Raw genomic sequence first — 57,323 nt, forward strand, 5'->3', positions numbered from 1 at the left:
TAAATCAGATCTTTCCTTTTTGTACAAACTTTTCACAGGGAAAAAGGTTGTTCTGTGGGTTTTGTTAGTGGTGTTTTTTTTCTTTTTAAAACATCTTTAAATCAGTTGGGGGAAAGGAGAAAACATTTACCAACTTACTAACAGAACCTGAAGGAATTCCTTACAATCTCACCCAATATTTTTAGAGGCTGGTCTTAGTACGAGTATCTACATGACATTATTTTAATCGTGGATAATATAATGCAAAGAAGACGACAACTACTGCCCTCCACTTTTCAGAGGTATAAAGATGCCTAGGGACATTTGGGACTCATTTAGAAATGCAGCAGATTATGGTTTGACTGCTTCTACGGACTGTCTTCTGCGAGATGAAGGTAGTGGCCTGTGTGCTGGGGTCACAGCCTCGAGACAGGACTGCAGCACATACTACAGTGAAGTGATTGTGCCAGTTGCACATGATCGTGCGTGCCAGGCCTTTACTCCAGTGCTAAAGATCTGTAACTCCTGCTATCGGAGTTTGCTTTCCTCGACAGGATTCAGGTTCTTTTAAATCCATGAGGTGTGAGCTGCATTGAGCCATTTTCAGCTATTTGGATGCCCTGTCTGAAGTCCTCGCCAGCTCCCCAGTCGGCTCCAATTCACAGTTAGACCTTACTGGTGGACTTCAAGAAAGCACCTTGCATCGTGTACCCCTTTGACTGTTCCCCAGACTTGTTCCACTGTCTTCAACGCTTTATATGGAAGGCTTAGATGCTTTTCTTTCGAAATTCTGCCTTTGAAATCTCTGTGACCCGAACTCATCCAGGTGGTCTGGCAGTACATGTATGACACCTTGACTCCAGATGTTTTGAGCTTTTTCAGCTGCATCCTTTGGGCGTTATGTCTGCACATTCATATTTCCTGTTTTGCTGACCTATGAGATTTTATTTCATTTTTCAACAGGCTAGTAAATCATTCTTAAAAATAAAAAATGTATATATAAAAATATAAAAGTTAACCTTACTTGTTCCTTGTTTTCTTCCAACCCAGCCTCCAACAGACCTTAGAAGTTGCTATAGTTGAGTGTTGGAAAACTTCGTGATGTTTTTTTTTAGGCTGCTGGTGAACGAGACAGCCTCTTCTGTTTTGCCTCTCGGACTAACGCTGTTTTATTCAGTCGTAACTTTTAACAGAGACTAGTCCGCTGCATGAGGTTTGCTCCGGGGCACAGGGGAACTCCCTCCTCGAGCGCACCAGCAGCTCCTCCGGCCCCAAGGCAGCCCGGCACAGCCATGCCCCCTAACCCCCTTCCACAGCTCCTGCCCCACCGCGTCCCCGTCGCAGCCTCCCTCCGCTCAGCGCTCCGTGCTTCAGCCGGATGAGCCGCGCTTCCCCGCCGGCAGCCGCCGGGGCCGGTGGCAGAGGCCGCCCGCTCCCCGCCGCCCCCCTCGCCCCGCTCTCCCCTCGCAGCCCCGCCATGCAAATCCCAGCCGGCACCAGGAAGTAAGCGGGGAGGCTGCGAGCCAACCGCCGGCCGCCGGGCGAGGTTCCTCCGCCGGCCGCCCCCCTCCCCGGCCGGCGGGGCAGCAGCGCCGCGCCCCGCACGCACACCGAGACCGGCTGCGCCGCCCCCGGGACACCCCTCTCGGAGCCCCGGCGGTACCGTGGGGTTCGCTCGCTGCCGCTCAACTTTCGCAGCCGGGAAAGTAAGTGCCTTCGCCCGTCACCCCGCCGGGCGGCCGGCGGCGGCGGCGGGAGGGGGAGGCAGCCCCGGCTCTCCCAGTTTCTTCCGCGGGGGTGCAGCGGGAGGGAGCGGGGGGGGTGCCCGGCAGGGCTGCCTCCCTGTCCCCGCCCCGGCGCGGTGGGTACAAGGTGCTTTCCGAGGCGTATTGTCCTCACTTCTGCCTCCCGGAGGAGGTGCCGCTGCCGCCCGATCTTCCCGGTAGGACTGGATGGGGTCTTAAAGGAAATACGGCATTTAAAAAAAAAATATTAAAAATCATTCTCAAAAGCTTGATTTACCTTTTGCTGCTTTGCCCGGCTTCTGCTGTGATCTTGAGGGCTCGGGTGCCTTCTGGCTGTTTCGCGCCAGAAAGCGTGTAACATTAGCTAGTAAAGGTCTGCAGTCGGTGTTTCAAGCCAAGGCGATAGCCTTGACTTAGGAGAGACAATGATGTGGCCTCTGGATGCTCCTTCTTACCCTGCTTTTCTTCTAGGAGAGTAATTCCTGGAGCGTCTTCCAAGTTAAAGCCGCTTCCTCTTACTGTATGTTCAAATGTGCTTTAGCTTAAAAGAAAGACGAGAAAATGGTGGTGTGGTGGTTGGTGCATGGTGTTTCTTGCTTACTACTATTGTCATGGGACCATATGCCTAAGGAATGCTCTTGAGGGATTTTCTCCTTCTGATTTTAATTTAGGATCTGAAAGTTGAGCTAGATCTCCCTAGTTGATGTCGTACCTTCAGTAAAGCAGATAAGAGTTTCTGTTGAGATTGCATCTTTTATGTGTTCGCAGTGAATGGGTTTGCAAGAACCCACCTTGCTGGTTTGCTCCTCTGTTGCCACTAAAGACCAAAGAGATTAACACTTAGAACTTGTCTATCCAGATCATATTAATGTGGTTATGCATAGGGAGCACAAAGGTTGAATTCTTAATCTGTTGTTTCATCTGAAACCCCTAATCAATATCTCTTCTCTTGCCTTTCATTCCTACCTTTGAAAAAAAGCAACAGTCTGACCAATCTTAACATATTTTAGCACATCGTTAATAAAAGTTGTTATATTTTTTAGCTTGATCTCATAAAGTACCTGGAAGACTTTTGTAATTTAGAAATCCTAATGTTAGTTGCAAGTATCTGTAAAGTATGAGTGCCAGGTAGGTAAGTCTGCACTCACTGTAGTATCACTAGAGAGGTGGGTTTTTTTCTTTAAAAAAAAAAAAAGGGGAAGATTTTTGTTGGGAAATCACAAAGCTATGTTGGGAAAGTGTAGCTCAGTTTTACTGACAGGATGGTCAAATTGGGGGTGTGTGAATTGTTTCCAACCCACTATCGAATGCAGAGTAGATGTTACTTATCTTCTGTGCATTGGGACTTTGTGTCTTTATAACAGGTACTATCAACAGCATTGCACATATGGATAAGAAAAAATCGAATAGTTTTCTCTGAAAAAGTAGCAACAGGCTAGAAATCAGTTAGATACTGTTAATAGGACATTATGAAATCTTGGGCAAGGATTAAAATTAATGAACTCAGAGATCAACAGATGTCTCATTCTAAGGATCTCTTCTGAGGTTTACAGCTTTTTCCTTTTTCCATTTCAGCTTTATGAGCTACAGACTAGTTAGAAAAGAAGTCTTGATTTAATGATGTAAAGATCTATTTTAATTGTGCATTGTTGAGATTATTTTTTTTTTTACTGTAATGATGTAGAAAGATAATCTTTGTTTGTACAGTAGCTGGCTGACTTGAAGTTATTCTGCTTTTCTCCTGTAGGGTTTTTTGAGTAAATAAGGGGGGGGTTCCTATATAAATATACAGAGGACAAGGTAAGGCTTAGGTTTTTCCTTATAAGTTCCTTGATAGGTGGAGTTGCACAATGACTTTTCTGACAATGCAATGAATTCTGAAACTTTCACATACAAAGCTAAACCCCGTTGCCCTTAAGGTGTTTAATATTCCAGTTTTTAATTTTACCCTTTCAAGAGAGTTTCCATAAATGTGAAATTCTTTCTTGCATATATTCATTAGTATGTAAGTATTTAGAAATGTAGAAGTAACTCATAATACTTTTCCCTCCTATGTTATCTATGTAATTGAAGTGAGCTATCTCCCTGTGGCCTTGTTGACTCTTTTAAGAGAAATGGCGTCACAGAACAGCAAATGTTGCAGGAAGTAATACCTAAAATAGACAATGAAAAAGGTCCAAGGTCCTCCTGGCTCAGTTTGGTAGCTGGTCTTCAGTGAGATGGCTCACAAGACCAAAGACGCTACATTTGGCCCTCCTTGTGCTGCGTGTCAGACAGCAGCATTTGACCTCTCTATCGCTATTCAGGGAAGTTTAAGAACTGCGGTATTTAATCTCAGAGGTGATCCTATTTCTGTCACAAAAAGATGTTTGCATGTTATTTGGACTCTTAATGGGCATCATCAAGGTTTTTGGCTGGAAAAGTGTTGACCATTTACCAATTTTTATTTTTCTTATAAGGCTAGGTGATCTGGGGTGGGAGGTGAGGTCTTTCCGCCTTTCCATATGTGCGTGTTCTGAGTGACACTATTTCTTGTGTTCAGGGAATTGTAGAGCCAATTTTACTCTTGAGGTTCAGGGAGCCCTTTGCAAAACTGAATGAACACAAAAAACAAGCAGATGAGGAATAAATAAATAAATAAACAAATAAAGGCATGGGGTGGGCGTCAGGTGTAGACTAGGATTCCTAGTACTCTGCTCTAGTAGGCTGTACACAGAGGTGTATTTCTGCAGCACCAGTGATCCCTGAAGGTTGTGGGCTGTTACGTTCCAATGCAAGGGATGGGAGGAGAATCCGTTGGCTGGGGAACCTGAGGGTTGTGTGGGCTTCGTGTGCAGTAGGTGATACTTCCTTCTGAAGCTATAGAGCTGGGTGTGTAAATAATTGCACTAAACCACGTGCCTCTGTTAAGTAGTATTTATTGTCATTTGACCCCTATAGTATTTCAGTCTCTAAGAACAGCAGCTTCATTCTGTTGAAGAACCAGTTGCCCAGCTGACAATTAGGATATTTGTCCTGCTAATCGTATTCCCACTTTCTATTTTTCCTATTTGTTTGTATCCCCTCTTTCATGAGAGCATAGCAGTGCTAGAGATGGTATAGAGAGAAAGGCTTCCAGACCTGCTGAGCCATGCCACAGGAAGCTGTGTAGATAAAAAATGTAAAATTACATTAATATGAAAACAGTCTTTAGTGAAGACAAGGAGAAGGACACTGCCATACTGGAAACAGTAACGGTACCTTCTCAAAGAAACTACCTTCTGCTAATAAAAGGCAAATACAATGTAACTGTCCCTAGTGTGGCTGTTCCTAGTTTAAACTCAATTGTCCTTCAGGGAAGGATGGAAAGGTCTGTGCTTTCATATTTATTTTTGCCTGATTCAAATACGTTTCCTGTTGACATTGTCATTAAATGCTGTAATTTCCGAGGTTGAATCATTCACGGTGGCGTTAGGCATCTTTCCTGAAAATGTGGGTTCATGCAAAAGCAAAATTCATCTTCTTTTGGAAGCCTTTCCTCCAAATATTTATGATATACTTGTATTTGTTGTGCACCCTAAAGAACTACTCGCAAATAGATTAGTTATTGTTGTCAGCTGAATGTCAGAAGAGAGATGGTGTTGTGACAGTAACACTTTGTTGGGGAGAGGAGAAGGATACCAGGGAAAGGTGAAGGGGAGAATGGGTAGATCTTGTTTCTCCAGGGAAAAAAGGGGAGACTAGCACCATTTGGGCCATTATTTGCTATCCCTTAGGTCAGTGTTGTCTATCTTTTTCCAACTGCTGGCATCTTAAGTATCTACAATTGGTTCCTGTGTTTGCACAGCATACTATCTTACTTCTTCAGTTCAAAGGGCTCAAACGATAAACAGTCTGAACAATGTGTCCTTCTTCCTCTATGGTCTCTGCTGCGTGTAGCATGAGGCTACTTCTTCCTGTCTAAATTGTGGTTGATGTGTTGTAGAATTTGCTACTTCAATTTGCAAAGGCTTGCTTTTTACTGAGCGTGTTCTCGTGACCAAGCCGTTGCTTGAAAGTGCCTGTGATAGCAAATTCTGAGATCTGAAACTGGAAAATGTGATAGCTCGCCACAGGGGCTGAAGTATGGGATGCAGCTACTCTTCTGGAATGGCATTTTCTGCGGTTTTCTCTGTTTTAGAGGGCTACTGAAAGTCTGGACATGATGAAAGTTTGGAGGGCATGGACTCCCTCTGGGATACGTTCTTAACTGCCCCTTTGTTGTTTTTAACAGAAAGCTGTTTCAGGAAGTTCGTCAACAAAAACGTAGTCTGTCAAGTGGGTTTTCTGATGTGGCATCTGTAATACATTGCTTTGCTTTTCATGTTTCCTTCATTAGTTCATACAGACAGGTGTATACAAACCTGTTTGATCAATTTTTTTAATGAAATCTTATTCAAGCTTTTTCCTGGCATAAACTGAAACAGTATGGTATTACAGGAGTTAGTGCAGAAGTATATTTGGCTGCTAAGCAGGTTTGTTCTTTTGCTGTATGACTGTACTAGAGGCTTAGAACAAAACTAATTCTAAAATGCAAAGAGTATGTTTGAGTGAATTCCTACATAATGACGACGTATTTATAAACCAGTAAGTCTGATCTATGACTAAGTTGTACTTTGTTCAGAAAAAGAAAATATTTTCCAGCAGTAAGAGCTGAGCAGGAAAAGATCTGGATAGTAGTGCATCTATTGCATTTATTGAAATTTCCTGCTCGAGTATCCCTTGCCAGCACCATGAGGCTTACATTCATTAGATCCAGTGAACAGAAAATTATTTTCTCCAAGGCAACCCCAGCCTTACTATGTGTCTTGGTGGGATCTCTAAAACCCTTCAGTAAGTGCTGGACGCCCTGGGGTAGCTGTGATTCAGGTGTTAGCAGACGAGAGCTGAAGAACAGGGTTAAGTGACCACCAGAGCTGGTGTCAGTGCCACTGAGGAAGTGAGAGTTTTTTGGTAAACACACAGGAAGGGGATGGGCAGGAGAAAGAGGAAATCCTATATTGGATGTTCTAAGTTCAACTTGTTCAAAATACATTGCAAGAGTCATTTGAATGTGCTGTTATGGAGTAGCAAAGCATGCAAATGGGATTCAAAGTACATTTTTGTAACTGCAAACCTAATGTTGCAAAAGATCTGCGAAACTATGCAAAGGCTAGAGAGAAGCATTGCAGCCCGTGAGGAGTGTAGGAAAAGTTGCCTTTTAAGCAACTCTCCACTGTATTGCTGGTGTAGCACTTTGTCTTCCTTTTTCTGTCTTGTGGGGTCTTTGATCTGATTTCCAGCTGTGTTTGCAGTGGCTGCAAGAGAGATTGCAGCAGCTGTCCTGGCACCTGTGGAGAAGCACTGGGGCATACTGAGGTGAATGCTCCCATTTCTTTTAGGATGTAGATAGCCTGATTGATACTTTCTGCTCGACAGAGGATGGACGGCAGTACTCCCACTAGACCTGACCAGGAGAGCTTGCCTCTTCTGAAAATCTCCCGCTAAATTTCCTTGGTAGCAGTTCCCATCCCTCTGCCATGACGCTTAACAGTGTGTCTAAAAAAGTCTTAGAGCCACACTGCTTCACATGTCTTCATTAGTAATAATGTGCTGTTTGTTTGGGGCTTTTTCTGCCCAGTTTTCTGGAAAAAGCCATGTTTCAGTCTTTATCCTGCTGTAGCAGTACACCCTTCCTACCGCTGTTTCCTTTTTTCTTCTCCCATTTTTTTTATTTACCCAACATTGTTCTGTTGTTTCTTTCTCTCCAGCTTTGTCTTCAAGACTGTCAGTGGTATGAGCTGTTTATTTCGTCTCTTGATTTAGCTGTCTGAATAGCAACTTTTCTTTTTCCCTTTCCAGAAAAATAAGCCTCAGCACCTTTCATAATCTAATTATCACTTGTAATCTACTTGTGCTATCTTATTAGGGAATATGCACACAGAAATATGTACCCCAGCCTCTTGAAGAGGTGTGAAGTCCAATGGAGTACCAACCTGGCAGTACTGATGTAGTCTTCACAGTGTTTTAAGAAGCCCATGCCTCTTTAAAGGGCAGCTTTGTGCTTCTATAGTTGTCCAGCAAGACTCTTCTATCTAGAATATGTGTTATGTGTAGGTATAATCTGTCTTTAGAGCCAACTACCACTGTTTATCACATCTGATTTAAAATGGCGACCTCAACCTCACTTGAAACAGGTTAGTTTCTATCTTGAAAACAGTCTGCTACCCCTTTGGCTGCCATTCTGCGATGTTGCTTCGACATTTTCTGGACAGGTTTTTATTCTGTTGTATGCAGGAGGTTTTTCTGTGTTATGTAGTGGCACATGTAAAGGTCCTTAAGCCAGTCTACTCGTAAATCCACCTGGTTTGGTGAAGCAGAGCATGGACTTATTGGCACATGTACCGGCCTGTGAAGAAGAAACCAAGGCTTGGTGTTGTGGGGGTGTGGTGCTAAAGCAACAGCTCTTGTTCCAGGATTTCCGTGCTGTGCTCCTCAGTGTCGACATGCCCCATACACTCTGTCCTCACAGAAAGTGAAACTTAAGAAATGTAGCTTTGAGAAGGCAGTGTAAGTTTTAAACAACCAACTGCAGTGGAGATGGTGCCAGCAGAAAAGAGATTTGGCTGGTGGAGTGAACAAGTGGGAGAAAGGTGCTACAGGTGAGATGTTTCTGCTCTCAAAGAAGCATTTAAGCAAGTCTGAGAACATTGGATACATGCATCAGAAAACAAAAAATTCAGCATTTGAATAGCTTATTTGAATCAAAGATCAGAACCATATTCTCCTCTGTAATGTATTTGGCTATATACAATGGCAGTCTTCTGCTAGGTATAGATGAGTGAAAAGTCCTTTTCCTTGCTGCTGCAATAAAAGCAAAAATATCAGGATGCTTGGTATGACACAAGAAAGTAATTTCTGCTTTGAGCACAGAATTCATGTTCAGTGATGTGACTTTATTACATTTATTACATGTTCTGTATCTTGTCATACTGATTGAGAACATGTGCTTTCCTAGGAACTGTAATTGTCTCTACCCCATTAGTTATCATCCTTTGCATTCTTATTTGATTGGGTTTTCTCCTTTTATTTCTGCTTCTGCAGTCATCCCTCTTCATTTATTTCTCAGCATCAACCCCAACTCTGACTTCTCAGGAATTTCAGCCTCCTCTCCTACACCTTTTCTCATATGGTTTGTGTTGTCCTGAGAACTTCCCGTGTGTGGCAACAATGAAGCAATTTTACTAGTTTTTAAAGTGTCTTCTTTGCACAACGCTTACTTCTATGGGATTCAAATATGAGGCCACAATGGACTTACTACAGTTCTCCTGAAACAAGCTCAGGTAACCATCATGAACACTGATTTATTCTTAGTTCCTGCTCAGAAAGTTAGCGGCATGGGCTGTGAGCGCCAAAGTCACATATAAAACAATGGGTCTTGTGCACGATCTAAGATGTTTTTGTTAGGTACAGCGTAATCACGTGGCCTGCCTGTGAACTACATATTTGATATCTGAAGTTACAAAGGTTATAAACTTTAATGAGCAGCCAGTATGGTCATAATAATAGTGCCATGAAATTCTTGCAGTTTGGATGGGAAAATAATTCTTGTCCTGGACCTCTGGTTTACTGTGAGTCTAAATCTGCCCAAATTACCGTGGATGCTGTCCTGCTCTTTGAGGTCCATGTTCTGCAGTTTGTTTAGAAAGTCCTGGCCTGAGTATCTCAAAGTCTGTAGAGCTCCTGCAAGTTGTGTGCAGTCACTTAGAGGATCAGAGCCTGATTCTGTGGAACTGGCTATGGTTGTAACTGCTACGTCTTCCTCTGCTATCAATTGCAAGGCTCTTGACCATTAAGCAGGACTAGAAGCAACAGAAAATACTAAATGCTGTGCAATCCAGTAATGATACGTTGTGAATACAGCAATGGTGGTTTTTAGAGAGAGAAAACAAGAAATGTCAAGGCAAAGTTGAAGTAATGACAGCAGTCAAAGTATTAATTGGTTTCTGAAAATGAAATGAATTAACAAGTTGAGCAAATGCAACATGCTTCTTCAGTCAGTCCTCCACTCAAAACTTCTATTTAGTGTAGATTAACTTCTCTCGAATATAAAATAACTTTAATCAAGTTGATATTCTTGCATAGCTGCTGCCCCGGTGCTTTGGGGAACTCTGTGTTTGTTCTTGCTCTTGAGAAAGATGATCTGCAAAGACATACATGTGTTTAAAATCCACTCTTACTGGAAACCCAGTTTAAACATGTAGTTTTACAAGACTTTAGTTAAAGTGTGCTTCTGTCTTCGCATGCCAGGCTTTCAGACCTGAATGAGTGGCAATTTGCAGTCTTTAAGGATATGTTTGGTAGGCTTATGCAGAGTGTACTGGTATCTATTAAAAAAACCCTGATCTGAAGGACGTAATGTAGAAACCTCCAAAAATTACTCATCATATAGCTCTTTTTGTTTTATTTATCATATTTGCAGCAAACCGTTGGTTCAGACAATATCCTTTGGTGCCCCTGCATGTGTCCCAAATGGCAACCGTTGCTTGGAACAGTCTTCTGAGCTGGCTGAGAAATCAACTGGAACATGCCTGTTTTCGATTCATGCCCTCAAAGGAATAGAATTAACACAGAGTTTAAAATTAAGTCATAGTATTATCATAGAATCATAGAATTTCTAGGTTGGAAAAGACCTTAGAGATCATCCAGTCCAACCGTCCCTAATCCCCCATTAAACCATGTCCCTAAGCAGTTCATGTAAGTCAAATAAACGAGTTATAAATAGACCTCTGTGAAGTGCCAGAACCTGGAATACAACTTACACCTCTGAAGTTAAGAGAGAGTTTTGCTATTCACATCAGTGAGAAAAAGATGTGGTGGTTCCTAACAGGAATACTTACACAGTTAGTGCTGAATGTTCTTCTAATATCCCTGTAAAGATTAAATAGCACAAAACTTCATTTATGCTAGTGTAATTTACTGGCACTGGATTCGATACTGTCTGATTTATTTTTTTTTTTTGAGAACTCTTGCAACTTAAGAAAACTTGTCCAAGGTTTGCAAGCTTCCAGGAGGAACTGGACTCTGAGTGTTAGCCCACATCAGCATGAATGATTTAACCCCAAATTTTCATCTGAGCTTAGAGTTCATTCTTAAATCCATATTACATACTCCAGTACAATAGCCTATGTTTCAGGAGGGTTCCTCTGTGTATGTCTAATGCTGTATAGCTAATGAAACACAAAACAGTCTGCTAGAGAAGTAACTCTTTTTGCAGCTGAACTATATGCTGGCATTTGAAGCGGGTGAAAAAAAGATCTGTTTTTCTTTTGTGAAATTCAGTGCTTTAGACTTAGTGCTTCAGGGCTTTAGATGCCCAAGGCATAATATGATGCTATTATAACAAGAATGCTATGCTTAAGTTGCAAGTTTGGTCATGAGTATGTGTCAGCATTTAAATGTGGAGGTGGCAGCAGATGAAGAAGCCCTCTGACCAATGGTGCAGCATGGTAAATGCAGTGCAGGGCAAAGTAATATGAGTTACAAAATGACCAGGCTAGTACAGAGTTAGGAGACATTGACACAGAAGTCATTTTGCACTAATTTCATCATAACTATCTTAATCCTTATTGAAAGCGTATTGTAGAATGCATAAAACCAGGTAAGGTTTATAATAATTGATTTATTCCATGGGGATATGGTTACCTGAATTTGAGAGAACAGAAGCTAATATGCAGTAATGATCTGCCTCCCCCTTTACCCCTTTTATGAAACATACTGAAAGCAGAAGATAAAATCAAAGGAGAAGTGGTATGCTTTCTATGAGGCCACCCTCAAAACCTTCATCAAGGCTTGTTGGCTGTGAATTTGCTGTCCTCCATCATGTTTTCATTGACATGTTGTGATAATTTCATGATCTCTGATTTCTGTTTATAGTATAGCAATGGGTTTGAATTACAGGCACATCTCAAAGCAAGAGATCACATCTGCAGAAGAATCTTTATTGCCGACAACATCTTTAACTAATTGAAAGCCACATTCATAAATAACCATCTTCTCCCCTTAGTCATAGCATCTATTAATGATTCTCCCTAACAATGTCCTGTCAATACATTCATTCGGGTATGTGGAGGTTGAGCATTAGGCTGCCTTACTTGAATGAGATTAAGGTTTCACGTATCAGCTGCTATCTGCAAATATACCTTCCTATGTACCTTCTGGAGGGGGTGGACAGAGTGACAAATTTCAGTTGAAGAGCTAGCTGGGGTACTGCCTGGGGATGATATTAGAGAGACATCTTAATTTTCCCCAAACTCACAATGTTAGCAAGCTGCATGCTTTGTCCCATGTTGTCTTCTCAATGAAACAGGGAGAAGTTGGCTGTCATTTCTCCTCCATGTAGCAAGTAGTAAATGCAGACATTGGGCACTGCACAGTAGCTCACGCGGGGCCCCTTGTTACTCGGTGTAATTTGTGTGGCTGTGCTTTTGGTTTCAAGTACATTGATGAGTGTGTTGAAATCAACACCAGAGTAAAAGCACTGTGTGTATGGACTGGGCCTTTTGGACTGACATAGAAACCCTTGTTGTGCGCCTCTCAATGACTTCTTGTTCTGGGAGGCAAAGTGTGTGTGCGCATGAAGGGGACCGGGAGAGTGAGGAGCTGGGTAAGTACTGTCGGGAGTGAAGAAGGAGAGGTCCCAGATCTCTGTTCTCCAAAGAAACCGTGTGAAGCTTGTCCTTCTGTCCTTCTGTCACATCACTTGTTATGAGGGTGGCGTCATTTGGGCTACTCCTGGACCTCTCTCCAAAACTTTACTGGTTTTATGGATATTTCTCATTTTCATAAGCCACAGTGATTGCGCGAGTCATTAAAAAGGGAGAGGAGAAAGATCCTTGTGCTACTGGTAGACATGGACATCTATAAAGCTCAGAGCAAATATTAGGCTACTGAAACATTAATACACTGCCGTTATTAGCTGAAGTGGTCAATTTAAAGCTGAAAAAATTGCATGTGAGTCATGGATACACTCAGCTTGGAATGTAGACGTAGTCCTTGGCGTTTGCAAACTGGAGTGAGACACTTCCTAATATTTAGGAAGAATGTCAATCCTCTTCAATGTAGTGGTTTGTCCAAATTTTCATCTGGAAATGGAGATTTGATTATATGGAGCTGCTGTTTGTTGTTACTGAGGTTTTTTACCAGAAAAGAAAATGGCATTTTTACTTATAGTTTGCATGACACTTTTAAGTCTGTTAAGTATTTTAGGAACCTTCCCTTTAAGTTGGTTAACATGTTGGTAGTTTTTCTCTGTTCCATTTCATATGATACTTTTGAAGAATTTGGTAGAAGTATTTATTCTGTTTTGACAAATTAAGATGTTATTTGACCTTTTCCCCTATCTTCAAAAGATATAGTACAGTGGAAAAAAGTTGAGGAAATGGAAGATGAGGTTGCCTGAGGGCTGGGAAAGTGAATTTATTCATTGTTGATATTGATTCAAAATTCTGGAGGATACAGTGGAGGCAAATGATTGTAATAAAATGAAACGAGTGTTATAAGGTCAGAAAACAGATGTTAGCTTAATGTAAGACTCAGTTTAAAATCAGTGCCAAAAATACTGACAACATAAATCTGGAACATTTTCATAATATATAAAGTCTATTATGCAATGTTAACAAAATTACAATCTTGAGTGGATTAGCTTTCTTGTGTTTTGGTTATTTTTCTTCAATTGAATAAACAAGGAAAAGGATCAATAGGTTGTATACTTTATATTCCGCTTCATTTCAATGTAATATTTTGTTTCAAAATTTTATTTTCGTCCTTTTACCAATATTATAACATTGTTATATTACCACAATGGCATTAGTTATTTTCAATGTTTCTTGTGTTTTTTTTTTATTTTATTTTTTTTATTACTGCCAAAATTCCTGCATGAAACCAAACTTTTAACAAACCATGATGGATTTATAGAAGAAAAGAAGATGCTTCGTTCTTGGTCAAGTGTTCCCCCCCCCTATTAGAGCTACTTTTCGTGTCATCAACTATGATGATATTTATTATATATATTATGCTGTCATTTATGAGTTCCAAGAAAGATTCTTTATCATTTAGCTGAGCACTGAGTAAACTTATCCTCTGCCTAGAGACTTAAAGGCTAGACAGGCAAAGGTTGGACTGTGGATTGGTATCATTTGAATATAGAAAACTGTCTACCTGAACTGATACAGTTAGTTTTACCAAAGCACTCCTGTTTCAAAGGCTGCAGAGGGTAGTGTGAAATAAATGCTCAAATCTCACCTGATCACACCTGATTTCTTTATAACTGTATTGGATCACTTCATACTTGGAAGTTTGAGGTGTGATAACTTAAGTCATTTATTTTCCATTTAGTATAGCATTAATTGATGTTAGTTATTACATAACTAAAATGCTTGGACTAGTAAATAAATAAAAAAATTAAAAAAAAAAAAAAGGAGGGGCATATAGGAGAAAAGGTTTCTCCTGTGTGTACAATGAAACACATCAATATAACATCAATTCCGCAACACGAGGCATCTTCTCTCACCAGAAGTTTCCTGTTCTTATGTCAGCTGTTGGGGGATTTTTGCTGTATGCTGTAATACGCAGGACACTTCCATTCTAGTCAGATGACGGCACGCCTTTTTTCCCCTATTTAAATTCAAATTTTGATTTAAAAAAAATCTTTAAATTAGGAAGTGGAGTTGAATTATGAATGTTGCATAGTCCTGCCCCGATTTCAATATGCAGGCCAATGTGGGAAAGGAAGACAGGACACCAAAGAGTGGAAGAATGGGTGTCAAGACTGTTAATGAGAACAGTGGTCAGCTTGGTAATAAGTTCAAGAAAGGTTTCTGCCAACCCAGATGGGTTTGGTTGGACTGACGTATTTGTGCACTGTCAGGAATCTGAGCTTTTGAAGAGGAGGAGAAGAACTACTGGTGCAGGGCTTAAAATTGAATGTTGATGAGAAAGTAGAAATGTGATGGATTTGTAACTGTAGTAGGAACATAAGTGTTGGAGAGCATGAAGATGATAGTGTAATAATTTCTGTAACTGATATAGGAAGAGCATAAAAAATAATCTGAGATAGCATGGACAAAATAGAATTTGTCTTCGTCACAATTGTTAAGGAAGAAATTGTGAAAGAAACTGAACAGGGTAATGGTGCCTGTCCGCTGCACTTCCCCAAACTCTTGGCAATACCACTCTCTCTTGCATAATGTGACATTAGCATTACATTGAGACTTTTTCTTTTTAATACTTTCATTTGCAATGGAAAAGTAGGAGTCCCCTTGTGATCTTAGGAGGTATTAGGCAGCTGGAAATATCGTGCAGAAAGAACGCTCTGGCAAAATAATGGGGAGAAATTTAATATCAGAGTGCAAGGTCATGCCACTGGAGATATGAGAGGAAAATCTCCTATGACAACAGTTTGTCATTTTGAAAAATGAAACAAACTGAAGTGCCTTAACTGATCACAAGAGGATTATAAAGGCTAGTGTGATTGATGAAAGTGTGAAAATAATAAATAGATTGCTGGAATTTATTGGGTGATGTGTTTCTGTAGATGGAAGAAATAGAAATACTATTTCTTGCAAGACATTGCTGAAAGTCATCTTGGAACACTTGACCAACTCCAGCCTCCTGCCCTTTAGAGGGATGAGTTCAAACTGAAACAGATGTGGAGAAGGGCTCCTAGGATAACCAGTGAAAATGGAAAAGACTGAGAGGGCTTGGTCTTTAAAGCCTAGAAAAGAGGCCGAAAGAGATGTGACTTCTTCCTCATCACCCAAGAGGATGAAGGGCTAAATGCCATTATTGTCTCCCAAACGTGCTTAAGACTGGGAGTTACAAAACAGCTTCTAAGCCAAGTGGAGTGAGTTTCTGAAACCTTTCAGCAATAATATTTTGTTCTTCACCACCACCACCCACTAACCTCTCTAAAAACGGAGCACAGCAGACTCGTTTCTGAGCTTGTAAAACACTATTGTTCTGCTCAGAAAGGGTCCACCTTTCACAGAAAGTAATTTTTAGTCCTGTGCTCTAATCATGGGCGATAAACGAGATAGCTCTGCTATCTTGCTCTGATAGAAGTGGAAAATGTGAGGGTTTGACTTAAATGAGAGTAAGTTTGAGGAAATCTCACAGTAGTGTGCTTGTTGCATACTTTTCCACTACAGTCATATTTAGGTTTTGATGGTTACGCTGGGGATTAACTTGTTTATTTTCTTTGCCTGTTTATATAGACATGTATGTCAAAATATTATTTTAGCTTTATCTCACCTTTTCCCCCCCAAAAAAAGATCCAAGCAGCTAAAGAATTGCCCGAATTTTTTCCCTTTTTAAAAACGCTGTCAGCTGGACTCCTGCTTCTCACATCACAGGAACAAAGGGAACCTACACAGGGCAAGTCTGTCCTAGTTAAACACTGAGTAGATTTAGGCTATCCATGCTCCTTTTTTTATGCATTGCAGGGAGCACATGGTGATTCGTGCCCATCTATGTGTATGTATATATATGTCCATGTATATGTGTATCATATAATGGGTAAATTCCGTTTGAGAGGCAGAGATGATGTAATCCAGACCTATAGAAATAAGCTAAATTAAAAAAGAGATTAAAATACATGAGACGAGGAGTGACTGAGACATACAGAACCGTTTCAGCAGAAAGACAAGGGAAGAACAAACTGCTAAAGTTCCCCTAGTTGGTCTCCAGTGCAAAACCAAAATGTAGGAAGTGAAACAAGCTGAAAGCTGACCCAGGATTTGTGTGTTTGCCAGAATCTAATTTGATGAAAGTTACCAGGCAGTCAAGATTTACAGTAAAATTTAAAAGTATACATATATTATATCATATTATTAAATATATATACATATTTTACGTATTTTTATACATGTTGTGAACTGCAGGTATAAGAACAAGGCTGAACAAAATCAAAACTTACCACTTTTGAAACAAGCAAGGAATAGGAATCCACTTCTGTTCAGTTACTCTCCATGTGGCTATGGGGCAGAAATGAACCCAGATTTCCCAGGCCCCTCAGAGCTGTTCCTCCTCATAGACCCAATAGCAAAGGAATAGAAGATCATTGCAACACTCGGGTACCGCAGATGATGTGGAAGCAGGTCAACATAGAGAGGAAGTCAGCAATAAAGATTAAGATAAATAAATTCCTTAAATGGAAGATTTTTCCTCATTTTTTTCATGGAATGGGAAACTTGAGCAGTTGACTGAAGTGATGTAGAAAGTTAGATGGGGTACTGAGAAAGCTGGTGTTTGTGTCTTTGGGCAGAGTGAGCTTATGAGCCTTCCTCTCCAATAGTTTTAGATCTAAGTTGATCACTCTGAGTTTGTTTTTCGAGACACTTCTGCCTTGACCTTGAAGGTAATGCTGAGAAGTCTCACATTCTCGATTATTCAGGAGATTGGATGAAGGCATCACTGTGTTACCTTTGGCTTTATGACTTGCTAAGTTGCAGCAAAGGAGCCAGCATTAAAGGCCAGAATGAAATGCCTAAAACAGATCCTCTTTTCAATTTTTGAAAGACGTGTTAAAAAATAAAATTGTTTATCCCTCTGCTCTTTAAGCTGCTTTAAAGCTCCAGGTTCAAAACCAGTTTGTTTGGTTGGTTTTGTTGTTTTGTTTGGTTTTTTTTTTAATATATAGGTGTGAACAATTGCTTCCTGTTCTTTGACTCAGAAACTTAAATACAGAACAACATTCAAGACTCAGCATAATTTGGGGATCTTGATTTTTTTTTTTCTTTATACTTCTTAATGCGCTGTTTCTCTCTTATTTATACTGCTAAGGAACGTGTTTTTTTATATATATACACATAAGAAATTCTGTGGCTTAAATGAAGGGTTTACTGCTTATAAACCATGTAATTGAATACAAATTTATTTTCTTTATGTATCTGTTAAAATACATATGTATATATCTGTTAAGTCTAAGCCACCCACAGGACTGGTGTTTATATACAGTGGTTACTGACCTTTTGAACCACAGATATTTGTTTGATAAAATAGAGTTTCTAGTACACTCGATGTTGTAGTTCTAATTCTTTTTAAAGTTACATTATCATTGGAAAACCCAAAGTATGATCTATTTTAGTTGTTTTTTTAAAGTTTGCATGTTCTGCAAAGATTAAAATGAAGCCAGTCTAAACTCTTGACAGATCTGTGAGGATTTAAGAATAAATTTTTTGAAGACATGACTTCAATCAAAAAAAAGACGTGTCAGGTAGATTTTTAGGAAATAATTTCTGATATGCACCGTAAATATTGTATGTAACAGAATCAAAAGGAGGACAATAATTGTGACCATGAGCAAAATGAAAAATGAGGTTGGCTTTGTCGATGACATGAAGGATAAGCCCTGGGAGGAAATGAAACCTCAAACACATGGTGGATGGACAGGCAATGGTCACAGGAACCTTGACTGCTTGCAGTAGCAAGTATTGTGGCTTTAGACATTAGTCTGCTGGTAATATAGCAAAGGCAGATAAAGCAACAGTGTTTGAGGATAGATAGCAGCTTTTAACTCTGGGAAAATGTTGCGCTAGCCCCCCGTAATCTGTTTTGAAATTAAGACCCAAGTGCTGCTGTAGAAAGATGAAACAGGGGATTCAGAGGGAAAGTTCAAGGCGAATGCCTCTGTAGACATCAGAATGGGTGTCTGTGGAACAGCCTGCTGTGGAGGCTCTGTGTGGTGGTGCTTTCAGGTACTCCTGTGGCTTTTTGAGGGGTGCTCGAACTTAGGTTCTTGTCACCACGCTGCAGATGTTAACTCAAGTACCTGTCCTTACCTTTTAGCCACGGAATATGATATGCTCTTTGTTAAAAGAGAAGCTGTTACTTCTTTAGATACCCACTGATAAAAGTTAGCAGCTATGTTACATAGAGTTTCTTTTAATTAAATGTTTATCTTTGCTGTCTAGAGGTGTGGACAGGACAATAAATGAAAGGCATGGATGAAAAGAAGTGTCTCCTGTATTGCAAAACTGTTGGAATGGGAAACTCTTGAGTAGAGACTGGCAGCATTTCCTCTGATGTCTAAAATATTTTTATCTCTGACGACCAATAACATAGTTTGTAACGATGCTGCACTTTCTGCATTGCTCTTTGCTTACCATGTTCTTTTTTTCTTTATATATGGACATAACGCTTCCTTGATGCTCATTGTGATACAGTGACAGAGACTTATGCAAATAAACATTTTACACCAAGTGAGATATTTTATTTATGCCTGAATGAGCTTCCCCCCTTCAGATTTTCCTTATGACTACTCTATAAACTAAGAAAGATTTACACTGCGTACATATTTTGTTTTTCAAAGTTTCACTTTTGTATGAGTAATTTGCTAAGGTCAAACGTTTGTGAAGCTAACTTTGGTAATGATATAGCATTTTGTATTTTGCAATCCATTACAATGTGACTCTCCTGTCAGTGCCTGCTGTTTATATTGGCCCTATGAATCTTTGATACCACTTTCAAAATCCTGGAAAAGACCCAGATCAGATTTCAGTAAAAATGTATAATACTGCACTGGAAACAAATACATCTGCCATTGCAGATGAACTGAGCAGTCACTGAGCAGAAGCTTTTGAAACCAAGACAGTTACCTTTGCTTTGGCTGTAGAACTGATCTTATGGCATTTTAAATGTGCAGTCTGGAACCCAGTGCACACAGCTTTACAGAGGGCTAGCATGTACAGAAACAGATCTTGCGGCCTTTGAAGAGGTCAAAAATCTTTCGTTTCACAGCATCAGAATATGTACTCATTGATCCACTTTTACTGCTTAAAATACTATTTTTCAACTTTTGTGTATGTTTTATCTCCTTTGTCTGCCTGTACTTGTTTAGCAGTAACGTGAGGCTGGAAAATTGAATAGTAAATTATATATTGTATACTTAACTATATTGATATCTATTAAGTGTTAAACATTCGTTTTATGTTATTGCATATTTTTCATATGTTTCTTTTGCAAGATTTAAGAGGCTTGATTTACGGAGAAGCTCAAAGTCTCAGGATGTGTCTATATTAGTGTTTTTAGTTGGACCGGGATTCCATTCCTGAAGCAGTTGCCCCCAGTTGCTAAGCTGTAGTTCATGTTGTGGAGCAGACTCAGAGTGCAAGAATGGGACTGCTTTAGGAAGATACAGCATGGGGCTTACCTTTAAATAAACCCTCACTGTGGTCTAGCTCTTACTGAACATTCAGTCCTTGGGGCTATACTGACGTGAATGGGGCTGTAACCTCTCTTGAAGCAGGTATGGGCTTCAGCACCAGCTGTTGGGGCTATTTGCTAACGTAGACCTGGTGAAGTCCTGTGAGGACTATGGGTTTTCATCTCCATGGGGAAAAAAACCCAGTGCTTCATAACGAGGCTCAGGATCTTCTCTACATTGGGTGCCATCACATGTGTTATCTCACATATCGTATTTGTGTGATTTCACACAACATGGAGTGGACTTCTGTGGGATTACGGAGCACCTGCACATTGGCATTACTGATCCATTGTTGTGACTGTCGCGAACAAGTGCTAACCTTGAGCTTACCAGCACAACCTTACAGCAGGCTTAACTTACAGCTGCTCATGTGCTTTAAGCTGCAGAAAAAGTATCCCAGTAAAAATGCTTTTCTCTGAGTTTACACCAACACTGGGCAAGCTGCAGTCTCTAAAGATATCTTCAGCTTTCTTACAGCAATAGGGAACGGGATTTTTGGCTGACAATTTAGATCAAATTACCTTATGTCCTCCACTATAGCTGTTTGTTCTCTAGAAGCAGAGCAAAAGGTTAGCACTTAGGTGGCTAAATACCTGATCTTGCAGATACAGCAGGTAATTAAACGCTGGGCTTCCTGTCATCTGGGGTGAGCATGCAAACACCAGCCTGCCTGTGGGTGTACAGAAATTTCCTATGAACCATTAACTGCAGAACAAGAGTCATCCATATATCCACAATTATAAATAAATAAATGCATTTTTTAAAAACAAATCCTTTTCAGTGTTTCCAAACAACTAATATGTAACCTGTGTAGGCCTGAGAATTTGGAAAAATCTCCCAATGGGTGTTCTCACAAACTAAATTTAAGCGTTAAAGATTCATGCTTCTAAGAGGAGATTCTGGCTAAAGGTGCCTCTCAGTGCCTTCAAACAAGTTCAGAAACACTGAAATGTTGATACATAAGAAAAGGAAACTGTATTCTCTGCCTCTGTGGTATGGTGATGCCTGATCAGTGCCTATGGAATTTCTGTGTCATTCCTTTTATTTTTAATTCAAAAGAAGATGAGAAGAGGAGCAATGAGTTCTCATGCTGCTTTTAAGCCTGTATCACAGTTCACTGCATCACTGCTAAAATTTTGTGGACACTGGAGATTTGTTGGCAATAGGTGGCAGATAATTTGCAGAAATGGTAGGAGAGGAGATACCTTCTCATGTTTAGAAGAAAACATTCAGTCTATGGACAGGACAGTGCATCTATCATTATGTGGTGCTTCCTCAACAGCAAGATGGAAGATTAAATGAAGGTGACATGGGAAGTTGAGACTTGCCATGTGGGAGTCTTGGTTTATTGTCATAGGCAGTTAGGATTATGATTATTATCAGTATTGTTACAAAAGTACAAATCTTAATATGGACCCAGACCAGTCTGGCTAATTTTCCTGTCTGCTGGGGTAGGATGTGTAAGGCACCATGGCATTGAGACAGTTGTGTCTGTAAGTGAACATTTCTACTGCTTTAACTGTTTACTTTGATGACCTTTTCTGTCCTAGGGATGAAGGTGAAAGTGAGATGCAGAATAGGCTGTAATAATCTACTTTAGCTTCTCCAGCTGTGTTTTACTCAGTGCTGGTTTGCCTAAGCCTGTATATGCACTGAGCTCTTATTTTAGGTTTTACATTGTTCTTCAAAGAACTGGCTTTAAAGATTAATTAGGGCAGGGGGGGAGTGCGAGTGTGTGCCTGCAAGGGAAAATGTGACTGTGAACCTAGCATTAGAGCACTGACCTGAAAGGAGGGAGAGAGGAAGCAAGGAGAGGTTTGAAAAGCATTCCTAGTGGATTCTTTGAAGAGTAAGTATAAATACTCTCCTCTGAGGACGGAATATAGAGATAGTGTTGTATATGTGCTTGCTGAAGTACTGTGTGATTACATCACGGGATTAGCAGTCGGGTTCCAGTCATGTAGATGCTAACAGCTGTATCTCATCTGGTTTAGCATGGATGCACATCCTGAGAGAAGGATTAGCCTTCTAGACTGTATTGAAGAAGAAATGCTATTGTGCTGATTTGCCATCACCAATACACACATTGGCTATTTCAGACTGCTGTAACAGGCCTGTTTGAACACGGAGATTCATTACTGAAGGTCACAATAGCAGCGTATCTGCCATGGAGCTGGGACTGCAGAAGTCATCGGCTTCCTGTGAGATGGAGATTTAAATCAAACTGAGTTTCCTGTTAGACTGGCATATGCAAAATGAAGCAGGGAGATACAGGCATTGCTAACTCCAGCTGCAGTTCTCATCATTTGGACTGGAATTTTTTCATACATCTTTCAAAGCAGCCTTTTCTCTAAAACGTACAGAAATAAGTTGTCACTACAGTATTTATATTTTTCTTATATGTATTCTGAAGCTCACAGAAGTATCAGAAGGATGTTAAGGGGTTTCGGGGTAGGGAGAGATTGGTAAGAAAAGATGGTAAATCTGAAAATGTTGAAATGGTAAATAACTATTTTGAAATATTTGCTTCATCTGTAGATTGAGACAAGAAGTCCTCTTTTTCCTTTGCTGCAGAAAAGAGCTTTCAGTGTGTGTTCCTAACCTTCCGTTTTTCTACCCAAGAGCTATTGCGTATGAAAAGAAAGCATGTTTTCGCTGCATAGCCCAGATGATTGCACGGGAAACGGCTTGGTTGGTGGCATAGTGTTTTTTGTTTAATACCTTTTTTATTCCAACAGGAAATATGGGATGTATAAAATCAAAAAGGAAAGAGAATCTGCATGGAGATGGGCTAGATTTGAAGAATCAACCAGTACGTAAAACTGAACGAACTATTTATGTGAGGGATCCAACGTCCAATAAACAGCAAAGGCCAGTAAGTAGATAGTCTCAGGGGAGAATTCCAGTAGCAAGACCAAAACATGACTGGCATGACTTAAATTTCAGTCCAAAGCACACGCATGAAGAAATTCAAATTGATCATTAGTGCACAACTGGGGTCTTAGTGTTGTGCAGTTCACCCTCAATGTACTTAAAGAAATAAAAAATAGTGATTGGCAGTTTGTTGCTTGATGTTTGTCAGTTTTCTGCATGAAAACAGTAATCCTTGGCAGTGCTGAATCTAGATATAGCTGCGGCTGTAGAATAATGCCAAGTGACTTTAGAAAACCTGTTTAGAACTGGTTTTAAAACCATCGGTGTTGGGTTTTTAACAGCCGTCGGATCCAGCTGTTGATCATTCTGTTTAAAAAGGCTGAGGTAATCATGGGCAATTCTTTACCAGCTCTAGTCAACTTTCCTTTTACTCCCTGAAGGCCACTGCCCACCCATGCCCGAGGTGGGTCTGGAAGGGCGGGAATGGGGCAGCAGCCGAGGGATCGCCGCAGCAGGAAGATGCTAACGGCTGTTCCGTGTGTGCTGCCTGGTGTTGGAAAGGAAGGGTGCTGGGAAGGGCAATCCCGTCGGGTGCCAAGTGGGTTTGCTGTCTCGCAGATTGAGTGGTACCTTCCCCCGACACACGCGCTGTGCTGAGGACGCCATGTTTCCTGTCCGCCCTCGCCCAGGGGCTGTGCTCTCCATGGGTGGGGAGGACACCCTTCCCTCCTCTCTCACCAGCTGACACGGCAGACTTGGTGTGCTCTCAGTCGACGTACACCTGTCACAAACTACCTTTTTTTTTAAAAAAAAAAAACCAACTCTTTTTTTCTTGCACCATAGTAGCGACATAGCTGTGCTCGTCGTTCTTTAGCATGACAGTGGCATGCTAGTGACTGTCCTGTTAGAGACCCCTCTCTAAAGCCTCTTCAGCAGAAGTCACAAAGCTGTGAACTGCCTTCCCACAGCTTGTGCCACACCTTCCTGAGGTCTCGGCTGCTCAATTCAAGATCTAGTGGGGACTCACTATGTTTTAATGTTATAATTCTCTTTTGAAGAACGGTGGGAAAAGATTGGAGCATTTTCTTTTAATTTAAGACATGTAAGATGATACCAAAGCAACTGAACAATATGTAATAGCAACGTAAGATTGTCACAAAGATCTAAAACTGCTTAATTAAAGATGTATTTTATTGTAGGTGAATCCAGAAGCACAGCTCTTACCAGGACAAAGGTTTGCCACTGAAGGTATGTTTTCATAGGACTCTTACTGCTGTGTGCTATCCCGTGTCAGCCTGTGAAATAATGTGAATGTGCCTTTGGCTTTCTGTCTTTGTAGAGACAGAGGAGCATGGAGTCACTGTAGTAGCTTTATATCCCTATGATGGCATTCATGAAGATGACTTGTCCTTCAAAAAAGGAGAAAAATTGAAAGTTATTGAGGAGTAAGTATGACAGTACTGATCGTATTGTAGTTTTTCTTTGGACTCCTCTAATCGTCTTTATAATTTTTTGATATCCTACTCATAACATGAGCGTATGAATGGTAAGAGAGCTCCCTTACCTGTGAAAATACAAATGCATGTGGAGCTGTTGGTCGCACTGGGCAGCTGCCCTTGGTAACAGCAACCAAACATTGACCCGACGGAGCCAATGGCTTCTCAGGGAGCTTGAGTTCAGAGGAAAGATGCTACTTGTCTCTCCAGCACCAGCAAAGATCTCAGCACAGTATAACTCAAATAACACTTTATCATTCTCCTTTCCTGTGAATACTACTGTTGTTTCTGATTTTCAGGCAGGGGGAATGGTGGAGAGCGAAATCTCTGACAACGAGGAAGGAAGGCTTCATTCCCAGCAACTATGTAGCAAAAGTAAACACTTTGGAAACCGAAGAGTAAGTTCTCCCAGGCTCTAAACGCTGGCAAATTTCATATTCACCTTGGTGGTGTACTCTTTGTGGGTGGGGAAAAAAACGGTTCTAAGTCTTTGAAATATTTTTCAGATGGTTCTTCAAAGACATAACCCGAAAAGATGCTGAAAGACAGCTCCTGGCTCCTGGAAATAGTCCTGGAGCTTTCCTTATCAGGGAAAGTGAAACGTTAAAAGGTAGGCTTTGGGGTAGGTTACTTTGGAATCGATAGTAAAGTTAAAAACATACAGTTTGTCTTCACAAAAATCGGCATCAAGTGGCATTGGGTGTAGAGTAGTCCTAGTGTGTCCTATTGTGTGAATTTTCTGCAGTTCTGTGGGAGTGAGAAGGATGGGAAAATCACCAGGAAAAGAGAGAAGAGAGTTACAGGTTAACACTCAAAGTTGAGATAGGAAAAAAAACAGATATGCATGTGTGTGTATGTGTGTGTGTGATTACATTGACAAGAAGCAGAAATGAATGGAGAGATCTTTTCCCTTCTGCATTTGTGATCTGTGATTCCTTTATTGAAGGACACTTTTCATTGTAAACAGTAGATGCTGCATTTTATAGTCTTCCATTATTGGATCTGTAACCATTTCTAGAAGTTTTAAAATGTAGTTAGTGCAGAATGAGTGTTTACACTTCTGCACTATAGTGTGATTTTTTTTTTCCAAAAGCTTTTTGGTAAAGGTTTCTGCTGTAGACAGAGCTCTTTGTACTGAAAAGCTTAGTGAAGTCTCCAGACTCTTCAGCTGGGACTTTCAGAAAAGTGTAGGAGGTTCTGCTCCAGCATCCAGACTCTGACAGCATCCTGGCTGGATTCTCCAGCTGGATACTCTAACACTGCATTCTCCAGATGAAGATGCATGAATCCCTTTAGCAGATCATATGTCTGTCCTCTCCACAGAGAAGCTTTTCTGGCCCTAGCACTGCAGATTCTTCATTAGGTAGCTCTCTTTAATGGGCCCATATTGTTTTTTCTGTGCTCTCAGATGAAGACTTCTAAATGAAGTTGTCAAAGGAAGTCTCCTAAAAATTCAACATAGGCTGCCAAGAGTAAGGCAAAGTAGCCCCAAAATATTTCTTTCTGTCCCCTTCTGTCACTGGGTGGGAGAAGAGAAGAGGGTGTGAGGTGGTTTCTTATCCTTCGAAAACAGACAAGAAGAATTGTACAAGCAGAAGAAACGAATGACTGAATGACTTTGTAGTTTAGGGCAGATGCTCTGCTGCCCCGTCTGAAATCCCAGCTGAGGTTAGGCTCCCTAGCACTAACAGACATGCCCTCTCTCCTGTGCACCCCAAGCCATCTCCAAGCAATGCTTTTGCTAGATGGCCAACAACATCCAGCGTGTTCCTTTTCTGAAACGCTGATCTCCAAATTTCAGCTTCTGCCTGAGGAGTGTGACAGCCCTGGCCTTGCTTTCGCAGCTGCTTCCAGTCAAGCCGGGGGGGCTTTCTGTAGAAGTGGGCATTGGACACGGAGCTGGCTGGCTTATAGAAGTTCTAACTTTTGTTGAATAAAATTGAAAAAGAAAGTGTGACTGTAAGCGTTTTGGTGACCAGTTCAGGACCGGGCTATTGGTTAACTTCCTCACGTTGATTGCAAAATGCTTTTTGAGGAAATAAGGAAGTAAAAAGAAAAAGGGGCAAAAAGGTGATTTTGTTAGGCTCAACTGAATATGCGTGGACACTGTAGACTTTTGCTATCTATTAATGACCGTTCTTTCTTTATCCACAGGCAGCTATTCTCTCTCCATAAGAGACTATGATCCACAGCATGGCGATGTTATTAAGCACTACAAAATTAGGAGTCTAGACAATGGAGGATTTTACATCTCACCAAGAATAACTTTTCCCAGCATCAATGATATGATCAAACATTATCAAAGTAAGTTAAATCAGTTAGTGGATTACTTAATAGAATACAGCCGTTATTTCCTGTGAAGGAAAATAAATGCTTTCTTGCTTTGTTTCAAACCTTTTCATCTTTTTTTTTTTTTCCCCTTAAATAACCTAGGCATGCATGTTATCAAAGATAACCGAACACTGGTTGGAACCCAAGTCACGTTGTTTTTACAATCAGACCTAATGCTGCTTGTTCTGTGCCATACCATTGTGAAATAAAGAATAGCTTTATAAAGCACCTCATCAAATTATGATGATGTGAAACTACAGTAAGAATTGACTGTATTGTAAATATGTAAATTCTATATTTGAAAGTAAATTTATATTCACAATTAGGACAAATACATGTACACTTGTGAATGTCTTCTTGCAGTGTTGAGCGTGGAATTGTTTTTATTTTTCTTATAAAATTGTGTATTTGTTTGTTTATTGTGAATGGTGTTTTGAAGGAAGTTAGAGTATGTTGGCTTCAAAGAAAGAATATTGCATCCACATAGAATGCATACAATAATTATTAAAAAAAAAAAAAGGGAGGAGGGAAGGGACAAGTTCCTACCTATATTTTAGCTACAAAAGTGACTTTTCATTCTGCATTACCTTCTGGTGGATAGCTCCAAAATATGTGGTTTTTACTCTTGTAACTGGCAAGACAGAGAAGACAATAAATGTAGGACAGAAAATCACATAGTGATTTTTCGAAGCCATGCTAAGGTCTTGGCCATGATACTTCTCTGAGTTGTCAGGCATGTGATAATTCTTTGTCACAGCTGGAAAAGCTGAGAATTATTCTACATTTATGTTAAAGTTGTAGCTGGTCAGTGTCTGGAGAAAAAAAAAAAGTGACCTACTTATGCTTGCATGCACATGTATCTGAAACAACGCTACAAGAAAATTTAATGACAAATTTAGAATACTGGTTTCAAGCCTGACTCCAGTGTGCATGTGCATCTTCATCAGCATACTGTCAGTAAGCAGATCTTGTATTTTGTTTAGCTCATATGAATTGTACTAAAAAACAACCTTAATAATCTGATGGTAACCAGATGCATGTGTCACTTTGTTATTAAATTTATCTCTGAATACAAAATTTCAGTTCAGAGGTGCTTAAAGTTATATGAAAGCACCAGAAAGGTTACGTTTTTGTCAAAAGACCTGATTATTTTGAAAATTATTTTGAGCTGGTTAGTGCACACTTGTAATTAAGTAATGTTTGTCTCAAGTTGTGAGGCACAGAAGTGTAATGGATTTTATATTTTGTTTTTCCTTTGAAAACCAGAGCAACCAGATGGCTTATGCAGAAAGTTGGAAAAAGCTTGTATTAGCCCCAAGCCTCAAAAACCATGGGATAAAGATGCGTGGGAAATTCCACGGGAATCAATTAAATTAGTGAAGAAACTTGGAGCTGGTCAGTTTGGAGAAGTCTGGATGGGTAAGTTTATTCCTTTGGAAAGAATATTTAAATCTGGTGAAAGAAGTGTCATTTCAGCATTTCAGAGTCATTCAGAATAATTGTGGACATGAACCTGGTCCAATATACTTGTAAAACAGAACAGTCAGGCCCAGAATATACCCTCTCATGAGGAGAGAAGATTTGCGAGGGGGAAGATATCTGATATCATGAAATAAATTCATTTGTGTCTTTTAAAGGAAAAAAAAATTAGTGAGTAAGCACTGTAATTTAGAGGGTTGAAGACGAGGGTTTTTTTGGTTGTGTTTTATGGGGGAAGTAGAAGGTTATAGTAAGAGGTGACTCTTGATTTTCAAAATCGGTGAGCATCTCCGAGATTTGTTTCCAAAAAGAAAGTGGTAAAGAGCCTGAAATAGAAAGAAATCATGTCTTTTAGTGAATTATGTCTAGAGTTTTCATGGTCTTTTGGTAAAAAAGAGGCTGCAATGTAATGCATGGGACTGCCGTACTGGATAAAAAACAGGGACACTTAATCCGTGATTATTGCCTGCCAGATTGCTGCTGAGAAAGTAAGTGATTTCTGTAGTAAAAAGATTAGAGATTGATCACATCTACCTTGAACTATCATGTAGGTCCCCAATAATGACCTGTCATAAGACTTACAAGTTGTAAACGTTAACATATATCTGGCAAAAAATGGTAGCATTATTATTATAACTGTAATTAGCTTTGTTTGCTTGTAAGCAATATTATTTTCTCAGCCTCAGCGACTTCCTGTGGCAAGGGACTATGACCACTGTCTAATCACATTCTGCAAAAATATTTAATCCTCTTGGTTTTGAAATGCTGCCTATTCAGGGACCTGAGTATTCCTTTGGGTTCCAGATTGCGTATTCTGTGTGCTTTTCATTACTTACACACTTGTTACTGGTTACCATCTTATTTGAGGTAAACTATACCTTTCTCCCAAAGTCTTCATTATAGTGTTTTTCTCAGGCCAGATCATTGTCTCAACCCTTCCCTAGATCTTCTTTTTGGAGGTTATATTTAAATAGTAATAAAATTGTTATTATAATAATATAGTATTTATTTGTTTGTTGTTTTTTTTTAAAAGAAGATTCTGTAGGCAGGGCATTTCTGAGCATCTTGAAAGTGTATCCTAAAACTTATCAGAAGACACAAAGCTATGAAGGGGTCTCTGATGACACATGAGAGTGTGGCAGGCTAACAGGAGCATCACTGCTTTTGAAGAGATGCTCTCATTTAGAAAAGTAAAGGACAGAGTGGTGCTGTTTGAGTAGCAAAATTCCACATGCAACTGCAGCATCAATCAGAAAGCTCTAATTCAGTCACAGGTGCAATCTTTTGATCTGAATCATGTAAAGAATGCAAGCAATGCATCTCTATAACATAACATAGCCAAATTCAGCCTTTTATCTGCCTTCAAGAGAAAAGGCTTAAGGAACCCTCCAGCTATGATATATGGGTGACAATTTACCTACTAGTCAAGACAAGCGTCAGCCATTGTGAAGTTATTTTTAATGTAAAAAACAAGGGCAAGAAATGTTTAAATGACACTGAAACGCTATGAAAGACTTTGTGGCAGAAGGTAATCACTTGCTTGAAAATGTAGATCATTTTGGGAAGTAACTACTTCTGCACATACGCACACAAAGGCATAAAACTTTAAAAGGGTGTTACTGGTTCAAGATGTTTCCTCTTGTTTGTGTCATTATTTTAACATCTAAATCGGGCCTAACCCCTGCATCTGAATTGCTGCACTGTGAGAAAAGTTAATGTACTGTGAAAGCAATCGCTGTGTTTCCTCTTCTCTGCTTCCTTTCTGAAGCGAGAGAAGCTGATTTGCATGGCGCAGGTCCTCTCGAATCAGGAGCGCGGTTAATCTTAGAACCAAGGAAGTTCAAGCTGGAAAGGACGTATCAGGTCAGCTGTGCAGTGCAGGGTATCGACCATGCATTGTAATGATCAACCAGGGGCATCAGGAGTTACGTAGAGGTACTGAGAAATAACCTAGTCCTTACGCTCTCCCGATTAAAGAGCTTGTTGTCTCTCCTCATATAGAACAAAATAATTTTTAAGCCATGATGTGAATTAGAGAGAAATATTGTTCCGTGGTTTAATTATTAAATAAATTTATTCTTGATAATGGGCACTTAGAATTGCGGTTTCAAAGGGAACAGTGTCCTATTCAGAGGAACTGGGCTCCCCATTGAAGAGAGATATAGAGCTACTGGAGAGAGTCCAGCAAAGGGCCATAAAAATGACTAAGGGACTGGATCATCCCCTACGTGAGGAAAGCCTGAGAGAGCTGGGACTGTTCAGCCTGGAGAAGAGAAGACTCAGGGGGATCTCATCAATGTATGTAAATACCTGGAGGGAGGGTGCAAAGAGGACAGAGCCAGGCTCTTCTCAGTGGTGCCCAGTGACAGGACCAGAGGCAATGAGCACAAACTGAAACACAGGAGGTTACCTCTGAACATCAGGAAACACTTTTTCACTCTGAGGGTGAATGATCACTGTCGCAGGTTGCCCAGGGAGGTTGTGGAGTCTCCATCCTTGGAGATATTCAGAAGTCAACTGGACACAGTCCTACTGTGCACTGATACAACGCGAACCATAATGTTCACATTGTATCAGTGCACAGGTCTAGCTGGCCCTGCTTGATCAGAGGGGTTACACCAGATGCTGTCCAGAGGTCCCTTCCAACCTCAACCCTTCTGTGATTCTGTGTTATATGGGAAGATGAAGATAATACTGCAATGTGAAGATATGCCAGCATATCTTTTATAGTCTTTCTTTTTAGTTTGTCCATAAGTACTCTTTGGGCTTCCAAGTTGACATTGTCCTCTTGCACATTCTGGGGGGAGCTAGCTTATGTTATGGGAGGACTAAGAAAACCCTAGGAACAAAAAGCAGACCCCCATTTCCCCCAAGCACTCGGCTGTGCTCCTGTGTGACCTGTGCAGAGAATCTTTGTCACTTATGAACTGGGCAAGTGGCTCTCCAACTCTGAAGAGTTTCTTTTACACAGAGAAAACTTGCTATAAAGGACCATCAATTTTACAGTTTTGTCTATCACTTCAAGTGCATTTAATTTCTTTCTTTGTTAACAGCTATGTGTAATTTTATACATTTTATAAAGACTTTCTGGTTTTGGGCTACCAAGTTAGTGTTTATGTGTGTGTTTTGGGCACCAGCTGTGCTGACATGATAGATGAGACCAGCATGGCAGAGTTGCGTTCACATTTTATGCACTGCACTGTGGAAGCAGTTAGAAAGCTGCAGCTTGTGCTTTCTGCCCTCACATTTAATGTCCTGTATGGAGATGAGCTAGAGATGGAGCTACTGTTGCATTCCTCTGCTGTTTGGTCAAGTGATGCCTGTAGTTAGTGAAGGAGCGATGCACTAGGATGCTGACATGCACTAGGATGTGCAGAAGCTGCTGTTCCTCAGTGAGCATCTCAGAAATACTGTACCTCTTGTAATCATAGCAGCCTGAGACATTATCTGGCTTCCAACAGTGCCATATCTCCATAGCTCAAACAAATTGTTGCCAGTATAACCTTGCAGGGAATCACTGCAAAGGCAAAGGAAGGAGAAAGGTGCATCTTGTAGGGTTGTTCACGAAGTTGTTCATCTTCAGTCCTGGAGATCTAGTCAGAAATAATAGGCTCGACCTCATTACTGTCTGTTATAAATTCATATCACAGCTTGGCCTGATTAAGCTCATGCAAGAATTTGATGGCAACCTGGCTGTCCGAGATACTATTCTGACAAAATAGTCATGATCAACTCCAAAATAAATATGTGAAACACTAAAAATTTTTGGAGGATTCTATGCTGACATGTAGAGGGGAACATAGCTCTCTGTGTAAGGCATCACCACATTCCTCAGACTTACGTACTATTGCTTGCATCACATTTAATTTTATAACAAAAGCCTAAATTCCAGAGAGACTTGCTTCCTGCCATGGTATGAAAGGATTTTTGACCATGGAGTCCAGCGCATCTGGGCAAGCTTCTTTAGTGATGTGATGAACCAGAGTACCGCTGCAAGAGCAGGGTCTATGTTTTATGCATTTTTGTTCCTAGTGTGCACTGATACGATGTGAACCGTAATGTTCCGTGGTATTAATAATCCATGAAGAGAATTCTCAAGGAGGGCTAACAGAAAAGTTAACAAGCCAAATGGAGCCATTATGGTGTGTTTTATTAATGAGGCACATTTTGCTTGCATCTCAGGTGTAAAAGAGTCTCTCATTCGATAACCCCCAAATTAGAATGTAGGTAACACACATTTTGGAGGTGTACTTTCTTATGCAGCTGTTAGAAAAATCTGAGTAAATCATACCAAAGAAGTACTGTTATTAAAATAAAAGACATCTAAAATGAACCAAGAAAACTCACCGGTACATCTCATCAGTATCAGAAACAGATTTTTACAGTGCATACAGAAGCTGAACGTTTGTTTCAAAGAATCTGAATTGTATGTCAGATGTTCTAGATGTAAGCAAGAATTTCGTTGCTTATCTGTCTTTCTGAATTCGTGTTTAGGTAGCAAGCTGGCCATGTGTTCATTCATGTCATATGGCAAGGAATACTGTGACAGCAAGTGCTGAGTCTGCACCCGGAGCCAGGTTCAGTTCGGGCAAGGCGGACGCTGGCAAAGGGTTCAGAGCCCCAGGACTGTACAAAGCGGGGGTGACGCAATGCTGTAGCCACCCCTTACCACAGCATCCTGTGCATCACTGGCATCTTTCCGCAATGCAGATTGAACATTAAATTTATTGTCACTTGCTGAAATGCTTTGGGGTCACCAGTTTTCCTTCTATTTGCACAAAGGCTGCAGTTTCTTACCTGTACAGTAAGAGCGCACCTGCAAAGCAGATAATCTTTATGGAACCTACAACAGAGGTTCTCACGATAATGATAAGTGACCTCATACCCTAATATAATCCTCCCCTTCAGGAGTACCATGTTCTTGCTCTGCTACTTCTGACTCAGAGATGATGGGAGCTTTCTCCCAGATGGCAAGGTGGTGCAGGCTTAGCTGAGAGGTAGGCACTCATGCTCTGTGAGGATTCAGTTCTGGTGTGGTTCTCAGCCCAAATCAAGCTAACACTGGTTTTGCTTGTAATGGGTGAGGGAAAGAGGAGTCAAATTCCAGTTTTGCCAAACTGTCAAGGGTCCATTTTTTACAGAGACCATTGTGGGTGCTCATAGAGTTCGTGACAACCTTTCCTCAGTGTTTTAGTGTCTCATCCCTCCCAATACCTGATGAAATAAATGAACTTGAGAGAGGTCAAGATGAAATATCTCTACTGCTCTCATCAGCTAATTTGCTTTGTGTGTTACCAGCAGAGGGTCAGGGGAGACTTTCTTCTGGCAGAAAACCTCAATATTGCTCAGGTGTTGTAGTAAAATAAACTTTCTGTAAATAGAACTTTAGTTTGATGGATCTCTTTAGTGAATGTAAAGTACTGTTGCATAGTTAATATTAAGTGTGTTGGTCACGATTGCTTCACAGAAATGGTGGTATTAATTAGTATGTTCAGTTTTCAACAAATTGAGAGTGGTACTAGTGCTCTGCTTTATGGTATATGATGGAATAGTAGAAATGATACAAATAAGCTTTCTTCTTCTTCGGCAGAAAGAGATAATATTTAACATCTGCTTTTCTGATGGATATAAATTGTATACCCGAGCTTTAACAAAAGAATTTGACCTGTAATTGTTGTTTCTTATTATTAAATCATCCAGAGGCATATCGTTGTTATTCTTTGACCTGACCATGGTTGGAAAAATATATTTAATAATCATGGAGATGAATAATTTGTGATTGACATAGTGGCTTTTCTCAGGTGATGATCCTTCTTTAAGAAAGGTGATGGAAGACATAGTGGTTAGAGCAATCACTTAAGATCTGGAAATTAGTTCTTTACTTTGTCATTAGTTTCTTATGTTAAGATGATAAATAGCATGAGGAAATTGTGAACTCCAATTTAGAGGTGTAACCATTGTGGTAATACTGTCTGGATTGTTGCTGAATAAGGAAATGAGGCTATTTATTGAGTCATGAAAGTTTTACCTTTTCCGAGAAAAATTTTTGCAATGTTGAAATAGATATGGTGGTTTTGAAATAGATATGGTACGCAAAAGGCTGGCGTTTGATATTACTGCAGCATTCTGTAAATCTGAAATGGTAGGAAAAAATTGTATCTATATCCCCCCTCACCGCCTCCTCTTTCTCTCTGTCTTCTTTTCTTTTTCAAATTAACTGACTTCACAAGAGAAAATTTAGGATCAGTGCTTGCTACTCTATTTTTTTATGATATTTTAACATTTATTTAATGTTTGGAAAACATTAATGCAGAAAATAATTCACTGCTTTTCTCTTTACTGATAGTTGCTTTTTATATAATTAGAATATTACATTAGGAAGTTTGATAAACAGAGAAATGAAACAGCCACAGTCTCTTCCACTCTTGGCATGGGCTGCATGATAAGAAATTATCACGTTTTAAATCTTGCTCTGAACACTGCAGGACTGCAGTCCTGGCAGCATATCTTGGTCGGTCATGAGAACACTCATTTGGTTGCACTTTCCCATAATACTCCATTTTTAATACTGAGAGTTACAGAAAGGATTATAAGCATGAGACTGGCATGCATAAAATGGTTTTAATCATGGTCTTTAAAGATGCTCCAGAAACTTGCAAACAATCCATGGACGCTATTAGATTCTGAGCCGATTTATGTGGACATTCATTAAAAAGTCTCTTGACACTTTGAATATTTTATGGGCTGCTTGTAGATGAAAGCTTGGTGTGAAGTAAGATAATTTGCTTGCTTTATATTTTTTTTTTGAGATAACTGATTTCTAAAAATAGGGAATGGATTATTTTTCACTGCAATGTTGTATCAGTTGCAAAATAAAAAGGAATTCTAGTGTAAATATTTGTGCTACGTCTGGCACTTGATCTCAGGGTCTTAGCTATTACTGGAATCCAACCTCATCTGCTTTACAAATTCCTACTAGTCGGAGTGCTGCGCGGTGCAGAATGACTTCAAGCGCACTGATCGTATTCCCTCCTTTTAGGTTACTATCATAACAGTACAAAAGTGGCTGTGAAGACTCTGAAGCCTGGAACGATGTCTGTGCAAGCCTTCCTGGAGGAAGCCAACCTCATGAAAACTCTTCAGCATGATAAGCTCGTTAGGCTTTATGCTGTAGTGACGAAAGAAGAACCTATTTATATTATAACAGAATTCATGGCTAAAGGTGAGAGTAACACTGGATCTGCTAGCAGTGTTTTAGTAAATTTTTCTGCTTCTCCTAAATTAGTCCCCTTTCTTTAAAAAGGAAGGACTAAAAAATGAAAACTTGGGATTTCAGCATTATTCTTTTCAATGCTCTGATATAAAGTGAAGGAGCACCTATCCTAGAGGACGACTGAGGTTTTAATTTTACGAGTCATTGCTGCATTTGTGAAATAAACTGTTTTTACAGTTTTTTTTTAAATGTAGCATTTTTAATTGTTTCAGATGCGGAGTGTAACCCCCAAAATAGCTCTGATTCCTTTGGGCTCCCTACCTAACTTTTGTGTCTGGAGTCATAGCAAGGCAATTAAAAGAAACCTTAGAAATTGCCTTATGTGGCCCTTGAATTGATAAATATGTGTGTAATAAGGTGAGTGATAAGAGGTCTTGCAAGGATGGCTGCAGTACTAGAAAAGGACAACCTTTATTAGGGTATTCCTACACAAAATAAATGAGGTTTCCCCCTCAGATTGTCTTGGGTGGTAGTTTTTCTTGTTTTGTCCTGTTTTCAAGCAATTCTGCTGATAACTTCATAAACAAGTGTTGAGCCACTTACTCTTTATGACTTGGAAAGGATCAGTATGTGTGATTTTTCCTGGACAGCTTTCCTGGTAGTAGACTAGGGTACTTACCAAACTCAGCACTGCTGAACTCGGGTATGTTCTGATGGAAGTTTTCTGCACTCAGGAAAATGGCAAAACTTGGGTGCCTGACATGCTGACTTGGATGTTACTGTTGCTAAATCGTGTCAAGAGACTGCCTTACTGTTGTCAACTTGAAAATACATCAGAACACTTCACTGCAAAAAATTTTGTGATCCAGAGAACTGGGGTCCTGGCATGACCTTTATTTTGGTAACAAGCTGCACTGACTTAATCTTTCTCCGTTGTAACAGGAAGTTTGCTGGATTTTCTGAAGAGCGATGAAGGAACTAAATTGTTGCTTCCAAAACTAATCGACTTCTCTGCTCAGGTAAATTTTAAGAAATGTGCTCAAAATTAAAGGAGTTTATTTCTCTCTGAGTCTGAAACTGACGCTGGACAGCTTTATCTTAAGGTTTTTTGCATTAAAAAAAAGAATTTAATTTTCAAATAAGTTTTGGTCTTAGTAAATAAGGTTACTTGAAAGGAAGGGATAGATAAAAGAGGTTTCAAAGGGAATACGTGAAGTTAGGCTTAACTCTTAGATACTGCAGGTGACCTGCGTAGATGGCGGTGGTGCGCAGCCACTTTCCTTTGTGGGAAGGCTGCTTTCAATTCGAGTGGCTGGGAGTTGCAAGTGTAAGTGCAAGTTTGTGCTTGTGAAATTCCTTCAGTGTTAATAAATGTGTCATTTTTACTTCTTAAGCTAGGTCAGTTAGTCAAACTTCTCTTCACCTCAAGGGACTATTGTTGGTTTCAAATTCTTATGTAAATTACTGTGAAATAAATGAAATATAATCAAATTATGTTTCAGGCACTAGTATCTGATTTATGAACTGAGATGACTGTTTCAAAATATACAAGTTATCTCATCTCATAAACAAAATCTGTAGAGAGATCGATCCCAGGGTGATTTGTATGTTGAAGCCTGAATCAAAGATGCCTGGAAACCAGTGCTTTGCCTTGGACAGTTACCAGCATTAGATGTCCAAGGAGGCATATAGAAAATAGAGTAAAATTTGTGCTTTTGCAAGTTGTAATTCATGTTACTAATAGATAATTAATTTCTGATAGGATATTGTTTCACCAACCTTTTGGGTTTTCAGTGTGCATTAGAGTTTGCAAACCACTGGATTCTATTAAAGTAACTTGTCACAATTCATGTGGAAAAAATGAGAAAGATTTAAAAAGGTGTAATAAAACATTAGTAATTGATACAAAAAATTCAGTATGAGAGTATTATATAACTGTTTCATATAACAATAGCTGTATAAATAAATATAAAATATATAATATAGATTTTAGGAAGCATTTCTATACCAAGAGGTTGGTGAAACACTGGAACAGGCTTCCTAGAGATGTGGTCAATGTCCCAAACCTGTCAGTGTTCAAGAGGCATTTGGGCAATGCCCTTAATAACATGCTTTGACTTTTGGTTAAAGTGGCCTGAAGTGGTCAGGCAGTTGGACTAGATGATTGTTGGAGATCCTTTCAGAAGGAAAGACCTATTCTATTCTATGGTACATTATATATCACATATTACTATATTCATGTTCAATATATCAGATACAGATTTTTATTTAACATAGATTCAATGCAGGAACTATTTTTGCTATAATTGTTGATTCAGTGTAGCTATAGGCTTTCTAAGTTTTCTGAACTCTTAACTTGCCCTTGAGAATTTAGTGGGGCAAAAGCTTTGTAGGTCTGGAAAACCTGCTATATCCCAGGTCATGGTCTGGAAAGATGAATAATAGTGGGCAGGAAAAAAAAATGTAGCTTTGAAAATAGTGCATAAAATTCAAGGGGGAGAAGAACATTCATGAGCAGTGATCTGAAAAGAGACCCAGGACGTGGAGAGGAAAGCACATGTGGTTTTATAGCAGGTCTTTTTATTGGAGTTAGGGATGTTGTGTTCATTTTAAATGAATATCGTGTTTTCAGAAATGTAAGGCTGAAAAAGCTTAATGAACTAGAGAGCAACTCTAGCTGTGTACAGCTTAGGTAAATCACTTCCAAGATGACAGGTGTCAGCGATTGTCATTTACAAAGCCGTGAAAGTAGAGTCACTTGAAACAGACATCACTTGTCACCCCACTCTGACAGCAACCTCTCAGAGCCAGTTCCTGCACGTGGCCTCAGAGGCCAGGACCTTGCGCAGCACAGGTGATATGAGAAGCCTCTCTCTTCACATAAGATGTAGACTATCAACAGGAATTCCTGAGAGCAAGCCATGCAGGGTTGCAGAGTGGTCTTACAGGGATGTTCAGGAAGGTCTCTCTGAGGATTTCTGGCTGCAGCCCAAACAAAACTTTGGAACAGAGATAACAGCATTTTTCTTGTGGGAAGAATTTGTAGGTTTTTTGAGAACATTTTTAAAGAGCTCTTAATGCTGCTGGGCAATACCAGGGCTGTGCGGAACAGACTTGCAGGCTGCCTGTGGTACTCAGACTGGAGATTTCCCTCTGACCAACACACATGTTCCAATGGTCTTCTCTAACTCTGACAATGTTAACTGATGGGTCTTTAGGGAAAAAAATAGACAAAAATATTTTGAAACTCTGTTGGCCTCCTGCTAAGATAATGGTAATTTTACTGCAGACCTGTGGATCACACTTTTCCAGAAGGTAGGCTGTATATGAAGGAGAACATAAAATGTGGCTAGTGTTTTTGGTAGGACTCTGGTTTGTACAAATGGAGCACTAATTTATTCTTACAGCAGTGATGTTAACCTCGCTGTGCAGCCTAAGGGGAAAGAAATTTGGAGAGCTATGTTTCAGAAGAAGTTAAAAAAAAAAAAAGCATGGAAGGAAGCTCATGGCGAACTACTTAAATAAGATCAGGCATATTTTTTTGTCTTGGTGGACACATGCTTGAGCTCTTCTTGACTGTCTAATCCACCATTCTGGCAAGGCAGTTTACCAGACTATCCCAGCTTCTCAGAAAGACTGAAAATGCAAGAAATGGTAGCTAAGGATTGGCTTACTCTTCCCGTTGTACATCTGTGATGTTTCACAGGGCTGACCTGCTCCCAGCCATGCTACACAGCTGGCTTGCTCACAGCCACATCTGCACACAAGACGTCTGTTGCAGCAAAATTTGCTGAAAGAACCCAACCCGTTGCAGAAGGGTACGTTACCAATGGATTTGTGATACAGCAGGAGGAAAATGGGCAAGAAGTGGTTCCACTTAGTATGTTGCCTTTTTATCCAGAGGAATGGCCTTGGCCACCTTACAAGGCCATGTCAGATAAGGAGAGACTGGGAGTGGGAGAAAGGGAGGGGAGGATGTGGTCTATGTGACTATCAGATAGCTGAAGAATGTAGTGTAGGTAGTTGAACAGGAACCCCAGCTGAAGCTGATTTTCCAAGTGGTGTTGAAGAGCGCTGCGGGTTGGTGTTTCCGTTGCCAGACTGCTGTTAGAGCTCCACTTGCTGAGTTCGTAATGCCTTTGCCTTGAACGGTCTTGAAAGAAATCTGCATTCACAAGGGGTGAAACATTCTGATTTTGGAAAAAAAAAAAAAGTAAGGACTGCTCCCTCAGGTGAAATAAACGCCTTTGTGAAAGATAGAATTTTTCAAGCAAGTAGACAAATATACTCCTACTCTGCTATTTGGGGACAGACTTTTCAATAGGGCCTGTAGCGATAGGAGAAGGGGTAACGGTTTTAAACTAAAAGAGGGTAGATTCAGAGTAGATATAAGGAAGAAATATTTTATGATGAGGATGGTGAAACACTGACACAGGTTGCCCAGGAAGGTGGTAAATGCCCCATCCCTCAAAACATTCAAGGCCAGGTTGGACGGGGCTCTGACAAACCTGATCTAGCTGAAGATGTCCCTGCTCAGTGCAAGAGAGTCGGACAGTTGGACTAGACAACCTTTAAAGGTCGCTCCCAACCCAAACCTATCTAAGATTCTGTGATTCTACTTAGTTATACTTACATCTAGTGTCTACTTTAGCATGCAGCTGTGAACTCAGGATTTTTAAGGGTTTTTTGCTGTACTAACAATGACAATTTATGAAATTGGGCTTGTGGAAAACATAGCAAGAAAATGCTTGCTAGGAAGGTGATCCAGCTCAGTTTCTAAAGCAATCTGCCCTTGGAAAGAGCTGGAATTTCTCTTTTATGTTTTAGTTAGTGTGTATGAGTAGGGGCTGGGGAAATCTAGTGTTAGCTATGCCCTGGCAAAGGTGATTTTGGCCACTAGAGATGAAAGCTAGAAGTCTCTGAATGGAGTGTGTTTTAAAGGAAGATGAGTTTTGGAAAAGTGTCTTCAAGAACATCCTACCTGCTTTAGTACAGAGCAGAGCTTTGGCATCTCCCGTAGAAGTCAGCAGAATTGTCAGTATGTCGGGCATGCCAGAAACAGCCAGGATTACAGAGAAAGCAAAATCTGAGCCGTTTCCCTGCCTGCGTGACCACTGCTGGTGCATGGGTCAGCAGCACAGCAACCTCATCGGCTGGTCTCGCAGCTGCTGTGTGTCAGGCAGGCATTAGCTGACACGACTGACAAGCAATTCCCATTCCTGGGGCTTCTGCCCATCAGCTCAGCCAGTGGACTCAGGGAACCCAAAGGTGCTGTTGGTTCCCAGTTACGAGTTGGAGGGTTAAGTGAATTTCATCGCTTTGTCCACAAGCTACACTGCCAAATCTTGCTAATGCAGCATGCCAAGAGAGTCCATGTGGACACTGCCTATTTTCCCGTTGGTCATCTAGAGGTGACCGCCTAGCTCCTTGTCGTGGTTTAGGCTGAAAACCCAGCTGAAACCAGGACCACACTAAAGCGACTGGCACACTCTGGATTTTACTACTTGGTTTTCATCTTGCCCCAGAGGCAATTATCCAACAAGGTCCCCGTTCTTTGTTTCAAGGTTCTTGAAATCGTACTTGCTTCTCTCTGATGAGAGCTGCTGAAAAGGGAGTATGCAAATTCAGGGAGCCTTTTGCATGTGTAAACTCTTCCTTCTTCTTATGCAAATCCGTTATCTACCATGTAGCACACATGTGCATGGTGGCCGTTGTTAGGAAAATGATATCAGTTGTTACTGAACATACTCATGTCATACCTTTCAAACTGGTCAAAGTTTTGTCACAAAACCAGTCTTTCTTCTTTCCTGTGCAGTGCTCATACTTTCATTAATTCTTCTATGATCTACAACGTCATTGGTAACTCTTAATTCTGCCTTCTAAGGGTACAATGCCATTGAAATAATAATAAACTTAGAATAAAATTACTAGAGATTTTTGATGCAGTGTTTTAATCCCTCTCTCCTCTTTTTTTAAGGGGAGAGGGGAAAATCCTAAATCAGAATTAATTTTAACTCTAACTTGGCATTGGGAGATTTCCACTGCAGTCTCACCATATTCCTTTCCAGGTTTCTTTCATTTTTAATGATACCCTCTAACGTTCCAGTGCATAATTACATACGTGACTGTAATAAACCTTTTTTTCCCTGTGGGTCTGCTTTGACTACATAGCTGCTTGACTGGAGCAAGAGGAATACTTTTTTGCAGCCTTTCCTGACTTCACCTTTAGGATAAGCACTGCTGCAAACTGAAAATGGATATTACACTAATATATCGCTTGAAGATTAAAATGTGACTTTTTCACAACAATTTTCAGTTGCCTGATATAAAGGATCTACACCCTCTTCATAGACAGATAGTCATGTGAAGATGAGCTCTTTTTTTGAAAACTCTGTGGTCAAGAAGTGTATTTTATTTCTTTATGCCTCTGGACATTATTGAAAGGAACCTGGTTTTGGTTAATTGCAGACCAAAGACAACCCTGTCCCGATCAGTAACACCTGTCTGCTTCAAACTTTTCAAAACTGCAGGCTGGTTTTAGTGAGGATCTTCCCTAGGAACTGAACATTACCAAATTGAAAGCAGCGTGAACCTCAGGATAAGGCTCTGTTATGTCTTCTGCTTAAACTTCACTAGCAGGATGCTCTGTCCCACCTTAAGTGCTTCACACTCATTTCCAGTCTGGTTTTCAGGACCTGCTTTGGCAGGAGCATCCCTCCGAGCCCAGGGCCTGAGCAGCCCAAGTGGGAAGCCGAGAGCAGCTCTGGGACCACTGTTCCCAATCTGCTGAGCAACGGACGAGGGATGCAGCCGGGATGTCGTGTTCTCAGCTGGACCCTCAGGGGCAGCATCCCAGCCCCGGAGCGGCCCTGGGGAGTGGGCACAGCAATTCAGCCCCACTTGTCTCGCAGGCAGCAGTGATACAGAGGGAGTTTCGAAGCTGTCTTTATTCATGAATCCCTAAATCCTTCTACTGCCTGCTGTTTCATATGTAGTATTATAGTATGGATCCTGAAAAGAGTGAAAAGCCACATCTGCCAACACAATGGGAAATCTTTTAAAAGTATACCTAAACCATCTCTAAGTAATAATTCCTACATGATTTTGGTTTAAAATAGGTCTGGAGAGGACATTTTTGAGTGTTTCTGACCATATATGATTTGGCCAAATTATTCTCATCTGGCACTGTCTTTATGATAAGTGTGATTTGCCCTTGCACTTGTAATTTTTTTTTTTTTGATGGTGTGGTTGTTCCTGAGACTTTTTTCCCATGAGGTTGCACCTATCAGCCCTCCAGGTTGTTTAAAACTTGCTTTCCTGATTTAAAAAAAAAAACTTTCTTATTTTGCCCTTCTTTCATTCGCTTTCATTTTCATTCCACACTGTTTTATGATCCCTGTCATTTAGTTTTCCTTCTCAATGTGGTATAATATGTTCTCAGCATGATACAAAAACATCCTGTGAGGTTGACCTTAAGCAAATTAGTCTGGCTTCTTTAGTATTCCAAATTTTTACGTACAGGCTAGAGATGCACAAGTGGAATCCATTACACGTGTTGCCACAACCCCCTCTCTGCATGAAGAAACAGCATTGCAACCTATGTGTGAAACATGACTTGTTTGAAATAACTCTTGCAAAAGAGGATCACAGACCTTGGGATGGAAGTCAAGATCAAACATGCCCTGGAGTTGAAAAACGGAGCTATGAAGGAATCCAGAAGTTCACTGCTTTTGTAGCAAAAAAAAAAAAAAAAAAAAAAAAATAGCTGAGTTTCACCCTTTGAAAAAAAACCCCAGAACTGCCCATCTCTTTACATGCTGTTTAACGTCATTTGTGACATTTCTCCAAGCAAGTCTATGAATTGTGAGCAAGTGCTTTTGCTTTTCAGAGGGTGTAGATTTTCTGTGGCGATAGCATCCTCTCCTGAAACACTGGTTTATTAGGTTCTCCCCTCCCTGCTTCAAAGTCCTCTGCTGCTTTTTCTGCTTTCCCCAAACACCTTCAGAAACTACAAAGAAAAGGCAAGAAAGTAGGGAACGTGTGTTTTCAAAGCAATGTTGTTTGTTCCATGCTTTTGTTACCATTTTCTTTCAGGATTTGAAAGAGTTCTCTACCCATTTTTGAAATTACTCACCAGTGTTCTGGAAAGTTAAGTAATTACCTGTTTTACAGGTAGAAAGAGCAAAAACAGGGAGGAAAGAGCACTGGCAGCTGAAATCACACCCCAAAATGGCAACAGAACTGGCTGCAGAACTGCGGCTCCAAGTCGTTCATGTTTTGCATGACTTTTAGCTGAAGCTTTACTACAGAGGCTTCTTGTGGAGTGATATATGTCTTCCAGGAGACTTTTCTTCCATTCTTATCCTGGGTGCATAGTTCCTAATATTTAGAGATTTGTTGGTTGGTTGTTTTTAAAAGGATTTAACTTGCGTACTTCTAGAAGCGTGTCAGTAGTTCATTAGAGGTGAAGGGAAAACTGCTCCCTTCTTGGTAGTAACACTTGTGCAGTGTAGGCAGAATCCTCTCTTAAAGGCCACAAAATATGTTCCAAATTAGCTTTCCCCACCTGCTCCTGAGTAGGAGTTACATGTAGCCGAACAGTCTTGACAGGTACCGATGATCATTAAAAGAAAGGGAAAAGGGCTTTAATTTTCTTTTGTTCCCATGAATTTCTCTACATTTAACATATCATTTGGCAATGAAAACTCAACAGTTATCATAAAGAGTTATCACATTGGCTCCAGCACCCATTCCCTTGATACAAAAATCCTTTTTTTTTTCTTTTTCCTCAAGCAAAGTTTTAACGTGACCAGATGTGTGAATTCAGTTGTCCAGTTGCTGTGTTTCCCTCCCCTTCCCCTTGAAAATTTCTTGCCCATTATTCTTTTCCTACTTGGGAATTTTTTGCATGCCCAAATGTTTGTTCATACGTGGCTTCTTTGAATTTCTCTTATTCAACACAGTCAAAACCATTGTCCAGGAATTTCACGGAAATGTAGTTTGTATTTGCTGAAAACATAATGGATTGTTTGATGTCGCATTCTTCATTTGTGACTAATCAGATGATGACTTCAGTGAGTCTGGCACAAATAAGAGGAAATAAAATGGTCTTTCCAATGCCTTTGCTTGGTTAGGTTTGGAAACTAAATATCGCTGTCATAAATGTCTCTTGTGAAGTGGTTCTTCATTCCCCAGTCAGCAGTTCGCCCACTTGTTAAATCTGTGCAGGGAAGTAGGGGAAAAGTTGATTCATTTGTGATGGTTGATGTATTTTTGGTGACATTAGTGGACCTGTTTGCGTTTTGGTTGTATCTGCCAGGCTGGCCGGTCCAATCTCAGCATTGATCTTGGAGCAAAACCTTCCCTTACATCTCTCATTCCTCCCCTAACTCAAGTAATGGCATGAGGAGGAGAGAGAGGCAGAGCAGGCTCTGAATCAAATACTAGTCTTCTGTTTTGTCTGTAAGTCTCTGGTAAGACTCTCTGTGGCAGTTACTCACTAGTAGCTGCTTCCTTCATTATAAAACGCCTTACTTATTTCCAGAAAATGCAAAATGCAGTTGTTCTTCATACTCTTCATCATCGGCGTTTCTTTCTGGTTTAGTGTCAGAACCCCCCTGCGTTGCACACGGGTGATAAAACGTTCTGCTCTGAAGAATGTATCGGTCTGTAAGATGAGGTTTGCAGTGAAAGGGGGTGGGACAGTGAGTGGCTCTATTTTTCCATTGCCTAAACTGAAAAAGAGGAACGAAGACCATGTGGTTTTTGTTTTGTAAGTGGTGGCAGTGTGTGCCTTCGCAGTACCCTTGGGGACTTTGTAAAAAATGCATAAGCAGAAGTGATGTTAATGTTTTCTTCAAATTTGGTGAGGTGCTCCTGCCTGCTTCATTGCATGGCTGACACGAGCACCTCCGGCGCCGAGAAGAGATCCAGGCACTTGTCTTCTCCTGAGGTGGAGAGGAAAGAGCCCATCCATGAGTGTGCTGGGGACTGGCACTGGAGAAGGACCCGTACTGCTGCACTGCTGCTTCATCAGCAAATATGAGAGCTTCTGCATTCCCCAAACTGTGGCCAAGAGCTGTGCCACCCATCCATAGATGTCCTGGAGAGGTACCTGCGGCACAGGTCGGACCATGGACCTTGCCTGGGAAGGACCCATTGCCAGAGTCTTACAAGGGAGAGAAAAACCAACAGCTCACAAGCACTGAGTTTATTTTTCTTTTTTCCTAGCTCCTTTAAACTTTTGGACAGAATATGATCTACTCATCAGTTTTATTGCTCTGAATTTAAAAGCTATTACTTCAGTTTCTTTTTCTTCTGATAAGTAAAATATTTTTTCTTCAAGGGAAAAAAATAGGTAGTCAGGGCAAATACTGAAAAAGTCATCCTCAGTGCATATTTTGAGGACATGAATCATCTTTAATTTGGGCTGATGAAATACAAACTACATTTACTTATGATAGTATCTGAGAGTTGACTGTTGCCAAACACTCCTCGTGTATGAACAGGTTCGTGTCGTTCTAGAAGAAAATAAAGTTGTTTGCCCTGTCTTAGTGATTGTTTCCTGATTATCCAGGCCTATACTGGGTAAATAGAAAGTCGTTGGGTTTTTTTTAACCCTGTCTGCACTGTTACTTCATCAATCTGATGAACATCTATATCTGTACAGAACATCTGTATCTTGTTTATCTTATTAATTTCTTCCATTTTCATAGTACTTGGAAATAAACTTTAATAATTTGGGGCAGAGAATATTTTAGTATAAATCTTAGGAACATTTTAAGATTTGTTTCAGGAAATGCCTCTAATATATATATATATATCTGATTCTGCCAGCTATTTTTCACACAAACAATTCTCTTGAAGCTGCTACTGTAAGTATAGTTTTGTAGGACTGGATCTACACATAGGTTTCTCCATGGCAATCACCCTTTCAATGTTTCCATCTAAAAAAGTGCTCTAAAGACATTGGTAATGAATAAATGAATGCAGCTTTGCTGATACCTTGAAAGAACAGGGAGGTCAGACCTGCTGATGGTGTTGTGTGGTGTTGAAATATCAAAAGAGTTGTTTCTTTGGTTACAGATTGCAGAAGGCATGGCATACATAGAAAGAAAAAATTACATCCATCGAGATTTGAGAGCAGCGAATGTTCTGGTTTCGGACTTACTGATGTGCAAAATTGCCGATTTTGGACTAGCGAGAGTCATTGAAGACAACGAATATACAGCAAGGGAAGGTATGTATTTTTATTTTTGTCTCTAAAACATCAGCCTCTGGGAGGCAGTGAGGCTGTATCTAACAATAGTATGGTCACCGAGGACAGAAACTGCCATGGTGACTTCCTAGAGGCAGCGTTCTAATGCCAACAACTTTAAAAAAGAATAAGGAAACAGCCTTTCTGTGCTCCTCAGGCTTTCTGAAAAGTTCTTTTGAAATAAATTTGAAGAACAAAGAAAACTGAGAGTACTTAACTGCACATAAGTTTTTCTAAATTGAACAAATTAATTGCACAGCCACAGCTTTCATCCCACTGAATTAAATGAGAAAATACGATCTCATTTTCTCTTCGCGTCCTTCAATGCCGTATGTACCTTCTCACTTAGGGAAAGGAAGGAGCCGTAGGGATTGTCGTTGCTGGTAACAAGAAAGCCTTCAGCAGAAGCTGGCTGCTTTAGGAACTGCAGCATTGATTTGCATGTTCAGCAGCATTGCTGCCACGTGCAGGGACGCAGGAGGGCTGGGTCATGTCCCTGTTCAGCACCTGGGTGGGAGGTGACATCGCAGCAGGGTCAGGACTGGCAAGAGGGCAAGTCATGCTATTAAAGATAATTGTCTGGCTTTTGCCATGTGTGATTTGCTAATGTTGTCAGGGATGCCTTCAAGAAGCACGTAGTGAGAAGTTTTTATTTATGCTTCCGTGCACACATCGCATTAGGGTAACTTTTCAGAGCAGGTGTGTTGGCTGGTTTTCCCCCTCTTGTTTTAAAGAGCGCACATCGTATTTTCACACAGTCAGCATGGAAACTGCGGTAATGCAGGACAGGAGTGGAAGAGCTAAGGTATAAGGAAGAAAGAGAACAATGCACTACAATTAAGATTAAAGGAAGATGAGCTATTCAGCAGTCACTGGCTAACAGTAATTCAATAGATCAGAAGGAAGAGTCTGATTAAGCAGTGTTCAGAGGTACAGAACCCATATCTGTGGTTTTTAGCTAGCTCTAGACATTGTGTACTGATTAAATGAACCTTTCAGGTTATAAATTCTTTATGACAAGTTTCTTTGATGTGTTTTCTGCCGTTCAGAAAAGTTTCCTAGCTTACCTGGTATTTTGTGCCAGAATGATGGAGCAGGCTAAAAAGGGCACAGAGAGAATCTGCTTGTATTACTCTTCGTTGTCTGAAGAACTAATGTAATATTCCCCAACAAAGGCTGCTTGAACTTTTCTTATTGAACTGGAAGGAGTTTGCTTTTATATGGGATTTTCTGGAATCAGTTAATTAGACATGAAAGACAGTATTTTAAGATAGGAATCTTGAAGATGTGACTTGCTACTACTTTTGTGTCTACGGCTCAATGTGATATGCATTAGAGTGCATGTTGAAGCTAGACTGACTTTCATTAAAACAGGAAAAGTTAGTTAAAGTCTTGCAAAGTTCCAGGTGATGGGAACGGTAAGGTTGTTGCCTGACCACTGTGCAGAAGGGAAAATAGTGACTGTAATTTTAGCAAAAATTCACCATACGTAAGCGTCAAAAGGTGCTGTGTAACTTTCAGCATCTTATTTGCGCCTCTGACACAGGACATGCAGTGCAGCAACATGCGTCTTGCAGCACATCTCTGCTGGTAACTCTCGGACAGAAAGGGTTGCTAGTAGCTTTAATAATTTAGAGGTATGATAGGCAAGTCGTTTAAGACCTTTGAGTGACTTGATATTGAGTGTTTAAATTTGCTTTTGACTCATTTGAGACTGGACTTTTTTTTAGGTGCAAAATTCCCTATTAATGGACAGCACCGGAGGCAATTAACTATGGATCTTTCACTATTAAATCTGATGTGTGGTCGTTTGGGATTCTCCTGTATGAAATCGTTACATATGGAAAGATTCCTTATCCAGGTATGGGCGTGTGTTTATATACTGTTACTCTGTGTTTATGCTTTGGTGTTAAAAAGCAAAGAAAATACACAGGGAAGGAGCTGGCATCTGACAGTAGCGACAGCAGTGATTTGGAAAATATCTTGCAGGTAATGTTATTGCTTTGAAAACTTATAGTCAACTGAATGTGTAAACCACTCGGGGGTAAATTTTAACAAACGGACTAACGGCACCATGAACACGTGGTTATTTTTATATATCCAAAAGGTGTTACAACTGCAGCAAATGCTGCGTTGTCACAGATCCCGTAGCTTTACGGTCAGCAGCACAGTCCCGTAGCGAGGATGCACTGCTACGAAGTTCTAATGGTGCTGGGTAAGCTGCTGGGGGTTTTCATATCGTAATATGTGAAAATACTAAGAAAGCATGTTTTCACAAGCAAATAGGCTGTAACAATTTGTCAGCGTCAGCCAATCTAAATAAATATGAAAGTAGACCCTAAAGCAGTGCTGACATACCACTAGGAGCGTTTACTCTTCGTTGTTCAGTACGGTCCAGATACGAGACCACAGAGGAGTACATCAATTGTGGCTGCATTAGGAGGCTGTGAAACGGTTATTTGCTTCATGTTTCATTTTCTTTATGTTAAACAAAATAGATACTAATGTTTCCAGCACACAGAGACAGCTTGCATGAAGCGTATTTTTCTGCACACAGAATTGTTACATCTCAGGCATAGCTGATGAACTCTGGGCAGCAGGCTGCGTTCATTTAAGCTTACTGAGTTATGGAAAATTGACCTAAATTTTCTTATCTTGTGGGCAAATGGGGAAAGTACAGCTATGATCACCTGTATGGCACATCTCATAGATGGAGTAACTTCTGAGAAGAATCCTTAGGATCCTGCAGTTTACAGGCAGTAAAGGGACAGCAGATATTCCATCCACGCCGAGCTTTCCCAGCACTTCCAGTACAGCAGCTCTTGCTGCTTAAACCATGAAAACATTTTCACCACCACTTCATGAGCAGCTGGAATTCTGCATCCTGAACTGCCAGAGACAGCAAAGGGGCAGACCCAAGTCCCTAAAATGACAGTAGACTCAACACCTCTGGGCACAGGGAGACCAGACCTCCCGTGAGACTCGGGCAGAGGGAAAGGGTGATGGCAGCCAACTGTACATTACGTTATGGAAGAACATACCACCTTTGCGTACAAAGTTAGAGCCAAACCAGACGTTCTCATTGCTCGGTAAGGCTCCAGTCCCAGAAAGCACTTAAGCTCAAGAGCAGCCCCCTTAAACTTCAAGTGGATGATAGAGCTGCTTGCACATCAGTGTTTAAACATATGCTCTGGGCTGGTTTTTAGGTAAGGGCTATAAATTATGTGACTGAGTAGCAGGTCCTCCCAAAGCTAATCTAAACACTGCTCGTGTCCTCAGGAAGGATCAGATGGGAGTTGTATGCAGCCGAGTAATGCATGGTCCTTCCCACAGTCGGCATACTTTTTTTTCCCTGTTAGCACATGCCTGTGTATCCAGACAGTCGCCTACGCCGAGCTGGGCTCACAAGGTTATTTCTGGATGCCTTGAAAATTGTCCTTCCCTGAGCAAACCTACGAGCTCACCTGGAAACCAGCACTACAAAAATACGAAACCAAATCCAATACTTAATTCTGCAGCTAATTCTGCTCTCTCTTTACCTCCCTAAAACATAACATAAGTCTATTTTAAGAACAAAATCAATCTGTACAGCAGTACCATGTCTGCTGTACTACTGTGGGAAAAATCTCTTCTAGGAGAAGTCTGGGCAGTGTTTTTTTAAATATGGGAGCGTTTTTCTGAGCACCATAAATAGGCCATACACTGTGGATTCATTTGTCAACCAGCAATTAGAAGTGGAAGCCTCTTGACCACATACTGAAAGATTTTAATAGTTTGCAGGTATTGCTTGCATTAAACTGGAAAAGAAATATATGTCTATTTTAAATAGAAGTATAAATTGAAAGTTAATGCTGAAGAATAAGGATGACAGCAAAATAAATGGGTGACCAATTTACTTTACATGAAAAGATGTGACAGGTTTGGGCAAATTACCCCAGCATGGCAAGAGTAACCTGGTGATAGGTTGTAACCAGCAGCCACTGGAGAGAAACAGTAAATTGATTTTTGAGTTCTAATGAGAATGCTTCAAAATATTATTTTCAGTTATTAACCAGCTCCAGCAACTAGCGAGTATTCAGCATAAAGCTGCATATGAAACAGTTTGAGTTGAAACTGGCAATACCTGTGAAGAAAATCTAGGCAGGCAGCTTGGTAGGAAGCATTTCCAGCCAAGAAACTTGGAGCTTATGTGATCTTTGTTCTTAAATTCCAACAGCTGTTTCTCTTCCTGAGAAACTCAAAGCAATTAGTGAGACTATAGTTTCAGGAACTACCACTGAAATATGAAACAAGTATCTCATTCTCTGGGCAAATAAGTAGAATCGGTTGTGAAAACTAGTTTCCAGGTGATTATATAGTATGTCAAATACTGGCAACATCCATACTTGCATTCCAAGTATGTCTGCTGCTCTTCACAAGATAAGCCACTTTTTGTACAGTGGGATTCTTCCTCCATGCCGTTGTGTTCACATCAATTCCCAGACTCTAATGTAAGGAAGTATGTCTTTATCTGTGAAGCTTAGCAGGTACCACAGCATAAATTAAGAGACATAGAATCATAGAATGGTTAGAGTTGGAAGGGACCTCAAAGATCATCACATGTACCAGAACTTTAAAGCTCATGTCCTTTGCTAGCATTTAAGAGAGTGTAAGTGTAACAAATATGCATGTGGGATGTATTTCTTTTACTGATTAGGATGTAGTTTTGATGAGACAAGTAAGTCTCTAGCCACACAAAAACAAAACCAAAAATAATAGAAAAAAGGAAAAGTTAAAAAAGTAGCTATTTTGAGAACAATGCTTGGACTGTAGGGTAGACCGGTAAGCCTTTTTGTTTTAAATAAAACCCCAAACACATGCAAGTAAGTTCATGACATATTCACTATGGAGTACTGATATAAATATTTTCTTTTTTTGTCTTGTGAACTTAAATGATTATTTAACAGACAATTTTTGTGCAGGTTAGCTGAAATACAGGCTTTGTTCTGGACATTCAGAGTGTAACAATCAGTCCTGCAGACACTAGATCTAAGCACAATCCTATAAAGTACTTAAACCCACAGAACCAGCCCCGTTGTGCACAAAAGACCAGTAGCAGCAGTCCTCATATAGCAGCACGCAGTTAACTAAGGCTTTGCATAGTATAAGTAATTATTTTACTGTGTATATTATATACAATCCATTTCTTTAAGCTCAAGCAGTCAGATTACTGGTCTCTGTAAAAGCCTTTCTTGAATTTCTTCCTATATTTATTTTGCCTTTATATAGCAGTAATACCTTATTCTGTGACAACATGCCATTCCACTGCTACCTTCAAAATACTTTTTTTTTCTACACATATGCAGTGTTAGCTCAGGAAAACTTCACTCCTCTTTCCAGAGAGTTGTGCCCAAAGTAAGCGCTCTGATCCAGACTCAGATTACATGGCTGATGGGATTTCTAGAATAGGTTAAAGCCAAAAGGCTTGAACTGATGTCAACTATATGAACTATAGTTAGTCATCTTGAATAATCTAAGTAGTTATACTGGATAAAGTTGTCATTTGGTTGTAATTCAAATGTGTCCTTACCTGCCAAGTGGCTTAAATCATAGCTTTACTAGTCGGATAACACGTACAAAGACCCACACAATCTGCAGCAACAGAGCTGCACAGTCACCACGTCCTCCAGGGAGCACCACATCTGCATCTCCACTCATGACATGTCCCGCTCAAGAGCAGGACCCATCCTGCCTCCCCTCAGCGGAATGCAGCCGCTTTCCCCCCACCTCTGGGGAACTGGTGTGTGCAGGAGCAGCGAATGTCACGCGTGCGCCTGACCGGAGGCCAAGTTGCCTGAGAAAAGCATGGGAAACTGTAGTCTTAGGCAGAACTGTGCCACGTGGAGCCATTAGCCTGAGGAATGGCCAGTGGCTGCGGGGTCTGGAACACTCTTCTCAAAAGGGGAAGTCTTCACTAGTGGTAGCGAATCTCTAGGCTGAAGCGCAGGTGCTTCCTGCATGCCCAGTCATCGGAAGAAACAGCATTCACTGGAGTACAGAAAGCTTAGAGTCTGTGTCCTGGAGGAGGTGATCCTGGCACAATTACTCCACTGGGTTGCATTAGATTTGCAAAGGAAAGGAGAAGCCGAAAGGCAGGATTTTGGGTAGGAAGTGATGAGCCTTTTTGTTGGCCCTGGCAGAGCTGACCTTCTGAGAGTCGGTGTCGGAATCATTCTGTGAACCAATCTCTCGAGGATTTAAAAAGGGGAGTTGGGGTGGTGAGGGCGGGAAAAAAAAAAAACAGAGCAGGAGTCCAGGGCAGCCCTCTCTCACGTGACATTGGTTGGTATGTGAGGCTCAGGTTGCACTTCTGGTAGTTAGGAGCTCTCATTCTCTGAAAGAAATCCGTAACAGGGAAACAAAACAAAACTCAGCGCAGCTGGCAAGATGGTTTTGCACAATAGGAATAGCACGAGGAAGGAGAGACGGGAAATTGCCTGTTACAAGTAATGATGTCACAAGTGACTATGTCCAGTATCTCGCAATCAGCAGCACTTACACAAAAGCTGATGTAGAAGAAAGTCTCAAAGTGTGTTGCTACATTAGGGGGGATGACTTACGGCATGGTCAAACAAGTAGGCTGCTCTCTGGCTCAGTATGGGTGGGGTCTACAGGAAGCAGGTTAGAAGCTCACCAGCTAAGTAAAAGCTGATGCCAGGGTGGGCATTTGCTGTGAATCTTATCACCGCTGGAAGCAGAACAAATGGTGGCAGGACAGGTCAGAGGAGCAGAATGGAGCTGGTTCTGGAGGCAAGAGTTATGATGTGCTCCTAGAGAACAAGTCTTAGGAGCGTCTGAGGGAATTGAGGTTGTTCAGTCTGGAGGAAAGGAGGCTCAGGGGAGACCTTATCGCTTTCTACAGCTACCTGAAAGGAGGTTGTAGCGAGGTGGGTGTTGGTCTCTTTTCCTGAGTAATAAGTGATAGGACAAGAGGGCCTCGAGTTGTGCCAGGGGAAGTTTAGACTGGATATTAGGAAAAATGTCTTCACCAAAAGGGTCGTCAAGCATTGGAACAGGCTGCGCAGGGAAGCAGCGAGGCACCACCCCTGGAGGTAGTTAAAAGATGTGTAGATGTGGTGCTTAGGGACATGGTTTAGTGGTGGACTTGGCAGTGTTAGGTTAACAGTTGGACTTGATGATCTTCAAAGTCTCTTGAAACTTAACTGATTCTGTAATGCTGTTATTTGATTCTCTAAGGCTGAGTTAAAAGAAAATCTTTTTCCAAAAAGAGTGCAGTGAGGACTGAGATTTCACTTGTGTTCTTCTCCATCACCATCAGATTCTATGATCTGTTCACAGTCTTGTTAAATTTGGCACTAAAGAGGTCGCTACATACAAGTGGGGAAACAGGAATATTCCCCCAGGATTTTCAAAGCAAGTTCTTCAGTGCCGGTGCACACCTCAGCCTTGTTGATTGAACTCATGTTAGTAGCTACCTTTAATAAGTAGTAATAGCCTTGTGTTATTGGGTGAAGATCTTTAGAGTGAAGTAAATAAAAAAGAAAAAATCATTTCTTTAGGAATTGAGATAATTTAATCAAAACTTTCTTTTTCTGTTGAAGGTATGAGCAATTCAGATGTGATGGTTGCTCTTCAGCGCGGGTACCGAATGCCACGCATGGAAACCTGTCCAGCTGAGCTTTATGATATCATGAAAACATGCTGGAAGGACAAAGCAGAAGAGAGGCCAACATTTGATTATCTACAGAGTGTGCTTGATGACTTCTACACAGCAACAGAAGGGCAGTATCAACAACAGCCATAGAACAATGAACAATTTTTTCTATTGACGTGGATGATTGTCACAGACTATTATTTGGACAGACTGCTCAAACCAATTGCTTCATGAGTTTGGATGTCTTAACTGAGTGTAGAAGCTGAAACGCTGAAGAAAAGAGTAATTCTGCAGAGAAATAACAATATTTTTATTTGGTTAAAGCAGTTCCTCTAAAGATTGAAGTTCTCCTTAAATGCTCTATTTTGCATCTGCAGAAACATCCCAAACGAAGCAGGCTTTTTGGGGTGGGGAGGGAAAAGGAAGGAAAGAGATCATGCACTAGTACAGTTTGACAAAGCCTTCTTAGGATCTAAGTCATGGAATACATTACAAGGAGACCTTTATAAAAAGGAGCGAGAAGATACATGAACGGCTGTTTACAAAAGAAAAAATCATGAAGGAGAACATAAAGATTCAAGACATGGGGGTGTTCTTAAATAATCTTTTTTGAAATCCAGCATATTGTGAAAATTATTTTTATACCCTTGTTACATCACATTTGTAGTTGGGAGTACCATCACCTCTTGTAAGACTTTCTAAATGGTGTTACGGTTTCCTTTAAGGAAGGGTTATATATGTAATTCTTTACACTGAAGATGATTCTGTTTTACTGCTGTATTACTCAAATTTAAAATCATTTTCAAAGCATCACACAGCCATCACAGATGCAGAAGTGCAATGTGAGCACATATGAGGGCAGAAGCAGCAGCATACCTAGCTCGGTATTCAACCTTCAGTTTCGCACAAGGCCAAAGTCATCATCTGAAGGCCATGGGAAAGCACAGGATTTTGAAGGAAGTTAATACTTTCATTGCAGTCGCTGAGACTGTTACCAGTGAAAATAGTTTAACCTTAATTTTTAATCCTCTGTGATTATTCAAGAATATTCCTCATATTTTGCTGCTTTAATCGACTAACCTCAAATCTGTTTTAAAGCTAAAACTAGCTCTAGCACTATCAAAACAATTTGTGGAAATATACAATAGGATATCACGTTACATTGCAGTGACACTATAGGTTTGTTGGTCGGTATATAAATCTAATTCGTAAGTGTGAATGCAGTTTGTGAAACTCTACATATTGAATTATTCTATCAAATTACTCACCAAAACAGCTGAGCTAGTGCAATTGCAATGTAACTACAGCATAGATGACTTTTTTTTTTTTTCCCCCAAAGTGACACTGGTCCTTACAACTGAAACCCAGTACATCTTCACCACCCCTCAGCCCAATTATTTAGGCAAATGGTACTTTGCAGAAGCTTAAAACCCTTTTGATAAAGCTTCAGTGTGCCTGCAGTTGAAGTTCCGCAGCATAAATATTAATGGCTTTCCTTTTCCATTGGCTTCCTTCAGTCAAACTGTGCAGTTTAAGCAGATTATCATTTAAATATGTAAATATTTTCTATTGTATGGTGATTTTTAATTTTAATAAACACTTAATCTGAAGCAAGTTGTATAGTAGTAATTTGAGATAAAACAAATGGCTGATGTTCTATCCAGAGCAGTAGCTTCATGTGGAACAGGGGAACATCTGTTCATCACCACTAAAAAGATTATTTTGCAATGGTAAATACTAATGGATTCTGCTTTCCCTACATCCATTCAGCTTTGAAAGGCTGAAAAGGACAGAACCAGCCCTTTCTGCATCCTTCTTAGGGTTTCTTTTTGGTCTAGAGGGCAGGAAGAGAAGTCAGTCCTCACAGCTGTCCTTTAAAACAGCTTCTCAGAAGTCTTTAATGTAATAGCAGCACAGTCCGGTGCAGCTCTTTGGAAAACATTACAGTTAAGAATTGGTCAGTACTTCACTACAGGATTTTTTTTTATTTTAAGGAAAAAAAAAAATAGCTTAAGATAATGTAACCTTATCTTCCAAACAATTTCCTGAAGCCAACCAAAGAGCTCTAGGAAGTAGGAGGGAACACAGTAACAGTCATTGCTCAGGGAATAAGAGGTTACAGTTAGTGTTACATAAACTTGCTAACATACCCTCTCAGACAAGTGACAGACCGTCAAGCTGTAGCACTAGACCACTTGAAACGGTATTCTAGAAAGTTTCAAGCATTAGCCTGTTGTGATTTTTTTTTTTTTTTAAAACTTAACTTCTGTTTGAATATTGCTGTTCCTAGAGCAATTTGTATTTAACAGCTTTCTTATTCAAGGCATAAACACTCAGTGTATTGTATCACTACACCAAAATACTTTTTAGTAGCTGGAAACGCTACTCTGGAGGGAGTGTAGGGCTTTAGAACTACTGGAGCCAGATGATAACTCAAATTTAACAGAAACAGTTCAAACCATGAGAACAGCACTGGCTCACGTGCTACATCTCCGGCCTGGTTAAAGACATGTCAGAGTGATTGCTTACTTACCACTGCATTGGTACAGACCAACCCAAAACTGGGAAGCCCTGGCAAGAAGAACGTTCACACGAGCGAAGGGCTGTTCCCAGTGTCCCACAGGAAGGCTGCACCACCTAGTGTCTCCTGGGGGAGGGTGCGGTTCTTCTCGGAACTCCCCCTCCACTATGACAAACAGCGCTACAGGGACTGTCCAATCCAATGGATTCTGCCTTGTTCTAAGGCGACCCTCCAGCACTTACAGGCATGCTACGTACACAGTAGTTGGAAAAAAACCCTCACTGACTGAAACGGCTATGAGAAAGACGTTTCTAATTTTATCATGTTCCAGTCCGCCTTCCTTGAGTTAGCAGATTAAGGTAAGGAATATATCAGGGCTGTGATTCTTTCAACTCGAGATCATCATACGTCAATCACTACGATCATTTGGTCTCTAAGTTTATGATCTTTCCTTATCTCAACTTCACTGATTTTCTCACCTTTATATAATGAACAGCCAGAGCTTAATTTAGCAA

At 40.5% G+C, this 57,323-nt stretch overlaps 1 protein-coding gene across 1 annotated transcript; it reads left to right on the plus strand.

Moving 5' to 3' along the window:
• The first annotated feature begins 1,629 nt into the window (after positions 1 to 1,629).
• LYN (LYN proto-oncogene, Src family tyrosine kinase) lies at positions 1,630 to 55,897 on the plus strand. Its single transcript, XM_086609288.1, has 13 exons — positions 1,630 to 1,685; positions 22,722 to 22,858; positions 24,057 to 24,105; positions 24,197 to 24,302; positions 24,653 to 24,751; positions 24,860 to 24,963; positions 26,508 to 26,657; positions 27,951 to 28,103; positions 35,203 to 35,385; positions 36,319 to 36,395; positions 46,462 to 46,615; positions 48,364 to 48,494; positions 54,235 to 55,897. The coding sequence occupies exons 2-13, from the start codon at positions 22,727 to 22,729 to the stop codon at positions 54,238 to 54,240; spliced, it is 1,344 nt and encodes a 447-aa protein (XP_086465414.1). The 5' UTR covers positions 1,630 to 1,685; positions 22,722 to 22,726; the 3' UTR covers positions 54,241 to 55,897.
• The last annotated feature ends 1,426 nt before the right edge of the window (positions 55,898 to 57,323 follow it).

This window comes from Tauraco erythrolophus, chromosome 3 (genome assembly GCF_009769465.1).
Source record: "Tauraco erythrolophus isolate bTauEry1 chromosome 3, bTauEry1.pri, whole genome shotgun sequence".
Classification (NCBI taxonomy): Eukaryota; Metazoa; Chordata; class Aves; order Musophagiformes; family Musophagidae; genus Tauraco; species Tauraco erythrolophus.

What these genes read in the sequence shown, in the direction of transcription:
- LYN (XM_086609288.1), top strand. Translation starts at nt 22,727, where the DNA reads ATGGGATGTATAAAATCAAAAAGGAAAGAGAATCTGCATGGAGATGGG. An exon ending in TATGATCAAACATTATCAAA is followed by an intron (nt 26,658 to 27,950) that starts GTAAGTTAAATC and finishes TTTGAAAACCAG; the next exon opens with AGCAACCAGATGGCTTATGC. An exon ending in CGAATATACAGCAAGGGAAG is followed by an intron (nt 46,616 to 48,363) that starts GTATGTATTTTT and finishes ACTTTTTTTTAG; the next exon opens with GTGCAAAATTCCCTATTAAT.